The 72089-nt window shown below is 45.5% G+C and overlaps 1 protein-coding gene, 1 long non-coding RNA gene and 1 other non-coding gene across 4 annotated transcripts; 2 read left to right on the top strand and 1 right to left on the bottom strand.

The window, feature by feature from the left end:
* Window positions 1-12993: 12993 nt before the first annotated feature.
* LOC129383126 (uncharacterized) lies at window positions 12994-69149 on the bottom strand. Its single transcript, XR_011893086.1, has 2 exons — window positions 69017-69149; window positions 12994-13545 (listed from the first exon to the last, which is right to left on the bottom strand). It is a non-coding gene; the product is annotated as an uncharacterized lncRNA (long non-coding RNA).
* On the top strand, window positions 15405-54608 carry LOC140216421 (uncharacterized). Of its 2 annotated transcripts, XM_072286773.1 has the most exons (5): window positions 15405-15651; window positions 18364-18426; window positions 18524-18598; window positions 42334-42387; window positions 53795-54608. In XM_072286773.1, the coding sequence occupies exons 1-5, from the start codon at window positions 15532-15534 to the stop codon at window positions 53876-53878; spliced, it is 396 nt and encodes a 131-aa protein (XP_072142874.1). In that variant the 5' UTR covers window positions 15405-15531; the 3' UTR covers window positions 53879-54608. The 2 variants fall into 2 exon arrangements, 1 of the variants encoding a protein (XP_072142874.1); XR_011893085.1 differs by lacking the exon at window positions 42334-42387 and having other exon boundaries at window positions 53795-54606.
* Window positions 41999-42184, top strand: LOC126525343 (U2 spliceosomal RNA). Its single transcript, XR_007598213.2, has one exon. It is a non-coding gene; the product is annotated as a U2 spliceosomal RNA (small nuclear RNA).
* Window positions 69150-72089: the final 2940 nt, after the last annotated feature.

The following is a 72089-nucleotide window of genomic DNA, read 5'->3' as shown; positions in this document are numbered from 1 at the left end:
TCCAAATGCGTGAAAGAAGGCCACTATTCAAAATTATTGTGCAGTATTACAAGCGGGATATGTCTGTTCTCCATATTGTCTACCATGTAGCCGTTCTGCCTTTAAAATACAACCACAATGTACACTAGCAGTTATCCAACGCCATAAAAGCTACCCCCATACTCAAAGACCTCGCGCGCAACTCCCGATACTTACTTCTATTCAAGACTTGTGCGACTGACAAGGACATCCTTAAGGAATGTTAAATAATAAATTAGGTGGTTTTACGTGCCAAAACCACATTTCATTATGAGGCACGCTGTAGTGGGGAGCTCCAGAATAATTTGGACCACCTGGGGTTCTTTAACGTGCACCTATATCTAAGTACACGGGTGTTTTCGTATTTCAGTCCATCGAAATACAGCCGCCTTGGCCGGTATTCGATCCCGGGAACTCGTGCTTAGCAGGCCAACACCATTGCCACTAAGCAACGGCAGCCTGTGAGCCGCTCCTATATTGATGCTTTTTGGGGTTACGTACGAAATGGGGATATTATTTTACATATCTTGCGTTCGAAGAGGGCGGCCCGTGACCAGTCCGGTTAAGTTTCATTCGCCTTGTGCATCCCCCTATAAATAGTGGTGCATGTCAATTGCCAAAACAAAGGGCGCTATAATGTTACACTATTCCAAACTTTTCTATTCCAATTCTGCAATCAGCCTGCCGCGATTGGTCAAAAATGTGCGGGCCACCCCCACTGCGCCTGTCTGTAACGCGACCTCGCGAAAACTGCGATGACTCCCCATCTGACATGACGTGTACACATTGATTATGCATGATTAGGCCGAACGAAAAAAACATAATGATTTCTGATTCGGCTCCTTCTCGCCACTGTTGTGACTTCAAGGTGGGGGACGAAAGACGGACTCGTCCCGTAGACGAAGAAGAAACGAAAAACTTTCTACAATATTTACAGAAAGTGGATGATCGCGTACAGGTAGCAGTAGGAGCGCACCAGACTGACTGGGCGGCTGCAAGCGGCTGTCTATCCTCACAATGGGCCGATTCTCCCTTAAATCCCTTTGGCGACCACTCGTCGTCAGGAACCAGGCGGGGCAGGGTGATGACCTCGCCTGCGTCGAATTCTTGATTCGTCGCGGAGATGGGAGGGCGCTCCTTGAAATGGCCTCCGGTGTCGATTTTTTTATTCGTCGCGGAGAAATGAGAGCTCTCGTGGCCTCGTGGTAGCCACGTGGCGTATGTAGTATGGCAGCACTCGTCGCCACGTGGTCGCCACGTGGCGCTCGTAGTATGGCACAACACCACTAGTTTTCAGCTATTGGTCAAACCATCTCGGGCTGCGCCCAAGAGAGAGAGAGAGAGAAGTTTAATGATACGAAATGCTGAGAGGTCGGCCTGAGGTATATTCCTCTAGCCAGCTACTCGGCATTGGGGGAAGGGGAAGAGGGAAAGAAAGAGGGAAGAGGTGCATGATGGGTGACGATGACGATAGAAGGAAGATGTAGAGCATATCGCAAGCAATTTGGCATGCTCAAAGTCTGCAATCCAAGCCCGTAGTTTTTAAAAAGTTCAGTAATGCCTGAATGGCCTTGAAACTCGATTGAGCATCTGGCCAAGGGCCTAAAATAACGTCCTCCGACAACGGTGCGCTGTCGAGACGCGTAAGGTCGTTGTCCAACCTTTCACGCTCTTCCACGTACTTAGGGCAGTCACAAAGCACATGACCTATAGTCTCAGTCACATTGCACACCTCACAGTGTGGAGACTCGGTGCGTCGCATGAGGTGCACGTATCCGCGCGTAAACGCTACCCCCAGCCTTAGTCTGTGCAGAAGACTGGCACAGCTTCGTTTAATTTTCGGTGGTAGCCTAAAATTCATGGCAGGGTCCAATCTCTGGAGTCGTCTGTGGCGATTATCCGGATTGTCCCAGTGCTGTGCTGTCAATTTTCGGATGACACTGGAGAGGAGACTGTTGGCGTCCGCTCTTGAAAAAGGAATTGAAAGCAGTGACTCTCGTTCTTCGAGTGCTTTCTTCGCTTCGGCGTCGGCCAGTTCGTTGCCCTGTATACCACAGTGACTGGGAATCCACTGAAATGTGATGTGGTGGCCGTTTTCTTGTGCTAAAGTGTAGAGCTCCGCAGTTTGAAGAGCCAACACTCTGTAAGCGCTTTCTTTCAACACCACTCTAAGTAGTTGAAGAGCCGATTTTGCGTCGCTGAAGACTGTCCATATTTGAGGAGGCTGTCGCGAAATATATTGAACGGCCTCTCTGATTGCCACTAGTTCCGTAGATGTTGAAGTCGTCTTGTTATGCAGACGAAACCGTCGAATGACTTGGTGCGTAGGCACGAAGAAAGCCGCACCAGACGCATACGACGATACCGATCCCCCAATTCACCTGTCTTTCAAGCGACGTGACAAAACCGCAAGAACTCACCGTATTAAGGTGACGCGTACGCCTTAAAGGTGCATTATTATGCTGAACAATGCTGAATTTCTTCTGAGGAGCGGGATGCTGCCCCATTCTGAAAGGAAGATGAGATGGCAGCCTGTCGATTTCCCATACACAGACTACTCGCATCTGCAGGAGACCTTAGGTTTATTTGCGTATAATAAACCTTTAGCGTGGCTGTATAACGTTATCGAGCCCTCTCGGCAGGTTTACGACATCGCTTTGCCAACGCTTCTTACTGAGGATCCCTTTTAGCGGCATTCTTAAATTTCCGCTGCACACCGCCGTGATTTTCGACCAGCTACTGCAAGCTAAGAAATGGAAAACGAACCCATCGCAGACACCGGCACCACCTGGCTCGACCCAATCGAAACCCTGTCCACTTGAGCGTGCCCCTCGTTTCTTGTCAGCAAATTAGATAAGAAATACCGCGTTATGTAGACGATGTTATTCGTTTTGACAGCAAACAAACGTGACCTTCTATAAACGAGGAGACGTTTCATTGGGCTGTTCAGACAACCCTGCGAGTGACCGCCCGATGCTTGCGTCGGCAGTTACACAAATTTGACGTCAGGATGGTGGAATAAAAACATATTGGTATAGCTTTACGTTATAGGGCCCAATGTGTCAAAGGAGAAAGAATATATTCGTAAGAGTTACTATGCCATCAAAAATTCTTATTATGAAAACAGGAAACAGCGCTAAAAATCAGATGGCCGCAGGGCTTTATTTATTGCTAGTGCGAAATGACGTGGCAAGTTAAAGTTGAAGGGCGAGTAGTGACGTATTTATTGCTGTTGACGAGAACGGTGTCGTCGCCCGTAATATCCACCAAGGCTATTGGACAAACATCAATTCAGAAATGTCCGCGATATCTATTGAACTGCAATGTCCGTAATACGGTGTGGGTTTTCACTAATGACGCTACTCACGCACCGCTTTCGTCTTAAGCGTGGTTGCGAACCAGAGTGAAAGGCAGAAGGGTAACGCGCCTTGCGAAATGAAACATTCGGAGTAACCCTTTGTTCGACGGTTGAACATACGTCAAGGGCCCACGATACGAACCACCTTCAGTTAGGCCTTGGCGCCCAGGCGCGTCGCTCGCTCAACATTGACAAGTTGACGGGTCTCTCTCGGCATGCTCTCTCCATGCGCACGTGACTTTAACTGTGACAACAATGCCGACGCTTTGCGCAGCCGTAGGGTGCTCGAATACGCATTCGAACACGAGCGATGGCTGCGCAGTACACAGTGCACAGAGGAAGGCAGAACACATGTGTACTTTTCCAGCTTTCCAAGGGCAAGCGTGCACTGCGTCGCAGCAGGCAAGCACGACCCAGGCCAGCCAAGCCACACAAAGCATGTGAACTGCACTTTTAGAAGCTGAACAGGGTACATTTCGCGAGTACCAGTCATTTACAGATGCAGTGTAATCTTGTCAAACGTTTTCTCGGGATGACTATAAGTACGACAACAATAAGCTGCGATGGCGCACGAAAAGCAAAGCTAAGTTGTACTCAGTGGCAATACTCCGAGCGATCATTTCTGGTGGTGCATCATCTTCGAGAGATTCCGCGCGTTTCTACATCGGGCGCGTCGAAGTAGATGACTGAAAGCCTTTCTGACACTGCGCTATAAACGCCGTCAGTAGGAACCGCACGCTGCATTTGTCGTGAAGGAGAAGGCGACGCGGCGGCCATGGTGTAGGAAGCGGCAGCAAGCGATGCTGGAATGCGACGCCGCCACAGTAAAACGGAAAAAACCTTAGTGCAGCTGGACTCTGGCCGGTCCTACCATGACTTTACAAGCACTTCGAGCAACTTCTGCCGAGCCTCAGTTGTTTATCATCCTTTACTACAGGTGGCGGTAAATGCATGCTTGGTTGACTCGGTGTACGGCACCGTATTCTAACGTAGTTAGATTAAGATAGTGGGTGTTAGGTTAGGGCGCTGCAGCGGTCGGTGAAGTAGGACCGTTAAAAGCGCGTTAAACGTCGCCCACAGTAGCGCCACCATCAGTTGTTGCTGCAGTGCAGGGGTACAAGTGTGCGCCGAGCGTGCGCTTTGTTGTTTGTCGAAGGCGCAAATTCAACACGCTCAGCTTGAGCCAGCCAAGCTAGCGCGCGATGCACTTTGCTTCAGCGGCTCCGGCGTGAAATAGGACCATGGAGGAAGTGAAAAGTTTGGAGAAAGCATTACGCCACGCAGCCAGCCTTTACGAGCGAACGCTCCGTGAAGCCGTCATTTGCTCAGTGGTAGCCCGAGACGTGACCTCTTGCGTCGAGATCACAGAGCAAGAATCGAGATTTGCTAAGACATTTGGTACCCAGTAGCTTTTGATCTGGTGCACACTCGTTTGGCTGTGTTGCCCTGACTCTGCCTGCAGAGCGCGAACACTAAAACCAACCGCGAAGTTTCACGTCCGATCACGTACGTAGTCACCAGGATTGGGCTCAATCGCGTTGCGCGATACTTCCTCCTCACGGTTTTCTACCTCCATGGATAGGACTATTCTATTCCCACCCCAGCCACGCTAAACTGTAGAGCGTCCAATGTCCGCCGACGTAGCGTAGCTGTACCCTGCGTTGAACGCGTCAGCGTTACGCCAGACTGTAGCCGTGCCTTTAGCTTGGTCACCCCACTGCGCTTTTCATCTCTACGCGGAGAGAGAACGCATTCAGGCTGTGCTCGATGAATGTAGGGAACAGAAAACTGGCTTGATTCGGAGGATACTCGCACGAAAAGAGCATCGCAGACGCGCAATGCCGTGAGCACAGCGCACGAAGCAGCTAGCAGCGCATAACAATTCAGTAGGTTGCAGGCGTGAGCGAAGTGTTCGCTGATACACGAGCATGGTATACAAAAGAAGGAAGCAGACGACTCGGGCCCTGGTACTCTGCAGTCTACGTCACATGCCACTTCCAGCGAGTGGTACTGGCGGCGTCCTTTTTCTTCAGTTTCGGTTTGAAAAACAACGATTTTAGGGACCGTTTTGTAACTCATCCAAACGTGTTTCAAGCCTAATCTTCTATAATTTATGTAATTTATTTCTGCAATTTATTTAAACAACGCATTTTCAGCGGTCGAGAATTTTGTTGCAGTTGGGTCATGGTTACTTCACATCGTCGTCAAGGGGAGGCTCAAATAGGGCTCTAAACAAATGAGCAGCGATGTCAATTACGGTCGTGCGGTGGAAGCGCTACTACATCTCGCAGTGCAAAACACCACTTCATGAAAATTAAGCATTGAGCATGTCAGCGATGGAAAGACTTGAAAATGTACGGAAAATAGGTAAACAGAATGTACTCAAAGAGGAAAACGTGAAGTCACAGGCTGTTTGCTTGTATACAGGAAACTTATAGATATGACACTCTGCAGGTTTGTTGAAGTTGCTCGCGGCGATGCCAGGTGAGAAATGCCGAGATTGTATTACCGTAATTAACATTTTCATGTCGTCAGAACTTTTTTATGGGTCGCCATAAAAATAATAGCAGTATAAATAGTATAAGCGCTACAGGACCTGATCAGTAACCTTACTTGTTAAGTGTCTTTTTCCTAAATGATCTGTTTTAGCTATATCTTCAGTACCAGAGAAAAACTTCAGGTGGTTCGCCTGCTGTGTCAGTGAAGATGAAAGTGTGATTTTTGTAAATGGAAACGTGTAGTGTTGATTTTATCTTGATGTCGAAATAATAGCTTTGTGTTGCTACTAAATACACATGCACAGACACTTAGTTCAAAATTCGGGTGAACCCATTCTTCTGAATTTATGCATAACTGTCAAGGCTCGCTGGTGTAATAGCTTCCGCTACAGAATGAAGGTTATAAATACAGATAGGTTAGCAAGTGCATTTGTGTTTGTGACGCGACAGTGTGACGAATATTGTCACTGACCTATGCCTCATTTGAACGGTTGTGTGTTCTATGTATGTAGTAAATGTGATCTGATATGGGCTAGCTGAGTATGCGATTTTGTACAACAAGCTTCGAATGCAAATGTTGATTTCTCTTCCACCGAGAAGTTGGCCCCGTGAATTGTAAATGGCGCTGCCGTGCCTCCACAAGCAGCCATTGCAGGACGTATGGACTTCTATGAGAGTTTTGCTACCATGCGTATATATAACTTATTTGGCCTTTAAAGGAAGGCGCATACGTACTTTGTCAAATTCGTCTGCGTGGTGCTGATCAACTACATTAGCGAGGGCCTCATTTGAGTGCCTCAGCCCACTCATCTTTTGAACTTAAAGATTGTGTATAGCTCTGTCTTTTTCTCGCATGTGTCTGTCGTGTCGCTGGACTGACACGAGCAGCGCGAATTGATCGGGAAGTTCTGTAGTGGCGCGGCAGTCGACCTAATTCAATTCAATTTCCAAAGCCGCACACTTTGACAGCTAGGCATCAACTAGCCCAACACCTACTCTGCTGCCCTATTGATAAACCTAGCATGTCAAGACTGCTATTACTGCTTATGTAAAAATTCAGGATTGTCATCTGAGCAACTACTCTTTCAGGTAAATACGAACGGCCCATTTATGCGCGATGCAGAACGTGACATTGAGACGCTGCTGGTCCTTTTTCGGCGCTTATGCACTTTCTGCAGGTGAGTTTAGTCATTCTATAGAGAACACGCATCGCTCTTTCCTCAAGGAAAGACGGAGCGAGGCCATCCCCTATGTGTGCGTGTTCAATTAAGGTTTGCAAGGAAAGCATCTGTCTGCTCCAAAGTCTGTCGAGCAAGAAGGATGGCAGCAATTTGACATCTACCTTGTGATTCGTCTTTCGCTTGTAGAAAACTTAAGATGATCAGTTATTGCCTTAATGCAAACGCGGAAACGTGTCGCCTAAACGTATCGCTACTCCGATAAATTGGAAATGCAGCTGTGCAATTGCTTTGACAGCTCGTTCTAGAAATGAACAAGGCAGCCCAATACAGCGTATTTTCCACGCTGAGGCCTTACAAGACGTTATGGTGGAAATTGATTAAATTTGCCCTTTACTATAAGAAAGCAACATATTGAAAGTGTCTGAAGCAAACACTATAACACTAAACCAGTGTGCTTCTATTTGGCCGCTGGTGTGTCCACAGGGCTCCGCAATTTACCCTGCCATCTCGTTACGTCATGCCCGCGCGGGCATGACGTCATAACCTGACGGAAATAACCTGACGTAAATACCCTGACGGAAATGTTTGAGCCAGCAGGCACCTGCCGACTCAAGCACTACATTTCCGTCAGGGTATTCGTTGCGCCAAGTTATTTAGCGCTTCACCAATGGGGGAGGTCCGAGATTCCGAGCAATTCGTCTCAAGTGAGTGAAGACGAATATGTGGTGGACACTGTGCATGATTCCTTTCGGACATCTTTCAGTTCAATTTAACTTTATTTCGTTACCAGATTTTTAGATGAGAGCTGAGGAGCCTACTGTAAAAGCTATCTGTCTCAATAGCGTGTCGAACCCGTGAACACCTATAACGCATTGATCCATGTGGCTTTGCAGCCGCATGGATTATGCAAAATATCAAGTGCACTAAATCATTCACATAGAGTTTAACTCAATATAAACGAGTTTAACTCTTTCTTCGTTGGCTACCATAATCAATAAAAGTCGGTATAAACAAGGCTAAATTTCTGGCACGTCAACAGAGGCGCTACTAAATTTTTTTTTCAGTTATCTTCACCACCATAACAGCAACAGTAAAACAAGGAAGCAGCACGTCACTAGCATGGATTGTCATGGCTGGGTTGGTACTGGGTTTTCTTGAAGGGCAAAAGCGTGATAATAAAGTACGGCACATCGTTCTGAATAAATGCAAACTTGAAGAGGATGAATAACTCAGAAATTCCTTTAATTAAGTCAAGACAATCTTAACGAAAATTAGGCGAGTTGCTTATTATTCACTGTTTAGCCGTCAGCGTAGAAAAGGCGAAGTACACAGGCGGAGATAAAAAACAAGCATTGAACTCGCAACTCACTTTCTTTTCGGAAAAGGATGGTACGCCAGCCGACCAAATATAAGCATTTGTAGGACGATACTTTATCATGCATCGAAATTTCAAAGCAGCAACCAATAACAAAAGTAAGCACGTCCCTTGGCATTTAGGAAAGTGAACTCGTTCTCTGCGAATGCAGCAGATGTGATACATAGGACTTGTTGGCCGTTTGGTTCATACTGCGAGAAAAAAAATGTATTGCGCGGTATTAAATACAAGGACGTGGTAAGGGACGCGGATAAGTACTACGGATCATGTCAAGAAAAAGATGTACTGCGCGGAATTCAATACAAGGACGTGGTAAGGGACACGGGCAAGCACTACAGATCATGTCAAGTGCTTGTCCTTGTCCCATGCTACGTCTTTGTCTTGAATTCCGCGCTGTCAATTTTTTTCCCTTGCAGCAGATGGTTCACTAACGCCCCTAAATGCGAACTTTTAAATATAGAAAGCCTCAGTTACTACGCCTGTCAGATATTTCTGTGTGAAGAAAGAAGTATCCTAATAAGAGGTTCACAATCGCCGCACACAATGGTTAGCTAAGTGTGAATGATTATGTTTATCAGGTATCTGGAGTTGCTCTTTTAGGCAGGTATAAAAACGCCGATCTGTTGCGCCTATGAAGCTTTTGCCGCAAAGTAACGACAGCATGTATACTACGTTTGTTTTGCGCCTGAGATACTTCGAATGCTCTTTCAGAACACAAAAACCATGACTGAAAGATGAACACTTCCAAGCCAGTCTTCTAAGCCATAACTACGCAAAGTTGTTGCAGCAGCTTGTCAGGGGTGGTAAAACGGCATCAGTTCCAAGCAGGCTCTCAATGTTGTTTAGTCCATTCCAAAGGCAATGGAGGAGGGGCACGACGGTGACACATTTTGGCTCTGTGTCTTTTCTGCTACTTCTTGGCCCTTGCTGTCCCACACCCTTGACAATCTTGATTACGGTTGCAGCTTCCTTATATATAACGTGCTCCTAGATAGTCACCAATTTCAGTCGTTACTTCGTTTGACAAGCTTTCGGTAGTTATTTCAAATAGAATACCGCTGATTTTTTTCAGATTCTTACAATGTCCAGTGTTGTATATGCAACGTTAAGCTGATCTAGATCTATACTTCGAGCAAGTGTGTTCTGTTCATAGTCGCAATGTTAGAGATATCCAGAAATTGCCCTTCACTTTATTTAGCAATACTGTGCGAACTTGAGGACCGATATACATTCACGGAACACTGTAAAGAAATAAGAATCACTGCAACCACGTTCACACTGTCAAAAATAACCAGATCATCATCAACATGTGCGCAAATAATGCTCTACTAGCTTGTCTAAACCACTGTGTGTGCTTGGGCCCACTCGAGCCACAAAATACCTTAGAGCCAATGCTCGCGTCCGATGTCTGCATAGATGTTGCTTCTTCGCATTCAACAAACGTGGCATAAGGAAAACAGCAGATTTCCAGAAAAAGATTTTTTGCCAATGTTTGGCTGTCATTCGGTTGCTTCACATTTTTATTATATTCTCAAATACACATCCTCACGTTTTTTATTAGCTATGCGATATGAATACTGCAGAATAAATTCTATCTATCATAGTGCCACAGTGAATTATATTCACTAAGATACCGGGCCAAAACCTTCCGGGTCATACCGGGTCATAAACCTTCCATGAAGAATGCTGCTTTTGGATAAATCCCGGTATCCGCTGCTGCCATGCGTTCTCTTCAAGGTTCGGTTCGAATCGACTCCTCCGGCTTTCGCGTCATACTGGAAAAGAGCACCTTGAAATGCATACGTTTCGCTTTCTTAACTGTCGCCGTACGTAACTGCCAGCGTGCCTTGCGTCCATCGCTTTTTCCATGGATAAAACAACGCTGCCGGCTGAATCGTCGTTGATGGTTGTGGTGTCCCTCACTAACAAAAGCGACTTTGTCAAGATGTGGCTCAGAAAAATGGTAGCAGAGAAGAAATTTGTTGGTGTCCTGAAATAAAATTCACTGTTTCTTATATGGAAAACCGGGGGGGGGGGGGGGGGGGTGCATGTTGCTACTACGGCAAATACTATGTCAGCCAAACGAGTCGGTTTGTTAATTTCTGCATAGAGGAGGACCTCTGAATCACTTCATAAAAAAAGCACTCACGCTTAGATAAGAATTTTTAAATGCTGCCAAAGTGAACCTTTTTTTTTTTGACACTTCAGTTCTGTTTCCACGCAAAAATAACCTAAGAGGAAAAAAAATGAAGGCTATCGGTTTCAGAAAACGCGCCGATCTGTACGTTCATAAGCCATCTGTTGCACTCACTGCAAAATAATTCATTTCCCTAAGCACAACGTGGCCGGTTTGCTATATTTATTTGTTGCTGTTTTAGTACGCTTAGCATTCTTCGAATAGTTCAAGTGCTCTCCGGTACTTGTACCGGATATAGCCGTTTTCCTTTGGAGTCACTGAGTGTGCACTACTGGATGGGTTGCTATTCAATGAAAATCACTGACGCCATCTTGGGTCACTGGGTTTGTGTCCCTGGACATTTGTATCGGGGTATGTGCCACCAGGTATATAACGCTCTTCATGTATTAGCCAGTACCTATAAAACAAACCTTCACCAATTACACACCTATGATAAGATGGATTGCTAATCACATTAATGTCGCCAACTACATGCAAAGGATACATGCGCCTGCAAATGTTTGTCGATCATTTAATTAAATGGATTGTTATGAACACGCCTAATGTAGTCAAATAGTGTATAGATGCACTTTTTGGCAGAGTAAGCAGAGTTGCAAGTTCAAATTTCGTGCGCTAACTCTGCCTACACCTCCCTTATTTCTCCGCGCTGCAGATGCGCAATAAATATAGAGTGCAAATTCATTTCTAGGATACCTCAGACAACGACATCCTAATTGAATGAGGGGAAGCTCTTGGACAGAAGTTAAGCGCTCCATGCGCTTGCTCACACGCCAGTGTCTCTCTGCGCAACGACAGCAATCTTTCGTAGCAGAATCCTTGGAAAGTGTTCTCACGTACCTCGGTCCGTGCTCTGGCATTTATTTCTTGCCCTCAAAGAGCGCAGCAAAAATTAAAAAGAAATAAATTATTCGTTTTTACTTGCCAAAACCACGACCTGATATTGAGGCACGCCATAGTGGGGAACTCCGGAAGTTTGGACCACTTGGGGCTCTTTAACGCGCACCTAAATCTACGTACACTTGTGTTTTTACATTTCGCCCCCACAGAAAGGTGGGCACCTTAGCCGGGATGGGATCCCACGAACTTGTGTTTAGCAGCCCAACATTATAGCCAGTAAGCAACCACGGTGGGTAAAGAGTAGGGCAATTGAATTAAACAGCCCAGCAATAATGATTGCTAGTTCCTGTACAAGTACAGTAAACAATAGTACATAGTTCGTAATTCTGAATTTGCAAAATTAGCACTAAAACAGCAGCTATGCCTGTTTGTATGTAAAATTTCTAAACTCTCCTCCCACTCCCCACCCCTAATAAAATACGCTATGTATGAGGGTGCAAGATTACAGCAGTTACTTTCTAGAGTTCAACAACTGACAACTGATTCTTGGTCACTACGGGCAAGTACTTATCCGAAAGCGCCTGCCTGTAGGTATCCGAAAAGGAGTTGGTTTTTTAGTCAGGCACAAAAATATGCCTCATCTCATGCATTGTTCGGAGGAGGTTAGCTATGGTGGCTACTCTCCGGTAATCTTAAGTGTTTTGAGAGCTCCTACTTTCTTTAAAGCTGGCTCTTTCCAGTGTTTGTCATGTTTTAATTGCTATTATGTAGCTCAAGACAGCGCTAAAAATAAACATAAAAAAAGACAGGAATGTGTCTGCTGCATTGGGCTAGCGTCATATGAGGAAATATCTGTGGTAAACAGTCGAATTCAGGTACTCTACCCCCTCTAAGCGATTACGTTTAAGCAGCAAAAACGTGTTTTACAAATTCATAGCCACCACTGTTAGCTGTAATGTTCGGCATGCCTCGCCCTAACTTGCGTAATCCTAGAATTTTCTACGTGAACTCCTCTTGCACCTCTAACACTATAACACGTCTTGTAACACAGCAAAATACCATGCGTCATGATCTTCATATATTCATCTCTGCTATGTGCTCATTATCTGACTTCTGTCTTTTTTTAAATAAACTTTTTTGCACTTTGTACCACTCTTGTTTGAGATATTTCGTTTTGTTTGTCAGTTTTATGTCGCTTGTGTAACACAAATGCACCAATATTAAGGCGTAAAGCTGGGGCGCGATAACGTAAGACTATTCCAAACTGAAAGTATTCTGAAGTCCGTAAGTCAAAATGACGCGGCTGTTTTCCGTACAGGGGTGAGAACCAGCGACGTTTTTCAGTCAGCCCAATCAGCAGCCTCCATCGTTGCTGGACGCATGTTTTGCTTCTTTTTTTGCTCGTAAAGGAAGCGTATAGCAACTATATTTTAGATATAAACGCCTAATAAAAGATCAGTTGTATGTCGCCGAGAGCAAACATGCTTTATAATCTTTTGGTGCAAAATACGTTGAAGCGCACTTGAAAGTAAACACAAATATTTCCATTTTTTCGAGTCAGCCATACATGTGTCAATTCCGCATCCAATCCATTTCGCAACGCACACGGAAGATGGCGGCTACGTGAAAACAACTGATCGGTTCTGTGGGCCGCACTTTGTGCATATTAGCCGGTAACGTTGCCCGATTAGATGAAATGTCGGCGTCCGAGATGTACTTTCGCCCGAGAAGAATTCCCCACTCGGGGAAGTCTCTGTGGGAGGGGTCGCCCTTGTCATCGTCACTGCTGCTGTTGTCGCTGTAATAACTGAAATCTTCATACACATCGTCGCCTTCATCAAGGCACAAGTTGTGCAACACTGCGCATGCTGCAACGATGTTGGCCGCACGGTTCAGTTCATAGTGGAGAGCGCGGTACCGCTGACGGCAGCGGAAGCGGCTCTACAGAAGCCCAATGCACCGCTCCACTACGGACCGCGTGGCAGCGTATGCAGTGTTGTACCTGCCTTCTGCAATGCGCGTGAGAGGGTGGCCTGGGACCGGAGTCAGGAGCCATGGTTTCAGGGGGTAGCCGCTGTCACCTGCATGATCATAAAAATAGTATTAAATCATCAGCACAAAGTTGAGTAAGCGAAGCATGGGTAATGTAAAATACAGCTACTACACAAAGGCTGCAATAAAGGAATGTACAGGCTGAGCACCTGACGTAGCTGTGATCACAGATAAAAATAGCTGGAATATAGCAACATCCCTATTTGAAGCGAGGCAGGTCCTTGTGCGATCCGTGGGGTCTTCATTCATAAATGAATGTCAGTGTAAAAAGAATGTGACAACACACGTGTACTGCACTAACTGCACCTACATATAAAAAATCAATTTAAAGTACAGCGCACGTGTCTTGTCACTTTGTTTCGCGCAGATGCCATCGAAAAATTTCGACATCTCCCGAATACATAACAACCTACTATAATATAAGCGGTTCGGCCTTCAATATTTGCTTACGGCGCGAGCACACTTTACTGCACGGTGCCAGAATTGCAACTGCATAAATTAGGTCCTTAGCCAACAGATCTTAGGTCTTTAGGTCTTAGGTCCTTGGCCAACATACTCATTGAAAAGACGAGCGTTACGGGCACTCTCTATACTTCTAGAAACGGGCAATATTCTCGGAAACTATTGAGTAGAGTGTTTAAATGTGATAAGCGCATCCTAAATTTTTTTAGCCCACTTTGGCCAATTGAATGCTTGGTTTTATGAACCTTCATTTGATACCAAGCCGTGCTTTCTTATGTGCCCTGATTTTAGTCTAGTTATGGGACGGGGCTTTGTGTTTACTTTAGTGCACCTATGTGCCTGCTGTGCTTCTGAGTTGACTTTCAGTTTTAGCCTGACATTAGTGTACTTATATGACTGGAATTTGTGTTGTTATGATTTTAATAGTTTTTATGATTTATTCTTTTCTTTAAACCCCTATAAGAAAACGAGTAGCCGGCGCAAATTAAAGGTGGCAACATCTCCCAACTACCATATAATAAAGAAAGCGAATGAACACCTCTGACCAATTTTGAAGATGTTTCGCGTCAAAAGAAAAAAATGCATGGCCATCAGCGGACAGAAATCGGAAAATGGTGACTTATTCAGCGTGGCTACTCTGAAGACAAACATCATTTGTCATTTCGAAGGCATGTATAGGAAGAGCGGCTGAGAACACACGGCATTCGATATAACATTCTTTACGAATGCTCAATAGCGGGAAGTGTTTCCTGGCGTATTTCAAACAGTAGGAGCCTCAAGCAGCGGATGAGTAACAACTTTATTATTAAGCATGTGGCTATTTAAACATCTTCTGCGTATGTGCCTGTTGAGTTTTAGTCTTGGCGCTCTTGATTATGAAAAGATCCGTTGGTGTGGGTCTGGCCTAAGTGAGTATATATTTTACATGTTTAACGAGAAAACAACGAAGAACTTTTGTCGCACAGTTGTAAAATGCAAATCTAATGAACTTCGAAAGAAAATATGACGTGAATGGGATAACCTATGTAAGTAACATGTAAGTACCACAGCTAGAAATTATGATTGTGCTCAATAGTCTCAAAATTAAAGATGTACCTGAGCATATTGTGAAGAAAGCCCTTTAACTTTCAGCAAGGTAAAATGAAATCCATGCTTGGTAATTTATTTAGTGAGAAGTGAGGCCTGTTGATCTGTAGTGAGAGGACAACGCAAGTATTGAAAATTTGTGCATATCAAGCGGAATTCGATTGTCTAAACCCCCGATGTTATCGGAACACACAGCGCTCCTACCTGATAATAGTCGTGACTGAGACTGTTGATTTCATGGTCTTTCAAAATACTGCGGCATTTTGCGATGACAGATCTCAAAATACGGCTCCACTCAAGGCGCGATTGTTCGTTCTTGTGTGTTCTATCGTTTTTAATCACGACCACGATGTGCTTATGTGGACTAACCAAGGTGCTTATGTGAACCTTAATAAACTTGTCATTGCATCACTTTTGCGGTTACTTCCGTGCTCTCAACTGTAATTAATTTTGTAACTGCCAAAGAAATGTTTCCGCCGGACGCAGATCCACTGGATAAGGCAAAGGCGACCAGGACTGTAACGGAGATGTTCTTTTCATGCAAAAACGATATCATCCGCCAAAACGTCAAGCCATCGATAATACATGTACGTAGGTTCTCTTCTCTTTCAATACCTGTGGTTTATATTTCGGGGCCTATTATGCGCAAAGAAAGCTTAATTGATCAATGCAACTATATCTACAATAATGCACACAGCTTTGGTTCTAGGTAAGTAAACCTAAATTTTAACCAGTTATTTGCCATTACGGACAGATTTTGAATTTCTTTGCTTATTCGGCGACATAATTGGGACACTTTCACAAGGGGGAAGCACACCTTTTGTAATGTTCAAGTGCCCAAGGATGTCTATCATCCAGGTCTCGGCAACCTACATTACATTCATGATTACCTACCACTGCTTTGCTTTTTGGCGTCGGTGGCGAGCTCAATCAGAACTTCAATAATGTTATTGATTTTAATAACGCTATCATAACTATCATCCTATTGGGAAAACAGGTCATTCTATTACCACTAACACGGCACGTTTACACAAATGGCATGGTGTAGAGTCCTTGTGCATCTCCAAAGGGTCTTACAAGAAAAGATATTTCTACGCAATACATGTTTTAATAAAAACGCGGTGCTTCCGCATGGTGGCCTTGATAGTTCCTAGTTGAAAAGGGCAACGGAAATTTCTGTCGTGACTACCGAAATTTCTGTGTGCGACAGAAGTTCCTGGCGTTTCTGTAGTTGCGGCCGACATTTCTGACGTTGCGACAGAAATTCTGACGTCGCAAGAGAAACATTCTGTCGTGAAGACCAAGAGTTCTGAAGTCGCAACAGAAACGTTCTGTCGCGTGAACAAGAGTTCGGAAGTAGAAACAACAACATTTTATCGCGACAGTGATTCTGTTGTTGAAACAGAAACTCTCTGTCGCGACGACACACTTTCTGTCATGGCGTTAGAAATGCGCCAATTTCTCTAGTAACGACGTAAGTTCTGACGGTGCGACAGAAGCGCTTTCCGTCGCGACGCTTTTAAATTGTCTGTCAGTTTCACATCGGTGGTGTGCACTGTACTTTTCTCTTGCGCGATATTCAATGGTGCGTTCTCCGAATCCGGCAACGCTGATAGCACCGACACCGGTATTAAAGTCGACGAGGCCAATTGTCATAATGGTGCCGTGACGACGAGGCACCAGCAACGCCCTACCGGCCTCTTCAAAATCAGCCGCTGATACCAATCACTTCATCTGCGGGAAGGGCTGCGTATTCCTTTTGTTTTATTTGGTAAGATGTGGCACACAGGCCTGTGGATTTACATGTGCGGTTACGCTGACACCTTAGCTAATTTCCCAGAAATATTGCATAGGCTGTTGCGTGTGCCTAAAGATGTAAGCGCTGGAGCATCTGCAATGCTTTTGAGGGGGGCTCACGCGTATTTACCACCTTCCAGAGGGCTTTGTGTCGACAGCCAGGGAATTCTAGATAACAATGCATACATTACTGTATGTATACATTACACATGTTCTATATCTACCCTCCTCCCCGCCTCTCACGCGACTTGCAAGACAGCAAGAGCAGCAACAGTAGCAGCAGCAGCAATAGCAGTGGAAAAACTGAAAGAAGAGGCAGAGATAAGCTTCCCTTTAAAAGTGAAGTGATTGCAATAAGGTACACAAGTGGTGTTTATTTTTCTCGGCGAATAGAGAAAGGACGCGAAATGGGAAAAATGACTTGTGACGGCGAGCCCATGCGTAGGAGGACCATCGAACAATCTCAGTGGGACGGCAAGCTCTTCACCTGGAACTGGGCCGAGCAGTGCCGATAACAGCACGCGGGTTCTCCCATTCTCCCGGCGAATGTTGTGCAGGGAGAACAAGCAAATGATCTCTCCTGAACGGGAAACCTGGGATGAGCTGCTTCCTTTTCAAACTGTTTGCTGGCGTTCCTATTCCGTGCGCAAGGCTGAGCAGTCACGTGGTACTTTAAAGCGAAGCTTTCTCTGCGAACACTATGCAAGGACTTCCTGAGCATGGTTGCTGGGTACTACTGGGTGCTGCTTCGGTCTTGTCGAGTAGATCGCACTTCAAAAAAAAAAAAAAAAAAAAACTAGGTGCCCGATGGCGGCGTATATCTCAGTCCCCGAGCACAGCTGACATATCTTGTAGCTGCTAGGCCATCGCTCGTATACATTTATCGTGCCATACAATTAGCTCTTTCAGAAGATCACCGCGTGTGTCACATTAAGTAGCACGGGTGTGGGAGAGCATGCGCAAGCGTGCCAGGTTCCTTGCGCAAAAGGCGAAGCAATCGAATGCAAAAACTTACGTCTTGCGATTAACCGGTTCACAATGTTTCGCTTCGCCTAGATTGCAACATGTGTATTCGATCTTCGTAATCACTTTATATATCTTGCGAGCTTTCTATATATGGCAAAAAAAAATCTGGCATGTGTTCCATTGCTGGAAGGACCTCACTTTTACGTGTCTTACTAAAACCGCATATTTGACATCTGGACATTTATAACAAGATGCATAAAGTTACACAATGAGGTTTAATTTCTTATTATATATTTGAACGTCAGGGAATAAAATATCACTGCAAGTAACCCAACGAGGCTGTAAACAACATGCGCTCTTGGTGTTATTCTCGTAGAGTGACGCGTTGTAATTTCGTTATTGAGGTCGCTGCGTAGCTCGGACACCTTTTATATTCACTGTCACGTCCACCCTATTAAAAATCACAATTCACTCTCTTACAGCGCGATATTTAAGTAGTTGTGACTTCCGGTGCTGTAATTAGACTTTCATTACAGGAAGCCGACAGGCTCTGCGCGGCATGGCGAGTGTGCTACGTCATCGGAGCAGACAACAAGAATGTTCGTAATGCGCAATGCGCCCAATTCTTTTGTTTTTAAATGCGCGGTTTGTACTGAACCTGACGTTTTGTTGTTATTTTCTTGCTTTCGTATTCAGGCCTCACTGACTTTTGGAGACGTAGCAGTGAACTGTATGCAAATGATGGCTCGCAATTGGGTCACAGTCTCCCCGGTAAGCCTCTACGTCATTATCACGAGCAACAGTTTAATAGTCTCTGTTCTTATTCATGTGCTCATTAGTGGGCCTAACATATATCTGTCATGATTTAATGTATCCTTAATGTAATGAATTTTGGTCACTTTAGGAGCTTGTACGACAAATTGCCCTCGGTTATGACTTAAACTAGCAGACTCGAACGAAATTTACCACTTTTGTCAGCGTGCATCTCCCAAAAGAAGCACTCAGACACAGGATTCAGTTATGCCTCTACAGAACAAAATCTCGGTGAAGCTGTCACTTGAGTACCGGGATATGGTAAAATAAAACTGAAACATTAAACTTCGCGAAAGCGCCTGAAACGGTTGTTTTTGAACGCTTTCTACCGATACCTTTTTCTATTGTAGCTGTTGTGCTTAAATCACTATTTAAATGATGCGTTATCAATAGGATTAATTATTCACATAAGTTCGTGAGAAAATGCACACAGAAACATCAAAGATGATATTATGAATAGGTAAAGAGCTTTCTTATTACAATTAATTATGTCTGAATGTCCGTGGTACTTCTTCGACCCGGCGTCGTCTTCACTCTCAACCTTCTCCTTCGGGAAGAACGCGTTTTGGAGAAATCTTGTAAACTTCATTTGCTTAATAGAGCGAATTTCGAAACCCCAAGGGAGCACTAAAGCGAGAAATTGAATTATTTAAACTCGCATGTTATTGTGTGCGATAGAGAATTTAATGAAAAAGAAGGTCAAGAACAGAAAGGCCAAATGCTTGACTGCAATATATGTAGTATAACCTGATTCGCTGAAGCTGGCTGGGTGAGAGAGAGAGAGAAAAGCGATTCTTATTGGTGACACACGATAGTCCGGCCCTCCAGACCGGGGCCTTCGTTGACCGATGCACTGCTCTCAGCACACCGTCCGTGAGCCATTTCTGGTCATGTCGGATCCGGGCTGTGCAAGGGGCGTCCAATCGGGCCGTGGATCTGTTGTCTGCAATTATACTTTTGAGATTGGGATTATGCGCTCACAGGACCGCATTATGTGGAGTAAATCTCCCGTGGGATCTCATTGTGGCATCGGAGAAATGTCCGAGTAATGCTAGCGCAAGGTTACAGGGACCGGAAGTGTGTTTGTGTGGACCTGTCGGCGCAACAACCGTTTCCCTTCTGGTAAGCGAGTGGTGAGGAGCGAGGAATTTGCTCCTGTCTTTTTGTCACCATCCTGTTTCAAAGGGGATGCTAATAAACATCATCATCACCGCCATCCTCATCATGCTGTCGTTTCATGCCCCTCCCCCCCTCCTCGATTCAAGCGCCGCGCGTGCTAAAAGGATCGCCAGTCTCGCCCCATCTCACCTCCTCGTCGGTAGCGCGTTGCCTCTGTGCGTTCTGTGTTCGTCATATTGTTGCTGTCGTCTGTTCAATTTAACTGTGTTTTATGAACGTGCGTCCTGCTCCTTCATGCCCGCCATGCCCCCAGCTTCAAAATACATTCTTTTCGCTGCTACGACATACCTTCCGTGTATACAGTTCTCTCATTTCCTCGTTGAGGGCGGTGGATACACCTAAACAAGAAAATATTTTTGTTACATTCTCCTTGCACTCATCTCCTTTGACTGAAATATTTGTCAGGAATCGGTGTTACCAGCGTTTATGGAAGCTCTAGCCTCTCAGTTAGTTGCCTCATACAGGAACGCATGCTATATGACGCTTGGGGTGCGCGTTAAGTTCAGAAGTAAAATCGGTCTTCATATGTGTGGCAACTGTATTCTCCAATAATCGTTACCTTTTTTCCCATTGTTTGTGGCCCATTTACCAGATATGAGAAGGTGCGAAACTGTAGTATCGCATAAAGATCGTGGAAAAAACTCCATGTATTAGTATAATATGTGAATTCGCCGTTACTGCTCATCGCTCATAGCAACAGACTGTCCGGTTGTGTGAAAAAATGCGGTGACACTCGCTTCCTGTCGATGTTAAACGTGCATCATTTCCGCATTTGTTTAAGTGTTGCCTGTATAATTATATAAATTATAGGTAATAAGTTCTCCTGCATTACTTTTTCGCATTAACTTTTCTCGATTCGCCTAGCCTATCTGCGCTGCTAAGCCTGAGGGCGCAGTATCAAATTTCTGCTGCGCTGTCCGTATTTCGAAAGGCGCGAACCCAAAAAAACACATGTGTATTGATCACTCATTGAGCGGTAACAACCCGCTGGTGGTCAAAAATAATCCGGAACCCCCCAATACAGCGTACCTCGTAATGATGTCGTGGTGCTGGTGCGGGAGGAGGAGGAATAAACTTTTATTTTGGAAACAGTATTTCGGAGTAAGCCCCGGTTCTACTCTCGGTGGGAGGTCTCCTCATTCCAGGAGCCCTCTGGCCTTCGCTGCCTCCTTGGCCCTGGCGACGAGGCGTCGTTGTTGTTCCAGGTCCTCGGAGACGAGCTTGGCCTCCCACGTTTCTATGAGGTCTTCGCTTTGTCTGGCGTTGTAACAGTCTCTCGGTGAAGGCAATGCGTCTTTGTCTAGATGCCATGGACATTCGATGATCAGGTGCGCTAAGGTGTCCGGTACGCCGCACATTGGACAGTGGTATCCTTGTAGCGTTGGGTACAGTCTATATGATGACTCCGTGGATGTAAGTATTACTTTGCAGTCTTCTGAGTGTAGTGCTTTTTTCTTTGTTGAGCTTTGGGTGAGGTGGTGGGTACACCCTGCGTTCCAGCCTGTGATGTTGAAGGATCCCTGAGTACGTGATTGGTACGGTCTCTGCCTCCGCCGACGCAGACCGGGCGTCTCGAGAGTAGGAAGGGTTGGCCCGGCAGGTGTGGCCTCGGGCCGCGGCATGTGCCGCTTCGTTCCCCTCCAGCCCCTCGTGCCCAGGAACCCATGTCACGCAGGTGTAGGGGATCGGCGTACTGCGGTGCTTCAAGATCTTCAGTGCTTCTGTCGACACGCGACCCTTAGCGTAGTTCCTGACGGCTGCTTCAGAATCGGAGAAGATGATAGCTGCGTCCATGCACGTGGTAGTTGCTAGGGCGATCGCCGTCTCTTCTGCAGTCTCGGGGTTTTGTGCACGGACTGTGGCAGACGCTAGCTCTCTGCCCTGAGAATCTACGACGCTCAGGGCGTAAGCGTTTCTTTGCGGGTATTTGGCTGCGTCGGTGTATCTGGCGTCCGGATCTTGCCTGTGTCTTCGCCGTAGAGCATCCACTCGGGCTTGTCTTCCTTCCTTGCGGTACGTGGGGTGCATGTTGCGTGGAATTGGGGCTATGGACAGGGATTTGCGGAGGTTTGAAGGAATTCTTTCTTTTCGGTCTGTGGTGGCTATAAAGGTTTCACCGTAGCTCAGCCGTTGCAGCACTGATCTTCCGGTGGGCGTGAGCTTCAGTCGTTCTAATTGACTAGCTTTGTGAGCTTCAGCTAGTTCTTGCCAGGTGTTGTGTACGCCCATCTTGAGAAGTCTTGTAGTCGAAGCCGTAGATGGTAGGCCCAGGGCGATTTTGATGGCTTTCCGTATTTGAATGTTAATTTTTTCTACCTCAACATTCTTCAGCGTGAGGTAGGGCGTGCCGTATGTTATTCGACTGGTGAGGAGTGCTTGCATCACGCATAGCGTGTCTTGTTCTTTAAGTCCGCTTCTATGGCTTGCAACTCTCCTGACGAGATGCGTGAGCTGCGATAGCGTTCGCTGTAGTCGCGGGAGGGTGGCCGCCTCGGACCCGTCTTTGTGTATGTGTAGCCCTAGAACTCGTAGGGTTTCCCCTCTTGGAATGGGCGTTCCATTGAGGGTGACGTTAGGATCGGGTTCATCGTACCCGGGTGGTCTGCCTGTCGTTCTTGACTTGAGCACGAGGTGTTCGGACTTCTCGGGAGCACAGCGGAGGCCGCATTTGTGCAAGTAGCTCTGGATGGTATCTACTGCTTCCTGTAGGCGTGTTTCTTGTGTTCCAGTGTTTGAAGCCCTTGTCCATAACGTGATATCATCTGCATAGAAAGCGTGTCTTACATCTGGTATCACGTCGAGGAGGCTGGGTAGTTTGGTCATTGCGACGTTGAAGAGCAACGGAGACATGACCGAACCCTGCGGGGTGCCTTTGCTCGGTAGTCGGAAGCTGTCGCTGCGCAGGTTGTATATTCCAACTGTGGCCGTGCGGCCCGTGAGGAAATTCCTGACATAGTCGTATGTCCGAGAACCGCAGCCCAGGTCTTCGAGGTTGCAGAGGATAGCTTCGTGACTGACGTTGTCAAAAGCTCCCTTTCCGTCGATGGCTAAAATCGATGATTTGCTTCTGGTACTCAGGTGGTCAATGAGTTCTTCCTTGAGTAGAAGGAAGACATCTTGCGTTGACAGGTTCTGCCTGAAACCGAACATAGTGTTTTGAAAATATCCGTTGTCTTCGAGGTACGAGGTTAGCCGGTTGTGAATCATGTGCTCGAAAAGTTTCCCTACGCACGAGGTAAGGGAAATTGGGCGCAAATTCTCGATGCTGAGCAGTTTATTTGGTTTGGGGATCATGCTAATCTCCGAATGCTTCCAGGCAGCCGGTAGCTTTCCTTTCTCCCAGCATGCATTGAAGTACTGGAGCAGGGCTGCGGTAGCCTGCTGCGGAAGGTTCGGAAGATGCTTGTTCATGATCCGATCTTTGCCCGGGCTGGTGTTTCTGGTGAGCGTCGATAGTGCTGCAGAGAGTTCAGCATGCGTGAAGGGTTGGTCAAGGTCGGGGTTTGGTTTCCCACCGTAAACTTTGTCGCTGCACAGCTTCTTCTGAATTTCTCGGAGGAGGTTCTCTTCCGATCCGGCGTGGTTGTGCACGAGCCTACAGAGGTTCTGTCGCTGCTGCGTCTTCGTAGGGCCGTTGTCGAGAAGGGCGCGCAGGAGATGCCACGTCCTCTTTGTGCTCAGGGTTCCCTGGAGTTTGTCGCAAAATGCGTGCCAGTTCTGTCTTCCTAATCTCTCCGCGTATGCCTGTGCTTGCTCGGTGAGGAGGGCAATTCGCTTCTTTAACTTCTTGTTTAACTTCTGTCTCTTCCACCTCTTCAGGAGAGCTCTTCTGGCTTCCCAGAGGTGGAGGAGGTGCGTGTCGACGGCTGGCACTACTTCATTCAGCTGTATTGTTTTCGTGTGGCGTTCTGCTGTGTCGAGGACTTTCTTCAGCCAGTCATCTATGTTCTCGATGGTGGTCTCGACATTTAGCACATCTCTGAATGACTTCCACTCCGTTACCCGGGCCGTTCCAAGCCTAGCGGGCTTGCGAGTGTGAGCCACGGTTAGTTGGAGGATTTGGTGATCGCTGCCCAGGGTTTCTGGGAGTCGACTCCATTCTGCCGAGGGCATGTTTAGCGTCAAAGTGAGATCCGGGTTTGTGTCTCTGGTGACACTATTACCTATCCTCGTTGTTTGGAGTGGGTCATTCCATATGGTGAGTCTGTGCTGTTGTGCAGTGTCGTGCACTCGGGCTCCTTTCTTCGTGGTGGTCTGGTATCCCCAGGCTGTGTGTGGTGCGTTGAAGTCCCCTACTATAACGACTTGATGACCATGGGTGCGCTTCTTAATTTCTCGGACAAGGTGGTCGAAGTCTGAAAGGGGGTCTCTGGGAGGGCTGTACACTTTGACTACGAATACGCTCTTGAGCGATTTCCTCTCCGGTATGATTTCGATGAAGGTGTGTTCAATCGGTGTACAGACGGGTTCCAATTCCTGTACAGTGAGATTCTTCTTGGTGAGAATTGCCGTGCGTTTTGTTTGTACGTGGGCGTTGTACCCTTGTAGGCGGACGTTTTGTGTATTTGTTTCTTGCAGCGCTATGATGTCGGGTGGGTCTTGCTTGACAACTTCTTGTAAGGTAGCATGCCGTGGTCGATAGGAACGACAGTTCCATTGCCATATGCGGAGAGTCGAGAGCACATTTGTAGTCCTGCGATTAGGGACCGCCATCTTCGGTTGTTTCTATTCCCTGCCGGCGCTCGCAGGTAGGTGAAACTGAACGAGAGGCACCTCGGTCGTTTGCTCGCGGCCGCTTTCTGTCGGGCTGAATGTCATTTAGTGACGTGTTGAGGTGCTGTTTTGTTACGTAAGTCTTCTTGATGTGGGCTATGAAGTTGTTTTGTTTCGCTGCAAGTCCATCCATCTCGGCGTCAGCGTGGTGACCTTATTGGCTATACTTGCGGCAAAATTCGTTATTGCTGCCTGGATGATTTTCTCAATTGTGTCGTGGGTACTTCTCATGAGAGTTTCTTGGAGGATTTGGAATCTTGCGTCAACTACGGATTGAACATCTGCGTCGGAAAGTGAGGGTCGCGGCTGTGCAATGTTCTCTTGGACTTTCGTACATCTCTGTTGCAGTTTATCAATGATATCTTTTTGCTCCTCGCACTTTTGTAAAAGCCTGTTTAAGTTGTCTTGCTGTATCTGTTGACATTGGATTAGCTTGTCGATGAGGGCCTGTTGGCTTTGTAGTTGACTGTTTTGATTGTGCAACGTGTTTTGTTGAATTTGCACCTTATTTTCGAGAGCCTGAAGGGCCGCAGTTTCGGCCGACAAGAATTTGGAGCTGCTCGTGGCTCTCGATCCACTCGATCCGCTTACGACATCCGCGTAGCTCACGCGTTTGGGCGAGTGCGAGCGTGAGCGTGATCTGGAAGGCGATCGGAGTATAGATCTAGACCTACTTCGTTTGGGGGTGCTGCCATCACTGCCCCTCAAGCATGTGGTTGAGCCCCCTAATTGTGGGAATTGTTCGCCGCCTGAACGCTAGCGACTGTCTCTCACTTTGAGCCTGTCGATGCATTGCTGTCGTATGTTGAATGGCGGCGGGTTGGGTTTCAGTCTTTTCTTGCAATCTTTGCTTGCGGTTTCGTGCCCTTCTCCACATAACTTGCATGCGGGTTTGCACTCGTGGTCGGGTAGTTGATCGGTTTTGCCACATTTAGAGCAGAAGGCTGGCTATGGTCTTGGGCAGACATCGTGGCGGTGTCCCGTGTTGCCGCAAGTTCTGCAGTATTGCACTGACTTGCGGTAGGGTCGGCATCGAAAGTCGAGACTCTGGAAGCGGACGTAATAAGGTACGTGCGGTCCTTGGAAAAAGGTCACGGCCGCGGACGATTGCCCGAGCATACGAGCGTGGAGGACGGTGTACCTCGCTGGTGCGCGATAACTTGCCTTGAGTTCTTCTTCACTCGTGCCGGGCAAGAGCCCGCTTATTACGCCTCTGGATACATCGTCCGGGGTTCTCGTGTTGCCTTTTACAGTGAAGAAAGTGCCGCCAAGTTGTATTCTGCTGATAATTTCTAGTTTCTTCGCGTCTTCCCAGTCGGCCGTACTTGCAATAATCAGGTTCTCAATTCTCTGCACTTGAACACACACTTTTGCGCCGAAGTCTTGCTGCGAGAAACCGCTCGCTCTTCCGATGGCGTGCATAATGGTGACATTGTTCCACTTTGGAAGCTCGAGGCCTGGTTGTGGGCGGCATACAACCTTGTAGTCGTCGACTGGTAGAGGCGGCATTCGGGGCTTTCGCTGTTGCGGTGGTGGTGGCTTTCCATTCGTTTGTTGCTTGGTTGGGTTGCTTTCTTGTGTCGTTTGATGCTCTGCGTCCTTCTTGCCTTTTCTGCCCCTCGTAATCCAGATGCTCTCGCGTTCAACAGTTCTTCCGCTGCTTGCGTCATAATTCCAGGCAGTTTCTGTGTTGCTTACTTCAGCCGGGTCGATCTGCATTGTGTTTGTATCTTCCAGTTGTTCTCTTGGTATGTTGACTGCTTCTATTGCTGCTTCGCTCATCTCGAGAGCTCGTCGCTGCGTGGGCAGGCGCCCGTGCTATGCTCGCAGATACGCTCGAGCGGCGCGAGCACGCGTCACGGGGTTGTAGCCGCTCGTTCGGCGTTGGGCTTAGCTAGGCGGCTGTGCAGCCGTTGCAGAAATAAGTAAATATGACACTCACTTGATGGTGGCTAGTGTCCGCCGATTCCTCTCGTCTTGCCGGTTACGCAGTTGGCAAAATTAAGTTGGTCGCTGGCCGTGATCCTGGTTGACAGGCACGAGAAGCGGGAGCCCATGTGAAGCGCGTCTGTTCTCCAGGGCCGCCCTAGCGGCTTTCAAGTAGAGAATTTCAGGTTTTTATAAAATGTGTAAGAATTTTATGCTTACACAGCGAGAAAACCGTTCGTTCATCTCTCTGTCCCATAAGGCGATCGCTTTCAAGAGAGCACTCGCTGCAACGAGCGAATTCACATTCGTTCTGCCTCTCGCATCACCGCCAACGAAGCGGCGACAACATAGTGCTAACGGCAACTCAGCACACGCCACCCTCAGCCCCTTTCGCAGATCGTTTTCAAGATACGGGTCCGCGTGTCTTTCCTCGACGCTAAGTAAGCGGTGAAAACACATCGCGCGAAGCTATTAGCGGTCAGCACTGTTTGTCGACATCGTAGATCACCGTGCCACCGGCCGAGTGCGCTTGATCAGGGTTCATAATGGTCCGATTGGTATGGATAATGCGCTGAAGAGCAATGCCATCTTATAATGATAGGAACGCCATTAGGACACCTGCCGCCGCCACCTGCAGTACTTCCAATGTCAAAGTGGGCTATTTTCGCCACCTCGTAAAACCGTTCATTCCGAAACCGCTGCAGGGCCACAAGTGCCTTCAGTTGGGTCACGTCAGAGGCGTTTGTAATAACGTGGCACTATGTGCGTGCTGCGCGTAGTTCGCCACCACGAAATCCTGCCCCCAAGGAACTATATTTAAGTGCATAAACTTCAACGGATGGCACGAAGCCACGTCGAGAAATTACCCCCGAATCAACAAGGAGTGGAGTATATTGAAGGAGATGGTAAGGAAACGCTCTACGCATCGGAAACGAACCAATTCTGCGAAAAAACGACGCTTCTGCCACCACCGCCGACGTTCGCCAAAGAACCCAAAAGGTGCCCCACAGGGCCAATCTAATCCAGTGGCGTCGTAATTTCGAATTGTGGAACAGCAGTCATTTCGCGAGACCAGACGAAACATCGTGAATGACAAAGAAACCCACAAACGTGCGAATGACGTTGCCTGGCCTGCAATGCCAAATGCACGCCCAACTGTTGAGCTCGAGCAGCATACATTGCCTCCATCGAACGCACGCCCTGCTTCCGACAAGTTGCCTCAGCGGGATGTGCAATTAGTTATACTGCTGAAGTCGGTAATGGCTACGATTCGCACACTTTTTGGAAATGCGCAAACGTCGACTGCCCGATGCGCTTTACAAATACTGAATGATCTCGTTTATGTGCTTGAAAGCTTGCATTAGAAACATCGCTCACACACTTCTGCGGAAGCGACCATTTCAGGAAGAAATCAAGAATACCTCAATTCTTGAGGCCTCAGTTCAGAGGCCTGAAATCCCGTATTTCCAATTTTCGTCAATTTGTATGTGCAAATAGGTTTCTCGTGCTAATCATCTGTGAAGCAAACGTGACAACTATCCTGAAACTCTCAGGATACGAATCTTGTTTGCGCCCCGTGTGACAAAAGTAGCAAGGTCCTCGTTTATGTTCGTAAGGAGCTCACAAACGTGGCCCAGGCCGTGCCTCCCAATGACGACAACTAGCATGTGTGCCGTAGTATAAAGAAGAGACTCTCCTTCACACTCATTGCAAGCTACATATCCCTATCTAGTCGTTTACACTGCAAAAGGCTTGAAAATATTTTGATGGTGATCTCCAGTGCTTGGATAATCGGAGGAGATTTTAATGCTCACCAGTCCATTTGGAGAAGTACAAGAAGGGATTTAAGAGGCAGGGCTCTTGTATCTTTTTCTTCGAGCCATGACCTCTGCATTTTTAATAACGACAGTCCAACATTCTTGAGACGGTCGTCGTGCAGCGGCTGTCTAGAACTTAGTTTGGTTTCACGATGCCTTACATCGAGCGTATACTGGTCTGCTGACATAGAAACAAAGGGAAGTGAACATATTCCTACTTACATTCCCATTAGGGGTCTAAGCAGTAGGTCTTCCCCTAGGGTGCCTGGAACAATTGACCTGCATTTCAAGCCTTTATAAACGCCGAATGCAAGGGCGGCCTTGCACGTAGCATTGAGTTTGTGGTTGCGAACGCGATGTATGCTGCAAGGCACTGCTTCTCGTGGTCAGCTAGTCATACTGACTTGACATTGAATTAGAAAGGCTTCGTGCAGTATGTCGGCGCGCCGAGAGGAGATATAGACGCGCAAAGTCGATTCTAGACCTTAGGGAGGACAGGCGCTCGCACAAGAAAATTCGCCGTCGCCTGGACAAATTATACAACGAACGATGGCTTTCACTATGTAACTGGCTGGGCCAACGCACAGCTCTCTCTCTCTCTCTCTCTCTCTCACGTATGGCGAACTATCCAAGGCCTTCGTAACGCCACCCCTCTGAGGCGCTGGATCTCCACCAAAGCTGTCGAAAAGTGGATGTTGTGTAAGACTTTTGTGAGGCTATTGCAGGTGACAGAGAGCTACTAAATGATCTTGGATTGTACGAAGTTTCCTTCACGCAAGTTTCGGCAATGGACGAACTCTTCTCCATGGAATAACTGCAGGCTGCTATAGCCACTTGTACGCGTTCCTCTTCGCCCGGACCCTACATCACGTACGCTGCTATCCGCCACCTTGTCCAGGAAGCACGAAGGCCCGGCTGCGTCCTCTCAACGTCTCATGGAGTGATGAAGTCGTTCCTTCTGAGTGGAAGCGTAGCCGCCTTGTCCCAATTTTAAAGCATGGAAAGTCTCCCCTTTAACTTACGTCATATCGACCTGTTGCTCTTGCCAGCTGTGTTGGCAAGTTGATGGAAAGGATCATTCTCACGCACCTCGAGGAGTTTCTTGAACATTAAAATGTTCATACAGACGCGATGTGAGGTTTACTACGTGGCTCTTTGTCGGTCGACAACGTCATTTAGCTTGTCTCCAATTCAACAACAGAAATCAGCCAAACGCCTCTGTGTAGCGCTATATTTAGATGTGAGGGGCGCTTAGGATAATGTTTTTCACAAAGCCATTATTAACGCATTCGTGGCTGCTACAATCGGAGGCTGCACTTTTTGGGGATTTGGAGCTACCCAACCAAAAGGACATTCTCTGTAGTCAGCGAGGATGGTCAAACTTCCGACCACTACAACAGCCTTGGAGTTTCACACGGTGGCGTTTTCATTCCGGCTTTGTTCAACCTGGCTTTGATTGGATGGCGGAATTCCGGCCACAGGTAGTCATTGTGTGAATTTACGCAGATGACATCTACATCTGGGCGTCAGGAGTAACTCGGCCGCAGCTTCGCGCATGGTTGCAAAATGATGCAACGATGATGCCTATCTATCTTTAGAGACAAGGCCTAGAAATTTCAGCAGAAAAGTGCGCACTAGTCGCCTTGACGCGAAAATAGATGACTGGATACCCGGTGTCTATTAATGGCCAGCCTATGTTGTACAAAAGAACCCATCGAGTTTTAGCGATGATTGTAGACCGCGACTTCTCATGCAGCCCCCATGTATCCTACCTAAGGAAGAGACTCCTCTCAGTCACCTTTTAAAGCCATTGATGGAAAAGATGGGGACCGTCGGTGTGCTCTATGCTTAACTGTACAAAGCGCTCTTCATGAGTTTCTTGCGTTACAGCCTTCCGGTGCTGTCAAGCACCCTGAGGACAAATCTCAGAGTGCTTTAGAGCATGCAAGCTCAAGCGCTTAGAACATATCTGGGTCTACCGCAATGCGCTCCAACATCCGGAAAATTGCCATCGCCCAGGGAACGTCCCATTAATACATATATCATCCCAGACACCCCTAGAAATCATGTTCACCATATATCACGACTCCGGTCTGAACGCCTTCCTTCTCTCACGGAAAGTAGACCAGATGTAACCTTTTTCGGGCGTTGTCGCCTCGTACCGATCCTGTCATCCGTTTGATTTCACACCTGCAGCAAGATCACCGTGTCCTTTGCGGCGTCTCCGGCAGCCACAAGTGCGGCTTTCCATTGTAGTAGTTGGAAAGATGTCTCACTTGCCAGTTTGTGCCCTAAATCTAATACTCCAATCGACTTTACATTCATGCAGATTGCTCTTCTACTCTAACCAGCTCTACTGGTGCGGTAGTAACTGCGTCGATGTCTGTCCACAAGACGTTCAAGATCAGCCACGTCACAACATCGACAGGATCCGAGCTTTCCGCCCTCCATAGCGCCGCAATATATGTGCAGCAACCATCACTATATCACTGTGTTATATTCTGTGATTCAAAGCAAGCCCTGCAATCACTCTTATCAGCTCTGCGCCGCAGCCTACATAAACAATTTGTAGGGAAGATACGATTACGTTACCATCAAGAGATGGACGGAGACCACGACGTTGTATTTCAGTGGCTACACGGGCACTGCAGCATTACTCCCGATGAAAGTGCCGACAAAGCTGCTCGCGAGGCACATGATATTTATTTATTTATTTATTTCACAATACTGCAGGCCAATGTGGCCCAAGCAGGAGTGGAATTACAATGACATGGGAAAAGAACAGCACAGGAATAATTTCCAACAACATTTGAACGACAATATAATACATCGGTTTCACTGGGACTGTATTTATCATACACACACGTAAAAAGGACAGCACATCAATAATATACAACAGTACTTGCACCAGAAATAACAGTTTGGCTACGTTGATATTTAAGACAGGTGTAGTTAAAGGGCTTCGTCAACATTTTCAGCCTGACAAACAAACTCAGGTAGACTGTTCCAGTCTGAAACAGTGCGTGGGAAAAAACTCTGCTTAAAAGCCTCTGTTTTGGCAAAAATTGGTTGTAGGAAGTGTTTGTGAGTGTTACGTGTTGGTCTTCTTGTGGTGGACTTTAAATATGGGGGTACCGATATATTTATTTTTTCAGACAAAATAATATGCCACAGTTTTTTAGTCGACTGATTTTTGTGCGTGCACCTAGGGTGGGAATGTTATGCGCAATCATGAGCTTAGTTGGAGAATCCAGCCTTTTATATTTATTAAATATAAGTCTGATTGCTTTTCTTTGCAGGCGTTCTAAGCAGTGTATATCCTTTTTTGTGTGGGGATCCCATACAACGGATGCATACTCCAATTTAGGTCTGACAAGGGCATTGTATGCTTGATGTTTAACATTCACCGTTGCCTTTGTAAGCTTCCTTGTTAAAAAACATGGGTTGCGAAAAGCTGTTGCGCAAATTGCAGAGATGTGCGCTCCCCATGTCATATCACTAGAAAGAGTAATCCCTAAATACTTATATTGAGTGACTGCTTGAATGTGAGAGCCATGGATAGTGTAAGTGAACACGCTAGGATTAGTTTTCCGCGTTAAATTTAATAACACTGTTTTGTTAACGTTTAGTTCCATGTCCCATTCTGCGCACCAGCATTCAATGTGGCTGACAGTTCGCTGTAATAGCTTATGATCTTCATGACAGGTTACTTCTTTAAACACAATACAATCGGCCGCAAAAAGTTTAATAGACACTGAGTCAGGGATTACTTGCACTAAATCATTTACATATATAAGAAATAATAATGGCCCCAAAACACTCCCCTGAGGAACACCGGATGTAACGCTGATCATCCTAGATATACAGATTTGATTTCAACAAACTGCTTTCTATTAGTTAAATATGCCTCAACCCATTTGATAAAATATAGCGGCAATCCTAGGTTATTTAATTTTCGAAGTAATTTACAGTGCGGAACCTTATCAAATGCTTTAGAAAAATCCAACAAAAGTATATCAATTTGCCCAGAACAATCTAGAGCTGCTAAAAAGTCGTGAATAGTTGATACCAGTTGTGTCGTCGTGGTCATTCTCTTCCGAAAGCCGTGTTGGCAAGGAGATAAGACGTTATTATCTGCTAAAAAGCACTGGATATTGTGAGCCACAATATGCTCTAGCAACTTGCAACAGACAGAAGTTAAAGAAATCGGCCTATAATTAGAAATTATTGACCTATCACCTTTTTTAAATGTGGGGATTACGCGTGCAATTTTCCAGTCGTCCGGAAGTTCGCAACTACGCAAGGATGCATTAAAGACCTTTGCCGAGAAATCGCTTATCTGTACAGAATAGCGTTGTAAAAATGTATTTGGGATTTGATCTGGTCCTATACTCTTTCTGGTGCTCAAGTTCCTTAACATAATTAAGACACCTTCCCTTGTGACGATAGGAATGTCCATATCATCAAGAATAGCGGGTTGGGGTACGTAAGCACTTGACGGAGAAAAAACGCTCTGAAAATATATATTAAAAGCCTGCGATATTATAAAGCCGTCAGTTTCGAATTTCCCGTTCAGTTTAATTTTATTTACCGTTTCATTGCCTTGACCCAGAAATCTCCAAAATTTAACAGGATCATCTCTAATGAATGCAGGGCGAGTGACTTGATAGTAATATGTCCACGCTTCATTTACTTTAGTTGCGAAATTACTTTTTAGTTCATTAAAGTTCTCGGGTGCTACGTCTCTACGCTTTCTAAGTCGCTTGAGTCTACGTTTAATATGGATAATCTCCCTAGAGATCCATGGGTTTTTACGGTTCTTACGCACCTTCCGGAATGGGACATATTGTTCAATTGAGAATAAGACTGCCTTTTTAAATTGTGCCCACAAGGTATTAACATCATGATGTGTAGCTTCGTTTAGTGCAGTGTCTAAGTAATCTGTGATAGATGTATCATCAGCGCGGTCAAAGTCATTAATGCACACTGAATGAGTACTCGAATGCCCTGCAGACCTTCGATAAGACCAAGAAAAAAACAATAAGCTGTGATCTGACATACCAGGTTGAGTACTAATAACACCATTTAAAAACATATCACTTACAAAGAATAAGTCCAAGGCAGCACTGTTGCGCGTAGGTTCACAGACAATTTGATCAAGGTTCAGAGCTAACATTGTGTCTAAAATAACATCACTCGATTTAGATTGCCCGTAAACTAAGTTATCCCATTTAATAGCTGGAAGGTTGAAATCTCCTGTAATAATCACGTGTCGTGGGTGGTTTAGAAGAAGATGATCGTAAAGTTGTTCGAGAAATGATTCTGACATTTCAGGGGCTTTATAAGCAACACAAGCATAAATGTAACAGCATTAACAGTGACATTCAGAAACAGGCTTTCGTGATCATTAATATGGTTTCTCAGACATACATCAATACCGAGTTTAGAAATAACAGCAGCTCCTCCGCCACGTGTGCCTCGATCATGCCTGTGTATCTGATAGCCGGGCGGAACAACTTCATCATCGTGTACGCCATCATGCAACCATGTCTCAGTGATAGCAACCACATGAGGGTCGTAAGTTAAAAGCAATATTTCTAGTTTTTCCACTTCGTTCACAATACTTCTGGCGTTAAAAGAGAGCACACGAAGATTCTTAAGAGTAGACTGTGAAAGCTACGCTCTTGGTGTAGGATCTCTCCTGGATCGGACAACAACACGTGTGTTCGAAACGTCATCCCATGCGTAGAATTGGGAATCGATGCGAAGTTTATCGTTCACTAGTGCGACCTTCTTTCCTTGTTCTTTATCAGCTTTAGCACTTCCCCACAACAGCTTTCGTTTTCTTAATGTTTCGACAGAGAAGTCATTTTGCACGGAAATCTGCGTTCCCTTAAGCTTTTTGCAGTTGCGTAGCACTTCTTGTTTTTCAATGTAATTTTGAAAAAACAGGATTACAGGTCGCTTTCCAGGATGTTTTCCCAGGCGATGTATCCTAGCAATAGACAAACAGTTTACACCAAGCCTGTCCTCGAACACCTCCTTGATTACTTTCTGTCGCAGATCAGCCTCAGTTTCATTTGTTCGGTCATCTATGCCGAAAACCGCAAGATTAGATCTCCGACTCCAATCTTCCAGTTCTACATGTTTTGCCTGTTGCAATGCGAGTGTTTGTTGAAGTTTTTCGACAGAATTGCTAATGGTTTCGCAATTGTTTACTTTATGTGCTATTTGACTGACATTTGTTTCAAGGTGGGCCATTCGGGTCGAGAATGCATTGACGCTTTTTTCGGCGTCTTCCAACCGCTTTTTAAGCTCTGCGAGATCATCCCTAATAGCCTTTTGGCCTTGTATCAGCGTCTGGAGCATATCAGCAATGGAAGGACCCGGATTCAATTCTACATCGCCACAAAGTAACAATTTGCACACATGATAACACTCGTAGGCTAATGCAATCAAAGTCCGTGGGCACGGCACAACAACAACGCCTCTTTCATCGACGCGGTATGAGTGAACACAACTAACCTGGAACAATAATACGGGACGCATGGTTAACGCTCCGCTTCCTGCGTTTTCGCCGAGCCCACTGAAGAATCCGTGTTGGAGCTCGTCTTTTATACGTTCGGGACTGGCCGATGTGACGCATGCGCTGCCGGTATCTTCTAGAAAACCTGACGTCCAGCTGACTGCCAGATGGGCGAAGTTTCCGCTTGTTCCACGAGCACGCGCAGCGCAGGTATAATTCTGCGATGTCCAAGAAGCAGTGACGATCGGCAGCAAAGCCACCTGGAACACCTCGATACCATTGTCGAGTATGGATGCAGCGCGGCCCGTATTATTACTGTAAGAAAATGGAACACACCGGAGTTCACCAACAGGCGCCTGTAGACCATGGACCTCCATATGAGATTGAATCTGTTACCTGGTTAAAACCGACCGGAGGAAACGCTACTGCGCCGCTTGAGAGTAGAAGTGTCTTTCACAAACGCCTACTCATTCCTAATTCGAACGGCAGACAGTACCAAGTGCAGCAGATATGGTGTCGAAGAAACGACCAAACATCTGTGTGACTGCCCTACATACAAAGACGAGAGAAGTGTGCCATTCGTACAGCTTTGGAGCACTTATACGGCCGTCCTCTCACAAAGGAAAACATCTTGGGCCCGTGGCGTCGTGCGTCTGCTATACGCAAGGCCACAAAGGCGCTGGTGTGTTTCTTGAAATGCGCCAGCCTGCATGACCGCCTGTGACTAAGTGATGAACGATTGTGTGTGCAATAATGAAAACTTTGAACTTCTTTCTTCCTTCTCCTCTTTCAATCCTCCTTCCCAGTGACGGGTAGCCTACCGGGCTGAGCCGGGTTAACCTCCCTGCCTTTCCCTTATGACTTCTCTCTCAATCAGCATCATTACCAGCCTGGTTACGCCCACTGCAGGGAAAAGGCGTCTCCCATACTTCTCCAAATACCCTGGTCATGTGCTTATTGTGGCCATGTTGTCCCTGCAAACTTCTTAATCTTATCCGTCCACCTAACTTCCTGCCTCCCTCTGCTACACTTTCACTCCATTGGAATCCAGTCCGTAACCGTTAATGACCACCGGTTATCTTCCCTCCTCATTAGGTGCCCTGCCCATGCCCATTTCTTTTCGTGATTAACGAAGATGGCATTAACTCGCGTTTGTTCCCTTACCCAATATGCTCTCTTCTTATCCCCCCTTAAAATTACACCCATCATTCTTCTTTCCATAGCTCGTTGCGTCGTTCTCAATTTAAGCAGAACCCTTTGCATAAGCCTCCAGGTTTCTGCCCCGTAGGTGAGTGCTGGTAAGAAACAGCTGTTATACACTTTTCTCTTGAGGGATAATGGCAACCTGCTGTTCATGATCTCAGAATGCTTGCCAAACGCTCCCCAGCCCATTCTTATTCTTCGGGTTATTTCAGTCTCATGATCCGTATTCCCGGTCACTGCCTGCCCTAAGTAGATTTATTCCCTTACCACTTCCAGTGCCTGGCTACCTATCGTAAACTGCTGTTCTCTTCCGAGACTGTTAAACATTACTTTAGTTTTCTGCAGATTAATTTTTAGACCAACCCTTCTGCTTTGCCTGTCCAGGTCAGTGAGCATGCATTGCAATTGGTCCCATGAGTTACTAAACAAGGCAATATCATCAGCGAATCGCAAGTTACTAATCTATTCTCCATTAACTCTTATTCCCTATTCTTTCCTATCCAGGACTCTGAATACCTCCAGTAAACACGCTGGGAATAGCATTGAGAGATCATATCTGCCTGCCTGACGCCTTTATTTATTGGGATTTTGTTGCTTTCTTTATGAGGACTACGGTGGCTGTGGAGCCGCTATAGATATCTTTCAGTATCTTTAAATACGGCTCTACACCCTGATTCCATAGGGCCTCCATGACTGCTGAGGTTTCGACTGAATCAAACGCTTTCTCGTAATCAATGAAAGCTATATATAAGGGTTGGTTATATTCCGCACATTTCTCTATCACCTGATTGATGGTGTGAATATGGCCTATTGTTGAGTAGCCTTTATGGAATGCTGCCTGGTCCTTTGGTTGACAAAAGTCTAAGGTGTTCCTGATTGTATTTGCGGTTTCCTTAGTAAATACCTTGTAGGCAGCGGAGAGTAAGCTGATCGGTCTATTATTTTTCATGTCTTTAGCGTCCCCTTTCTTATGGATTAGGATTATGTAAGCGTTCTTCCAAGATTCCGGTACGCTCAAAGTCATGAGGCACGTATACAGGGTGGCCAATTTTTTTAGAACAATCTGCCCACCATCCTTCAACAAATCTGCTGTTACGTTATCCTCCCCAGCTGCCTTCCCTCTTTGCATAGCTCCCAAGGCTTTTTTTACTTCTTCCGGCATTACTTGCGGGATTTCAAATTCCTCTAGACTATTGTCTCTTCCATTATGGTTGTGAGTGCCACTGATACTGTATAAATCTCTATAGAACTCCTCAGCCACTTGAACTATCTCATTCTCACGCCAATAACAAAGCATGCGATTGGCGTGGTTCGTTACGCATTCCACATGCGTATTCCACGAAAAATTTGCAGAATTGTGAACACCAAGGTATTTATAGCTGTCAACAGATGGTAATGAGATATTAATGAGGCAGTAAGTACGTCGACAATGATTAGTGCTGTGGCGACAAACTTGCATACTCTTACATTTAGTTGTATTAAGTGTCATGAGCCATTGACTGCACGATTCAAATACCATATCTAGATAACCTTCCAGGTTGATATAATCGGCATGGTTAGTAATTGTCTGGTAAACCCCGCAGTTATCTGCAAACAGTCGGACAGTTGAGGAAAAAAGGCAAGTAGGAAGATCATTATTATTGTTACGTGTAGCTGATGCCCAATGCTATTTACTATTTATTTACAGGGTAGCTAACGGAGGCGAAGAATGGCGACGCAGTATCAAGCGGGCACGCGTCGTCGCCTTCCTTCTCAGTGCAGCCACACTGTGGCGGCTGTTCCGTATCAATATAAAATCAAGAGCAGAGTGCCCAAAACGGACCCTTGCGGGACACCTGATGTTACTGCAGAATTAAGTGAAGAGAAGTCGTTAGCCGTCACATACTAAGGTTAGAGAGAAATTCCTTAATCCATGCAAGTACATTGCGGTCAGTGTTAAGTTGATTAAGCTTGAAGATAGGTAGATCGTGTGAGACGGAGTCAAATGTTTTAGCAAAATCTAAATATATGCAATCAGTATCAAAGTCATGATCCGCGTTAATAAGCAAGTCGTTAGTATAGCATGGAAATTGCGTTTCGCACGATACTGCTGTACGGAATCCATGCAGATAAATGCTGAAGAAGGAATTGGACTCACAGAATTCAGTGAGGTGCGAATAAATTATATGCTCTAGGATTTTTACTGGAATGGATGTTAATGATATGGGCCGGTAATTATTGCGGGAATTTATATCACAGATTTATGCACAGGGACCACCTTTCTTATCTTCCTATCAGAGGGCAGTGTAGACATCTCTATTGACTGTTGAGAAAGCTTTGATAATATCAATGAAGAGTAAACTTGTGTACACTTCAGCATTTTTGATGAGATACAATATGGACCGGCCGACGAAGACACCTTAAGTTGACAATCAGCCTTTCGACACCAGCTGCACCTATATCGATAGAATTAATTGGTAAGAAGTTGGTTGTTGGTATATGCGCAAATACTGTGGGGATGCTTTTACGAAATTGAGTAACCTTTATCGATAGAATTAATTGGTAAGAAGTTGGTTTTTGGTATATGCGGAAATACTGTGGGGGTCCTTTTATGAAGTTGGGCAGCAAACACATTGTTCAGAACACTGCAGCATTCGCTTTGAACTACTGGAAGATTAGATTGGAAAAACTGAATCTGTGTCCTTTTAGTACCGTTAATAATGCTCCAAAATTAGGGAAGAGGTTTATTAAAGTATTCCTTCTTGGCTTTTGAAAGTGCAGTACAAAATTCTCTGTTAAATTTTTGATAGCAAGGCCAGTGGTCTATTCTAGCTGTGAATTTTGCACGTCGAAATATCCGCTTCTTTTTGTTGCGCATGCGCTTTAACATGTTATTAAACAATGGAGAGCGAGTACTTGATGAAACTTTCTTTTTAGGTACAAAACGATCGATAAGAGACAAGACTTTGTTTTTATAACGCAACCTGTTGTCCTCAACCGATTGCTGCTCAAAACCGGCAAAAAATCGATCAGCAAGGACTTGAAATTCCCTATTCATTCCAGTTACGTCTGCTTAGCCATAGACATGGATGACCTTAGTTTTTTTTCTCGTTGGAAGTTTTTGCCCGTAGAGTGAAGTGAATTATAGAGTGATCGATAATTCCCGGGGAATGGGTTAAGCCGGTAGCTAGGTCTGGTGTAGTGGTAAGTATTAAGTCTAGAATATTAGCGGAAGGGGGAGTTATGCGAGTGGGAAGGTGAACGAGCTGAGTTAAGTTCAAATCCTGACGAAAAGTTAGAAAATTCTTTGCTTTCATCTGACTTGTGTTTTAAGGAAACTGAGTCTCGTTCCCACATGATGTCAGGGAAATTGAAGCCGCCAAGTAAGAATTGAGGCGATTTTGGGTATCTGACGAACAGCTCATTAACAACTTCGTGCAGTTCATCACAGAAGGACAACGATACAGTTGGTGGCCGATAGCAGACACAAAAAATTATTTCGCGAGAATCGATGAGCGCGAGCGCACACACAAGCTCAGGCGAGGATACAATTGAAATGACATGGGAAGCAAGACAATCAGCAACCGCTAGCAGAACACCACTACCAAACTGGTAATCACGATCACATCGGTAAAATTTGTAGCACTTTTCACAGTCCGAAATTTCTTCATATTTAACTTTCGTAGAAAGTCCAGTCTTCGTCAGACCAACAATATCAGCAGAGCAGGAATCAATAGCCGAAGTGAATTCCACGCATTTATTAAGAATACCCCGTATATTGGAAAGAAAAATAGAGGCGTCTTTTGCGCAGGATTTGGGCGGGCATAGCTATGATGCACTGGAAGTGCCAGCACCTGCATTTACAATGCCAACGCTATAATGCGCATCTACTGATCGTGCTGAAGCAATTTCGCGTACGCTGTCATTTTCTGAGCAGTAAACGTACGTTTTTTTTTATCCATGATCAGTTTATTCATGCGAAGAGAGTACGGCTTCCCAGCTAACTTTGCAAATTCTGTTAGTTTCCTCCTGGAGTCTCGCGTAGCTCTGCAATAATCTTCGCTAGCTGATACACCAGTCCCCTTGAGCTTATATTTCTGCGTCCAGACTGCATCCCTGAATTTAGACGTCGAAAACTTGATGATAATTAGTCGAGTATTTTTATCGGTGTGGGATCCTAACCTGCGCGCTCGAGAAACTTCCGAGTCAGAAATTTGTATTTTAGGGTGACGAGACAAAACATATTGAAGAAGGCCTCTGACTTCGCTCATGTCTCAGTCAGGCAGTCCAATATTTCTAAGAACAACAGGTTATCTCTTCTCGACCTGTCTTCAAAATCGTCCAGTCGAGAATTGAGTCCCTAACCTTCCATTCCGACAGCTTCGGTGATTAGACGTGGTGCATCATTAAGAGCTGCAGAACCGTCGAATGATTCGACGAAGGATGCAACCGCGGATAATCTTGCTGCTAGGTTAGCGACGGTCTATACTAAGGCCTCCTGCTTTGTCTTTAGGTCTTCGAGAGCTTCTATAAGTTCAACGTGACGGTGGTGAACGTTTTCAGAAAATTTATTGATAGCATCAAGGATGTCTTTGTTCGTAGGACCAGGGTTTAGTTGAACGTCACCGCAACACATTAAGAGCTTTGTAACAAATACGCATTCGCACAAGCACTGAAAGAGCACACTTGGGCACAGTAGGAGCAGCTGGCAGCCATTGCTAGTCCGCTTACAATAGAGGGAGGGGGTTTTACTAACCTGCGCAAAAAGCAAGACCGGGTTTCTGAGCGACTGCATGGCTGCCGCTCCACCGTGCCCACTGAAGGGGCGTAAGATTTCCAGTGCTCTTATATCGTCCTGCGTCGCTGCGGTCGCCAGCAGTGTTGTCGATCTGCTGACCATGGAACAGATGTCCCCGTTAAAGCAGGGCTGATGACATGATGACGCATTGTTGAAGATCGGGGCGGTCAGAAACGCTAGTGATAGACAGCCGATAATCACGGGATCCGTAGGTTGTAGCCACGCGCCAGACCGAGCGATAAGCTGCGCGAAAAGCAATATCGGGTTTCTGAGCGACTGCATGGCTGCCGCTCCACCGTGCGCACTGAACGGGCGTAGGATTTCCAGTGTTCTTATATCTTCCTGCGTCGCTGCAGTCGCCTGGAATCCGACTCCTAGTTCTCGTCTCTACGCTAAGCCCCAGTATCACACTACGTGCCAGCTTTTTAGCACTGTCTAAGCTTATTTTGTCCTCCTAACCTCACTGAGCCCTATTATATCCCACTTACTGCACGCTAATTCCTCCAATAGCACTGCTAGACTCGCCTCATTGGATAACCTTCTGGCGTTAAACGTTGCCAGGTTCAGATTCCAATGGCATCCTGTCCTGACCCACAGATTCTTAGCACCCTCTGCTGCGTTGCAGGTCTGACCACCGCCGTGGCCAGTTGCTTGGCAGCTGCTGGCGACTGAGGGCCGGGGTTTGATTGTTGTATTCATATAGGAGGTTGTGGCCAAGTACTGACACGAGGGTGGCCAATCCTGCTCTGGTGAGGGAGTGCGTCACCGGTCCTGGTCACCGGGATCAGGCCGCACTCCAGGCCTGTTTATGCAATTTTATCGATACATGGACTTTTTTAACCCGGTGGAAAATTGCGCGGCACCGGGATTCGAGCCATGGTCCTTTTGCACGCGAGGCGGATGCTCTACCTCTACGCCATTGCTGCAATCTCTGTATACATTATACAATCTCTGTATTTTATTACGGCAGCGCACTACGCTAATAGAAGCGCCACCGCGGTCATCGCACCCCTATGCTTGTGCCGCAACCGCTGCTGGAGGCGCGCTGGCACCTCGGACGCGGGTGACGTTAGAACCACAGAAGCGCAGACTAAGAGCCTTTTCTTGCAGGTGTATATATATATATATATATATATATATATATATATATATATATATATATATATATATATATATATATATAATAGGGTGTTTCTCTTAGAGCGCGGACTTTAGTGGTTCTATTTGGATCCAACGTTGTTAAACTTATTTTTGGGAGTTGGAGGAGTACTTGAAGCCTGCTTCACCTCCGTCGCGGGTTGGCCCTGTATTGCACAATCGCCGGGATCGGCCCACGCATTTCTGTCCACGGGCCGTGAAACAGACTTAAGCCGGCCTGGGTACCCCCCGGGGAACGTATGCGGTTAATACGGGGGCTGTAGGTAGAAATTGTACATATAATAACACAAGAAAGTAATGAAACCCTGTCGCTCTTTCTTTCACGGCTCAGGGTGCCCCGAAGAAGTATAACATTGACGTCGACGCAGTGTCAGCTGTCTACAAAGTAAGTTGGGTGCTCCTTATTCAGAAGTTAAGACGTGGCGTGCACTTCCTGTGGCTGTGCATTAGGTAGTAAAGGGGAATTTCATCAACACAGAAAAGGTGACATCTGAAGAAAAACCAGAGCCTCTCCTTGCCATTTATTTCTTGACTGTTTCCAATTGCTAAGAAGTTTCTGTTCGACTACACATAGCTGTGCATCCGTTGTTCTAATTCCTTCAAATTTTGTATTTAAACCTGGCAAGAAGAAAAACTAAAGTAGGTCGAACTGCTGTTTAAGACTCACGGATTAGTTTTGGCCGACTATGGATCAACCTCGATACACTTATGATTAATCTTGAATGACTCTCAATCATTTTGATCGACTGTGGCACTAGCTGGTAGGAAATACCACACCAAGTCAAGAGAAACTGACAATAAATAATAGGTTAATTAGCCTTATGTAGTGTTGCATATAAAATTCAGTCGCACATTCAGTGTTAAAGGTGCTAAATTGACGAACAATTTGTCATCAACCAGTTAGATTAGAAAATTAATTGTGATTAGGTGGCTCCCTGACCATTGTTCTTTTAGCTATTCGCATTTTATTTATTTGTTTTGAATAAATGCCCATGTCGCTTTCTCTCATTCCCTACGCTACCGCTTGCATACACTAAATACACATATGCTTCCATGTGGTTAAATACGTATCCATTGAACTTCCCATATTAACTTGTGGCAGCTGCCCGCACTATTTTGTCAAATATGATTTCGGTCGCAATTATAGGTATGCTAGGGTAGCGGGCTACATTCCGTGCTACTCATAAAACGCACTCGTAAAGATGAGGAGTGCATGAATGCTCAAGTTACTACAAACATCGAAATTAATCCACGCAAATTAAGCGTAGTTATCTCCTATTACGTCGTCTTATTTTCACCGAATAAAAGCAACGATACGCGTTGAATTCACCGAGGTCTGCGGGAAAGCTATGAACTTCGTATTACGTAGGAACATAAGAAAATACGAAGCTTCCACGTTCATGTGCAACGATTTCGATTATATCGGAAGCGTTGATTGGGCCACACATCGAGCATAGCATTCACTCAATGTCTGCCGAGTTTGTACTCGTTGCCATGTACAGGTCTTCTGGGATACTTGGAAACATTGGAGATAACGGCAGTTTGAAGCTCTGTAGCGCTTGACTGGGAAATTTTCTACAGAGGCTCTAATTAGGCAACACAAAATAAATAATCATTGTGCTTCTCTGACAACACACTTCCTATTTCATAAACATATAGTCAACATGCGTAACATATAGTCCAGTAATGAAACTGGCCAAACCAAATAAACATATCGTATAAAGCACACAAATTTGGAGAAAGGGAGTGTTCAGTAATTATTTTCCAAGCATGCAATTAACCCACATACTTCAAACCTTTGGGACACGTCACCCTTAGAATAAAAAATATATAAATGCTTTACGTTTTCGGTCCTCCAAGCAAAGCGGGAAGATCTTACTAAGCATTTCCAGAACTCTTCATAAAGGAAGCTGAAAACGAAGGTTGAGCAATTTACACCCTAAGCAACCTACGCATTTAAAATTTTGATGGCAAGGCATTCATAATAGTTCTCACAATCACTAAAGATGTAAACTTTGCGAGTAATATCGTTTTTATAGAGCGTAGCTTCTAGGCGCCCGTGTCTGCATTGAGCGACGGCGTCATTCGGCGTCCCCCGGCGTTGTACCTCGGTGTAACCAAGCGACAAGCACAACAAACAGAGCGCGAGGAGCAAAGCGGAGGAGGAGGGTGCAGCCACCTTGAAGCACCATGAGAGGGCGCTCACGTCTGCGCATCCGCATTCGCGGCAGCCGCGGCGGCGGCCGTGCGGGGGAAAGGAAAGAATGAACCGGAAAGCTCGCCTTCGAGCATAGCGTTCGCCGCAAGCTTTTTCCGTTAAATATTTTGGTTGCATAGACAGTAGTTGCCAGGATGCGGCAACTGATGGCCGATCTACATACATGGTCCATTATGAAAGTTATGCGCATTTTTTGGGAAAAATAGATTTATTTACCGCACCTGTACAAATGTTTAAAATTCTTCAAAATACTCCCCCTGCATTCATACACTTGCCTAGATGTGTCTGCTACGTCTGGAAGGCACCCTGAGAGTCCTCGACGGGAATATCTCTCAGGAACTCTGTAACATGCTTTTCGACGTTTTCCACGGTTTCCGAAGCTTTTCTTTCAGCGCTCTATTCATTCGGGGAAAGAAAAGGCAGTCGCACGGAGGCAAGGCGGGAATGTAAGGGGGATGGGGGACAATCGGAGTGTTGCTCAGGGCCAGGAAGTTGCTAACGATGAAGGACGTGTGGCTGGGGGCATTGTCATGGTGGAGCTTGACAGTGATGTTGAGGTTAGCCCTCACGTGTGGGGTCCGGCGTTTCAATCTCTTGAACACCTCCAGGTAAAAGGCTGAGTTGACAGTTTTTCCCTGCGGTACAAACTCAAAATGGACGATTCCTCGGGTGTCAAATAAAGCAATGAGCATCGTTTTGATGCGACACTTGCTCATTCGCGCTTTCCAGGGGCGGGGTGGGGGATTATTTTGTGTGCCACTCGCTGCTCTGCTTTTTCAATTCTGAGTCGTACTCGAACATCCAAGATTCATCTCCGGTTAGGACAGAGTTAAGGAAGTCCGGCTGATTTTGAATCAAATCAAACAATTCTTGACAGCACAAAACTCGAAGTTCCTTCTGATCTTTCGTCAACACTTGCGACGCAAGTTTCGTGCAGACTTTGCGCATTTGCAGATCCTCGTTCACTATCCCATATACCGCAAATGTGGACATGGTTAGGGTCAGAATCCGAATGAGAATCGGTTTTTATTGAGAAGGTTACCAAAATAACAAGATGCAGAAGGAGGTCCCGAAGTCGAAGACTGCAATGGGACCTTCTTTAGTAATCGTAATAAAACATAAATTATAGCAGTTTCAACAAATTGTTAACATGGAAGAATTACAGGTTTTAGTATGAATAGCATGATTGAAGAATTACATGTGTATAAATGACATAAAACACTGTAACATAATCTCGTTGACAACTAATAAAGTAACAGCGTAAGTGACGTGAGGAACACAGTATAATTTTCTCACTCGAATGTATATGTAAGGTAGAAAGAGAAACCTAACGGTACGACAATGAACACGAAATGTAGGCACCCTGAAAGAATGGTTGTGAGTATGAACTAGGCATCAGTATTCGACAGAATGGAATCTTTTAGTTGTTTCTTGAATTCATGGTTTTTAAGTGTTCTTATATATAATGGTAGTCTATTCCAGAATGCGATAGATGAATAATGGACGCTCTCCTTGCCATAATTAGTGCGTATATTTTTTGGTAAAATGAAGTTCCTCTTTATTGTAAACCTGGTAATATTAGTATTTATTAGAGAAGATTGTTGTATCAAGCTATCGTATCGTGTGTAATTGATTTGACGAAACAAAAAGGTAGCCAGGGTATATTTAACGAGTTGTGTGACTGAAAGAAAGTGATTAGATCGGAAAAGATATGAGGCGTCATGGTTATATGGGCTAAATGTAATTATCCGAATAGCCTGATTCTGTAGAATTTGCAATGAGTTTAGATGGGTTAAGTAACTGTTTCCCCACCAAGTAACGCAGTAGTTACTGTGGGAATGAATAAATGAAAAATATAATGATAGTAATATTTGATGGTTAAATATGTCTCGTGCTTTTAGAAGTACCCTAATCGCGTAGGTAATCTTCTGTTTTACTTTGGTTAAGCGTTCTATAAATTTAAGATGTTTGTCTGCTTCTATACCAAGCTAACTACACGAAAAACTTGCAGGGATAGGACTTGCGCCAAGAAAAATAGGAGGAATGGAGTGAATTGTTTGTTGGCAGGAAGTGAATACAACAAATTTTGTTTTCGACGGGTTTATCTGTAGCTGTTTAGTATCGCACCACTCCTGCAGGCTGTGTATATCGCCATTAAGGTTAGATACTAAGGTTGTGAGACATTTATCGAAGTTAATGATAATAGTAACATCTGCATGAAATATACATTTCGAAGAAGACAGGCAGTTAGTCAGATCATTGACGCATAATAAAGATAAAAGCGGACCCAAACAGCAGTTTCCTGGATGCTCAAACAACGGTCGGAACGGAAAACTTCGCGCACACGATCCACGTTTTCGTCAGTTCTGGTCGTTGTTGGGCGTCCAGAACGGATTTCGTCGGTGAACTGCTCCCGGCCCTCCTTGAACTTCTTGTGCCACCTCCCGGACTGCGACCTTGAAATGCAGTCGTCCTTGAAGGCCTCTTGAAGCATCTGGAATGTTTCGGTTGCATTCTTTCAAAGTTTCACGCAAAACTTGATAGCGTAACACTGTTCAAGCGAACGTTCCATCGCGCCGTATAATCCGCTCAAACTGCTCGGAGTAAACTGGCAACCAGCTGCGTTTGCAGGTCAGAACCCTCACCACATTTCTCGACTGGTTTTATGGCGCTGCCTTGGATAGTCGCGTCATAATAAAATCATGCGCATTGCTTTCATACCGGACCCTGCACAGCGCCGCGCGTCGCGGTTCTGCCATTCGGTGCGGTGATTGGTGCGATGTTTCAATACATCGTGAAATAAACACGCACGTACACCTGCGTTCAAATTTCACATCAGGGTGTGCCGTAATATTACATCAGTAATTTTTTTCAGAGAACCGTGAAAACATGCATAAGACGCTTTTGTTGCGGTTCTAGTCGCAGCTTAGCTATATAGCTTTTGCTGCGACAAGAAATGGTAAGTTTCGCCCGAAGGCATAACATTAAGAGTGATAGCATGGGCCACCATGTCGCTGAAGGCGTCCCAGTATGCTGCCACGACGCGGTGATTGCTAGCAGTCTTGCAGGGCTCGGATTTCGATTGTGTACTGAGATGTGGACGAGAAAAAAAAGTCGCATCCACCCTACCCTGTGAATGTGCGCTAACAGCGGAGCTGTAAAAAAAAAAAAAAAAAGAACTTCGCAGTTCCGCCCGAAAAGCGAAGCATCGATTGCGATAGCACATTAGAGGACCGCTATACTGAATAAGCATAGTAGTTTTATCCGCCGTGTAAAGATGTAAACATAAGCACAATATCTAAACTAACAAGCATGGCGTCACGCGCGAGGATACAAACATGAACACGTCTCACTGGATAAACGCGGAAACTCGCTGTCAGAACGGTGAAGTGAGTAAGCGCGGCAGGAGCTCTACCCTTCACAGATGGTTTTCAATAGGTAGCGGACCGGGCGTGCGCGACCTCCTCCCTACCCACGGAGGACCTTGGTGTCGTCGAATATGGCTTTCATAATACAAAGATCTGGGAGGCTGCGCGCGCCCGCCCGGGCCATCCGGTGCAGAACTCCCCCCCCCCCCCCCCTACTCTTTTTCTGAAGCTTTACGCGTGAGGAAAAACGCCACGCTTGCTCCTTTTCATGCGCAAGACCGCCTTTCCTCGCATGCTTTCACTTGCACATACAGCATACGGCACGCGGCTACTATTTTATCGCCCTTGAAATTGACAGGGAAAGTCACAGTGACGCCGACGACCGAAATGCGCTTGCCGTGTCCAGACAATTGCTGTAGTAATAAAGGAAGAAGCACAGCACTGAGTCTAAAACTCACTTCGGGGCTTTTCCCTTCAGCACAACCGCTGCTAATAGCGGCTCAACCTGTCGAGGTGTCCAAATTGAAACTTGCCAAGCGTCTCAAGACGCTAGCGTATCCTCAAGAAATTTATAACGGCGTTCTATGCCGCTTGTCGATGCATGTTCCCGTGTCCTTATGGTCAATGTCGGGCTTCTGTGCTAGACGTGCTGTGTTCGAATCCTGCTGGTGGATAATTTTAATAATATTTAATTAAGTAGTTCTTACGCAATGCGTTGCCGAAAATGACGAATTTACAAAGTCGAAGCGACGTTCAAAACTAGAAGGACGATCTTTAGGCAAATTCACTTTTCATAATTCCAATGCTGGATCAATCCGCCCGATTCTCCAGTTCTCCAGTAGACACTAGCGCCAGAGTTTCCCCTAGTAATTACTGTATGGAACTATGTATTGGATGGTTTCTTAGCTTTTCTCTCGCTACGCCAGGTGTCAGCACATGCCTTACTGGTTTCCTTTACCTCCTCATAGGGGGCACGGGGGTTTCGAGGCGCGGACATTGAAAAAAAATTCATGGGAGGGTAGACATATACTTCTCCTCTGCTAAGATACTTTAAGTGTTTGTGAGCGTCCAAAGAAAGGATTACACAACTATGCGCTTTCTGTTCGTGGGACAGCGTACGCACCATGGTGCAATATGCACTGAGCTGATCAGCCGGAATACACACTGCTCATGCCAGCAGAGGAAGTCCGAACGCGTATTTGCACCATCGAGCCCATTGAGTTAAAGATGTGTCCACTTCGCTTTGTTGTTCTTGCGGTCAAAGCCAATCCGCGTCTCTGAACGCCCCCCAACTCTCTGTGCGCGGATCGCACATGCGCTCTTCGTGGCGGGGCATCACGGTGGCCCCGCCGACGCGCGGGTGCACCATGAGCGTACATATAACTGCTGTCACAATAATTATAACTAAAAGAAAACTTATCATAGTTTCTTCTTTACGGCGAAGGAACGAATGCTATAGAAACATGTTAAAGATACTACGCGACGTGTGGCACTATAGTGGCACTATGAATGTAAAGAAAACGTACGTATGTTGACTAAGTAAAAGAAATCCGCCCATATTCGACCACGTGGAAGTGGATGTACAGCGAAGCTGGTGCGGCCGTAAGGCGACGTTACGCAAGTACTACCGTCAACACCACAAGTGACGTACATCACATGCGCACGCACGTGTGCGCAAGTGCAGCATACATCCTGTTTCTTTTAGGTCGCTCGCCAAGCGCAAGTGCCCTATTCAACTAAATTAATGTTTAAAAGTAAATTGCGTCGGGAAATGCGTAAAGTACGGCTGACATACAAGCTGCAGACGTGATAGCGTCGGAGTGAAATACGAATAAGCGAGAAAACATAATTCTGTTACGCGGAAACGGGAAAAGAATTTGGAATATGGCACAGCTTATGCATCTTACCATATTCATCTTTAATTTTTATTTACCATTCTTTCGCGTGGACTGCGATAGAATTTGAAGATTCCTGGCTCCTTCTGATGCTTCGGCCAAATGCAGCTTATGTAACTGTAATGTTTAAGGGAAACGCTGGAGGCGAACGCTACGCACTGAGTGGAGCATTCTGGCACAATCTGCTTTATGGTAGAAACGCGGCCTCTTGCGTGGGCTGCTGATGCGCGGAGGCGAGTGATATCTCGATGATGTTGCAAGGAACCGGGCGCACCACTGTATGGCTTGCAGACACGCTGTAAAAGGGGTTTGTGTTTGAGTTTCTGCATAACAGAATTATGTTTTCTCGTATATTCAAATTACAGTCCGACGCTATCTTGTCTGTAGGGTGCGTGTATGTCGTACTTTGCGATTTTTCTGACGAATTATTATTGAGAAATTCAATTAGTTCAGTAACGGATCTGCGCTACCCGTGTGGTTAAGTATGCGTGGTTTGGAACGAATTTTCGGTTACGAAACGATCGTCATCGCCTTTTCTGCGACACGGGACCTTTAACGCTAACGTGTGTGAACCCTTTTCCAGCTGCTATTTGAGGTCCACACTCATTCCTGTAGGCCCTCCACCTGCCGCAAGTCCGTTAATGAACAAATTCTATTTTTGAAAGTGTAGTGTCACAAAATTTTTAATTTACGTGTGACACACTCCGTGAACCAGGCACATACTCAGGGCCAAGTGCCATAGCCGAATTATCACCTTCCGAAAATAACCCCATTAAAGCACGGACAATTATTAAGAGGCCTTCTGGTGCACCAGTGAATGCCAGTTGTGGTTCAAAGACAGAGTCAGAGCCCAGAGTTGGCATAACTCAACAAAATATATTCTTCAAATTAGGTAGTTAGATGCACACATGCAGACTTCGGCTAGGCACATCACCATGCAATTAGGATGGGTATTGCCTACACTTTGGAAAATAATTAACAATAAGCACTACCAGTTTAACACGTACAGTACAGAATGAATAGGCGCACCAAGGGTCCACTCGTATTCACCCGTGTTGGTAGTGAGCCAGACGTCCCCGACGTAGCTCGAGGCAAATCTCGAAGAAGCAACTTCATCGGGAAATGCAGTCGCTCGAGAAACTTGTCGGCCAGCTTGTTGGGAAATCCCCTCTTCTGCAGACGGTCGGTCTACGCGTCACATCTGTTCACCGGCGCGGTCTCATTCTCCCAATTCTAGCACGGCGCTTTTATCGCCTCCGCTGGCGTTTTTCGAACATTCTGATGGAGTCGTGCTCCCATAGCATGAACAACGCCTGGTAATCTTCAAGACGTTTCACGTGTTTTCGGTCGACGCGACAGACGCATCTTCGAGGAGGGTGGTCACTCATTCGTTGGCGCATGCTCGGGCTGTCGCACCTCCCCTCTGGCTATGCTCGCCGTGTGTAGAGGTGTGAGAGGGTGTTTGGGCGTGCGGCTTCTCTCTCTCTCGCTCTCTGCTTCGAGTATTTTGTAAAGTTTTCAGTCGCCGTTGATCGCATCAGTTGACTGTGGCCTATGCGCTCTCTCCTTCTGTTGAAGGTGTCGCGAGCCTATATTTCCTTTGCTGGCTTAGGTTATTGGCGGCGCGCACATTGAATATGCACACTTTAGGGACAGTTCGACTTACACAAAAAAAAAACTCGTTTCCCTTCCACTCTGTGAAGAAGGATTACCAGGTAAGCTGTGTATGTGGGTGACTTAATGGCGAACGGCACTTCCGCCGCGGGTCAGCCTGACATTGCACTATGTCCGGGATCGGCCCACGTATCTTTGCTTACCATGCCAACGACACGAAAATTTCCTTCGATGGTAGAGTTATACAGCTTCACTCTAAAACTATAGGCATGATAGTATCGGATTGTAATTCGAATATGCAAGGAAACACAACTCCGCTACACCGAAACTCAAACAGAATTCTTTTTTCCAGCTGCCGCGATGGTAGCAACATGCAACATGCAGAGCACCCACGCATCAAGGACAGAGATGCTGTGTGCACAGACATGCTGTGCAGACATGCGCAGACAAGGACAGACATGCTGTGCGCATGTGCTGCATAGATCCTTATCCTTGTAGGCCCTCCGCCTGAAGCAGGTGAACTACTGAGCTAATTGAATTTCCAAAGTACACTGTGTCACAAAATTCATAGAGTACTACTTGCACACAACCTACAGACATGGTGGCATCGGATTGTATTTCGAATATACGAGAAAACGTAATTCTGTTACGCGGAAGCTTAAAAACAAACAACTTCTCGAGCTGCATGTTTTTGGACAAGCACATCACGAAAACTCTGACTTACTAGAAGCTAACAGCTTCACTGTGCAACGAGCTGTTGCGCTAGGGGTCCTCTGTTTGAATCCTGTCATGACACAATTTGATTTATGTTGATTAATAAAAGCCAACATCTTTCCTAGCGACTCTAGCACCATTTTTTCATATCACGTATGCTTCCACCTCTTTTTGAGGCCGATCCCGGAGGTTGTACGCAGCCGCGCCAATAAAGTTACATCATTTTTCACGTTCGAGCTGTCATATTGTTTCGCACTTTTCATATTTCGGCCTGAGAAGATTTAGGAAGAAAAGTCATGGGCTGCTGCTATATTGTTTCGCGATATTTGTTTGTTGACTGCCATTTCCAAAATTCTTGGGGATAGTGTTGTAAAGAATTTAAGACCTGATAGGAGCAACTTTAGTTATAGACCTGTGTGGTAATCGAACGCGCTAATACGCCATGTCATGCAGCATGGCATGCAATATAGCATACATACACCTAAATATATTCGGAAGCTCACGGTGACGACGATGGCAAAAATTCGCTATCCTTATAATTGCTATCAAAGTAAAAGCAGACTGCTTTGCCACCGGAAAAAGTCCAACATTCATTGTTCTCATTGCACAGGCGCGTTATACCAACTTAGCTACAGTGATGGTAGTCCCTGCGTATATATATCGACGTATCTATAACCTAGCTCCTTATAACTCGTCGGAAACGCACTGGTGTTGTAGTTTTTTGGAAACATTCCGCAAGAGGTGATGCAGCGCTTTTTAACGTTGTCACACAACATTACCTGGGCGCTGGATAGCGTCAATACTCTACTTGCGATTTCATGTCTAGCGGCTATAGAGACGTCATGGGACAAATAGTTTTTAAGTGTTCCTTCTAATTCCCCAATATGTTCCTTCCACACTGCCACTTTTCGGTTCCCTCCTTTCATTTGCGAGTCAATCATGCAACCAGGCCAAGTGACTGAGCATAAGCGTCAGTAGACCTCGACTGGTCACATGATCTGTTCAAAAATCAAAGGACGCCACCGGAAAATGACAGTCCAGAAGAAGGAACATGTTGGGGAACTTCAAGACACACTTAAAACGCCTTTGTTCCGTGATGTCTCTATAGCTGCTGCGTCCCACGCTATCCCTTCCCTCATTTTCCTTTTCCACTTCCTTAATTAGTCAATAAAGTTTTCCATTCATCCATCCATCCGCGTACACATGAATATGCCAGTAGCGGATTGACGACACGCTAATGCTGCGCGACCGTGTTAATAAGGGTCTTCAGATGGCCTAGGAGTATGTGTTAATGTTGGCCACGAAGCAACAAGTGCTTATAAGTTCTACAAATGTTTCCAGCTAAACCCACCTAACACCTCCAAAATCCTTCCTTACAAATATCTCTTCGTCATAAGTATATCACGCATTGTGCCGCACGCAAAAGAGCAGCTTAAGCACGTTCAGGAAAACTGAACCTTTAACATGACTTCAAAAATTGTGAAAGGCCCTAATTTGCTTTTGCATACTAATAACGACATCAAGGTCTACGTGCGAAGCCTGAGGATGATGCAGGGTACAGCCGTAGGGCATCGATTGCCGCTATTTCTTCATTGTCGGCAAATGTCTCGGCCACTCATTATCATCATCACTACATTCATATTCGTCACTGCTGCATTTATCGATGAACGCCAATTTCCCGTCCTTGGCTCCCGGGACATGCGTAATGCTTTATTCCACGGGTTGTTCCGTTCTAAAGGCATTCTACTGTACTTCAGTACGGCCGGACGATTTAGTTTACTCCCGATATTCGCATATCAGTTGTCTTAAATCTTACATCACTGGTCTAAGTTAGAGTAAAGGTAGCGCATTTCACGAGTAGAACATTTTAAACTTGAAACACTAGGGGACGTTCTTTTAATTATTGCCTCACGCCTTCCATCACTGTCAGCTCACTTATTTGCGCATATTTACACATATTTTGCTTTCTCAATGCCCTTGCAGCGATGTGCCGGGCGCTTGCTTCCCAAGGACGTAAGGCACATTCTCGAAGGAGTAAAATGGATGAAGGACTTCATCTCCGGTTGATAATCGCTGATTTACAGCGCCAAAAAAAAAGATAAAGAAAAAAATGCACCCTCGAATCACCGACCCATCGCAAAAAGGCCAGTGCTTTTAATGTGGTCACTATATATGGACTTCAAATAAAACGAATTTACAAGATCTCCTCTTCACTATACTGATTTCAAAGAAAGCTTTCTTTACTACCATGCCGGATTGGGCGTGGCTGCTGTTGGGCTGCTCGCCGGATATATTTTTGCATATGTATGCGAAAGACTATGTCCGCCAAACTCGAGTACCAGAAAACACGCTTATACCACTCCTGCATGCTTACCGACAAGGCATGGCCAGTAAGCAGTAAAATAGCAATTAATAAATAAGACCTGAACGTAATTTAGCGCCCTAGTTCAGTAGACTGAGGAAGTGCACTTATTCGCAAGCACGAGAAGGCGACGAAAATAGTGCTGTCCGGTCCTTGGCGTGGCCATCGGCACGGTATAGCCGGCGGTAGGCTTTCGGGCCACAAGACAAGTAGAGCGTCTCTCCCTGGTGTGCCCTCCTTAAACTACCATGCACGGTTATAGTTATAGGTCAGCCGCTTGATGGAATAGTGCATTATATTCAACATACATTATCTTCCTTATTTTCCTTCATTTAGCAGAACCTTATGCGCCACTCGTTTCGCGTCTATTCTTGGGTTGTCCCCCAGAATGAATGCGTGCTGCTGTGAGGAAAGGCATACATATTCCTTCGATGCCGTTAGACAGGTATTCTCCACTGCGCATGCACCTTGCTTCAATCGACGGGCTTCAATACATCGCTTTCGTTCTTGTGACATCGCTCCGTAGACTTCTCCCGCTGTTTTTAAAGATATGAAGGACGCTTAAATTTCACCTTTAAGAGTGAAACGCAATAGCGTTCAAAGATCTCTTAGTGCTTCTCACGCTTCCCTGCAACTGCAACTTATGTAACCGTAATGTTTACCGGGAAACGCTGGCGGAGTACGCTATAACGAAGGGGAATTTTTCGGTAGAAACGTGGCCTTATGCGTAGGCCGCGAAGCGGCGGAGACGAGCGCCATCTGGAGATGTTGCAAGAAACCAAGCGCGCCGCTTCGTGGCCTTTGAGATTTGCGCGCGCACATCTGGGATTCCATTGCCGCTCAAAGAATGATAGAAACACTGGAAAAGAGCTTTTGGTTATTTTTTAGTTTTCACATGACAGAATTATGTTTTCTCGTATATTAATCATACAACCCGTCGCTACCTTGTCTGTAAGTTGTGTGTAAGTCGTACTTCACGAATTTCAACGTAGTTTACCTTGAGAATTGAGTAATTTCGCAAGGAAAATTGAGCAATTGCCTTGCTCCACATGAATAGCCTTCGTGAATGTGTATGCGTGGTGCGAAATTTTTTTTTGCCGAAGTGACGTCCAACGCAGGACGCTGGACAGTGAATGCCGACGCCGGATTTTCTGCGACATATGGCACTTAACGCTGTCGCGTTAAAAAGTCAAGCTGCTTCTGACTGGTCTTAAAACTTGGATTAACGTCCTGCCAAGGGCTTAAAACAACTTTCTCCGACAATGGTGAACTATGGAGTGGGATGTAGCCATTGAGTAGACCAACTGGCTTTTATATGTTTTAATGCAAAAGCATTTTATGGCATGAGGCCGGAAATCCGGCGTGGTCATTGGCTTGACCATTATGGTCAAAAAAGGCTACGAACTCTCGGCCTTTAGTACTAGTCAAAACCAAGAATTTCTGTGCCAGTCGAGCCCACAACTTTAGGTGTTAATTTGGGCGAAGGTAATTAAGGTACAGTTATTAAGATTGAGGTATTTAAGGCACTACAGCCCTCGATCTGTCGCTAGAGTCGAACCACGACAATTGGTGCTAGGGTAAAGTTAATTAAGGCACTGGAGCACACGATTTTGTTTGGAGTCCAACCCTCAACAGTTGGTGTTATTTAAGGCAACGTTAAATTAAGGCCATTGAAAGAGCATAGACATCACGTGATGCTCGCGATGCTTTCGAATTCATCTACATAGGCATGATTAAGCACCCCTTCAATTTTTGCACCGTCCTTCTGTCGTCACCGTCACCCTTTATGCTCCTCTTTCTTCTCTGCCCCTTTCCCCCCAGTGCATATTATCTGGCTAGAGAAATGCAGCTCAGGTTGACGTCTCTGCATGTCGTATCATTAAGCTTTTGTCACTCTTTTGTCTTCCACTATGCATTCGCCTGATTTGGTGTTTGCAATCTGCCGTCCATGGATGCCAAGTGCACTAGTCATGTTTTGAGCCGCACATAAAAAAGGGCGCTAGCTCTGCCGCCTGCTTCATCGTGAATAAGACCCTCGTGGGGGAGTCGAAACGCAAATATTTATTTTAAACCATTTTGCTTGGTGTCGGGACCTCCCCCTTTTAAGGCGGCTATCGTGTGTGAGTCCCCGTGTACCCCGCATTCGGTCAACGTTAAAGAACCCGTAGTGGTCAAAATTAGTCCGGAGTGCCCCCCTACGATGTGCCTCCTGAACATATCGTGGTTTTGTTACGTAAAACCCCAGAATTTATTATTTTTCTCGAGAGTCGCGCGTGCATGTAGGCGAATCGCTTTTCTGATGGCCTGACGATGCGCATTCTTAAGATGGCGTAAAATATGGTGGATGTACTGGAGCGCAATATCATGCTTGGAAGTCAACCAGTGCACGTGTGCAACACGCCCACTACTTATCGCAGTGCTCATTATATACTCGGCTGGGTTCCGGAATAAGGTGGCTTTTTGTTACCTGCTGCTCGTCTGGCTTACATGGTGTCAGAAGTGGGATCAAAAGTTAGTTCCTGCCCGTGCGGCAAGTTTTGCCACAGGATCAGGGCTTAACAGCAGCAATACAGCAGTATTGATTCCCATGTAAGAGACAAGGGTTCATCCGGAACGACAACCACGAGCCACGACGATGACTTCGACTCTGCTACCAGCGCCCAAGCCTCTCGACGTTACTGGCGAGATTTTTCAAATGTATAATATCTGGAAAAGTGAGTTCGAACTTCTTGCAACAGCGACAAGGCTGATTCTACAGCCCCAGGATGTTCAGACCACTACATTTTCAATGACTATCGGTGAAGATGAAGGTGCGGTAAACACGCCTTGCAAGTTCCAAAACGAGGAGCAGACGAATGATCGGAAAGTTTTAATGCAGAAGTTCGAAGAACATTTCTGAAAATTCCAACTACGCAAAAATGGTTCAGATTTGCCGTGCTAAAGAACAGAGCAAAGAAGAGGTCGCTGAAATCCGAGGCAACCAGAGCGGCAGCACCTGTGAATCAGAAATGAACATTGATGCTGTTAAATCAAAGACTGCCACCTGCCCGAAATGCGGCTTACAACATCAAAAAGCGGCAAGATGTCCAGCAATATGGAGGTATTGGAAAAATTATAATGGCCGAAACCATTTTGTTAGTGTATGCCGCACACGACGCTCGAAAACGCGGTCAGAAAGACCGTTTTATGGCCATTTTATGCACATTTTACGTCCATTTTAGACCATTTTATGCACATGCAAGCTCACGTACGCTTACACACCCATACGTTCAACTTCCCATACTAATCTGCCAGTGTACTCAGCCCAATTTTTCTAAGTGTTATAATGGTCGCAAATATAGTTACTCCGGGGCAGCGGAATCAATTTGCACCACTCATAAAACACACTCATGTTGCTGCTTGAATACGCAGCTCACTAGGAAAGCCGCAATTAACCCACGCGCTCTAACCGTAGCTAACATATTACGTATAATCTACCTCTTTTTTTATCGAATCTAAAGAAGGTTCCGCGTTTAATTCACCCAGGCCTGCGGGGCAGCCAACTACAAACGTAAATTGAACGTGCGACAGGTGGAAATGACTGGCGACGAAGATGGGTCTGGCGACGAGGCATACTTCCTTGAAGCGTTGGAAGTTCAAGCGGTCACGAGCACTGGGTGTCAGTGTTAAATGGCTTACAGTGGACACTAAGGACGATCCGGTGTCCTCGTCGCACGATTTCTTTTGTAGGCCGTCTCAAAGCTTTGAGCAGCGTCCACGCCATGGGTTCACGCGTGGGTAGCTTATTGCGAAAGGCATATACGAAACCATCCCTAGCCAAAGAAAATAAAAAAAAAAACGCTAATAGAATCAAGTAGTCAACTTTGCCACACAGAGAAATTAAGGGACACTTAAATCGGTTGATACTACATAGAAAGGACAAATAAAGGACGCTACTGCGGTGTCTCCGAAATTAAGTACTGCGACTGCAGCAGGATTTCGCAGCGGACTGCAATCTTCTCGTGAGCATGGAAAGTTCGCTCTGTACAGGGGAAACAGTTGACGCGTCCGCAGGTATCCGCGAGGGCAGAAACGTCCCGCAAGCTACCAATCGCGATTGTAGCGGAAGCAAAATTTCATGAAAAATCGAGAATATATAAAAGTTACTCAATAATATTATTGCAAATTTCATCACGGCGTTCTATTAGTAGAAGAAATTCTTTTTTTTTACGTGTACACTTATTCGTTGTTCAGCAATAAATTTCATTAACGTGATCTTGTAGCCATGGTGTGCGTCTGTGCTGTGTTGGACAGCAACAAGGAACGCCATTTTTAATTAGTCATGAACATTCGCATTCTGAACATCCATATGCACATGCAAGCTCACGTACGATTACACACCCATACGTTCAACTTCCCATACTAATCTGCCAGTGTACTCAGCACAATTTTTCTAAGTGTTATAATGGTCGCAAATATAGTTACTCCGGGGCAGCGGAATCAATTTGCACCACTCATAAAACACACTCATGATGCTGCTTGAATACGCAACTCATTAGGAAAGCCGCAATAAACCCACGCGCTCTAACCGTAGCTAACATATTACGTATAATCTACCTCTTTTTTTATCGAATGTAAAGAAGGTTCCGTGTTTAATTCACCCAGGCCTGCGGGGCAGCCAACTACGAACGTAAATTGATCAAAAGTGAAAAATGCGCTAGTTGGTATGGAAGCACAGCTAAATTCACAGCGTGCACTACTTGTACACAAGCTAAGGAACAAGAAAAGACGGCACACGGTGCTAATTGCAACTGCAAGTTTATTGGGAAGGTTAGAGATCATATAAACCCGACATGTCCTATGTCATCAGGTGTCATCAAAGTGCATGAAAAAAACCCAAAAAGCAACAATGATTATTTATCGATGTTAGGTCGCAAAAAAAACTAAGAATTCCACGTTTTAGGTCGTATCTAGAAAAGACATCTCAGTGTCATGAAGGGCTTTAGAAGAATAACTGACACACCCTGCCACCTTCTTCTTTATGTCGTGAGCCTCTAAAACTTCTCTTGTTTTCGATCTTTGTGCCTATAAAGGACTGTGGTGTTATCAAACTTGGGTGTTCATTTACCTTGGCAGTTGCAGTGTCTTACGTGCATTGCAATATATGTGTGTGCAATCGCATTTGTGGAATTGGAATGTTCTTTCAGCCTAGTGTTAAGACATCAGCCAGCTTGACCCACATATGTTTTTCTACACGAGAAAGGCACGGAATACACCACTGAAGCTGAGCATCAAACGTAATTGTTCACATGATCAACACTGCAACCAGACATATTGTTTACATCTGTAGAGCGGCTACTCAATCTTTCCCTACGCCGGCGCACGGCTGAATAAATGGTGGTCAGCTTATTATTCGCAGCCCCCTCAAGGCTCACGAGATACACACACACAGACACACACACACACACACACACACACACACACACACACACACACACACACACACATATATATATATATATATATACATATATATATATATATATATATATATATATATATATAATTTAAGGAAAATTTCTTTAGGTTCGGTGCATAGGCAGTCGAAGAAACGAAGGCGCACACTTACGACAATTGTGTTATTTTTTTTTCAGTTTCGGCGGTGGCACAGGCCCACGTCAGAATGAACGATGTGTGCAGCTTATTCTGACGAAGGCTGTGCCATGGACGAAACGTAAAAACATTAAAAATGCCATTTTCGCAAATGTGCAAATATGAGGCACGTCGTAGTGTAGACTGCGCCTTAGTTTTTGACCACGCAATGGTTTTAAGTAGACACTTCTTTTTTCTTTATTTCGACCCATCTAAATGCGGCTGCCGCCGCCGAAATTGAACCTGCGACCTTGAGTTCAGCCGCACAACGCTGTAGCCAGTAACCTATGTACTGCGGTGGTTTAAATAGTAGGTAAAGCTCGATGTGCTTAAAAATACTTAAAATCACCATAACTCCTCTCCGTAAGAACATTCCATGTGGCCTGCCGAACACCTCTATAGAAGGTGAGCATGGTAGAAGATAACTCTACATAAAGATATCCCCTGAATTTGACGACGCTTGTGGAGCGAGCGTGCTTTCCTATAGACCAATGACGGCCATGACGTGTGTTTAGTGAATGCGCCACTGACCCACAGAACAAAATTTCACTGATTTAATGTTTAGTCGGTTAACTCATAAGTCATATCTTATACACAAATTCGGTTCATCTTGTCACAAAATGAGAAGGAGATAGGCTTTATTCTAGAACTTGACAAATGCCCAATTTCTGATGAAATTTTTTTTTCTTATCACGTCACAGCTACATAATTCGCCCAATTTAGTTTACATGTTTGACCCTTCCTAAAGGTTATCGTATCTCCCAACTCTCATTGCCTGCACATGAAAGCGAGTTTTAATGTGCCCAAAGCGTAATTGCCCCAGTCAATTCCCTCTGTCATTACTTCCTGGTCATCGTTCAAAACACTAGCCGAGCGTTGTGACCAGCGCATGTGTCCTCTGAGGCCAGACCGAGCGTGCTGCATCACGAGACCACAGAAGAAAAACTAGCTAAATAACCACCGTGAAATAGCTGCCTCGGCAGCGAAAGTTGCGGAACCTCTCCCATCACTTGTAGTTATACTTCTAGTGAACGATACATATGTATTACCATAAAAGGCTCACATTAAATGAAGTGTGGTGCAGAGCTCTTTAACTGATTTCAAAACAATACCGAGAAGAACTTAAGTCGTGGAAGGGCGTCCTTTCGGCGGTAACGGACGGGCGTTTGCACATTGCATTTGCACACCACATATTTGACACCGAATTAAATGCTTGTCACACCACAAACCTAGTAATTCTACTAGAGACGCTGTACTGGGTGCCGATAGAGTACGTTTTATCACCCGCGGTTGTTTTTACGAGCACCCAATTCTTCGTACGCGTTGCAAAACCAGTGATGTAGTGAAGTGCTAGAATTGACACTGAAGCAAGCGCAACACTGTAGACGTAGCGGCAGATACTTAACTAGTGTGACGAGTTCAGGAAACTTGCAAGCACGTCATAAAGTCGGCGCTTCAGCCTTTCGTCAGGCGTTCTCTTGAATTTAGCGCTGGTAGTCGTAACAATGCATGCGCCTCAAACGTTTCTTCAAATAAAACAAAGAACCAAAATATGGTCGCCAGAGGCAAGCCGACACCAACGGACAGTTTTGGCCATAGCCTTTCTCCAGCAGTGGCCAATCACAGCTTGTGCGACGATTAGACCCTAACATTTTAGCATTTCTTCGGGCAAATCCCATTGCAACGCGGCCGATGCAGCCGGTGATCATACTCGGGGCCAGATGCTCAGCAGCAGGATGCCGCAGCCACCGAGAAATAGTGGTGGGCATTGAATTAAAGTTGTTTGCATTGTTTGCACGCTGTGATTATTCGCCGATTTATATGCACCAGCTGAGCAGTGTAACCACTAGGGCTTCTTGGTTGAACATTGCAGAAGGCTACAGCGCGGGAACCAACAGAGGGGGCACACAAAGTTAACAGAAGCAGCGCAGCGCTGCCTGCGTCTGTGTACTTCGTGTGCCTCCTATGTCGGTTCCTGCGCTGTAGCCTTCTGCTTCATATTGCCGCACAATATTCTTATCGCGGGTACGTAGCAGAAATGTAGCGTGGCGTCCTTTTTTGCATTGGGTTCCTCTGCAGGAGTCGTGTTTGCTAAGAGAAGCAGGAGCCGCATCCTGCCGTCATCAGTCTCGACGCACACCTCACGTGTTGCAAGGAACGGCTGGATTGCTGCCTTTATATGGCAGGAAATTAGACACCGTGGGCATTACTAATGCGCATCCTTAGGGTACATTCACAACACTTGTTAGCAGTGTCGCACTGATGCCAACGTGCCAGCGCAAGAGTTTCCTCAGCCTCGTGTAAGCGGTGTATAAACGAGTTGTTGAAAAAAATGCACTGTGTCAGTGTAAATCACAGGTACTACAAGCACCGTTTAGGTGTTGACTTGCAGTTTCTTGTTTACGCTGTACATACGTTTCTCCATTTCGGATTATTTACGAACTATGCCGAATATCATTAGCGGATACAATTTTCGTCATAGAGAGGGGAGCCCAGAAAACCCTTCTTTTCTAGCGCTTCCAGCATCCAGATAGTTCGTACATGTAAGGGCGCCTAAATGTCGGCATTACGGACTTTGCTAGTTGAAACACATAAAAAAGCACCATCTCACAACCTCTGAAAACCATCTTTAGGACAAAGCTTATCATTTCTGTTGCCTAGGCATTCAGCCTGAATTATTTCCTCAGCCTAAAACAACTGCTCGAGGAACGTGGGCAAAATTTAAGAACAGGCTGTTTAACGATGCAAGGGGTAGTTACTTTTATTTGTCAAAAAAAAGAAAAAGAAAATAAACTTTAGATTCGCATAAAACTTTGAAGGAATAAAGAGGACACCGCATATCGTATCTTGGAAACAAACTTGTGATTCTGCGTTATATATGGAATTCACGAGAAGTAATCACATCTATCGCTTATAAATACCACCAGGATAATTGAAACTATCGCTGATAAGGAATGCTCTAGTAATGCCGCGAATATACAGGATGAAGCTGCACAGTGTGTTCGTGAATGTTCAGAAATAAATCGGACAACTTGTGGTTGCTTAACGCGAATATGAAGCAAAGTAAACGAGCGTTCATGCTTCCTTCTTCCAGAGGAATGCGACCCACAAATGCTGAAATCAGACTCGTGACTTTGCTCTCAGTAGCACAGCCCGTAGCTACTGAGCTGCAAGAAAGTTTAAAACCTGACCAACAATTTAAAGCAACAGAGCGTGTACCTTCACAACATACTGAAGAACTTGTGTAGCTATGTATAAGCCGATATATTGAGGATTCGATCCGGAGTCAATTGACGGAGACAAGTACCACACCAGAGAGAGAACACATTATCGCAAAAGCAGAAAGTCGGCTTATCAGCGCCCTTATTCCATAGCATCGCTATCGGCAAGTTTCAACTTTTCGTTTATCCGCAATCTGAAGGATAACCGACAAATAGACGAGCTAAGGCTATCGAGAATACGTTCTATACTCCTGACTATTGTATTGGACACATGTAGTGACTATATCAGCGCAGATGCCCATCGTTGATGTGCAGTGTGTACAGCGCGCTGCATCATGTCCTTATAAGCCACGCTCGCAATAAACCTTCGTTCTTTCCTGCACTGGCAATGCTGCTTTAAGCGTCGTCTCCCTTGGCACGCTACAACGATCAAAACGTCGTTTTGCGTTAGTATGACTTATGCCTGTAGGAGCACTTCGACGCCTTCGCCACTATTGGCAACCGTCCAGTAGTAATGCACTCTTATGCTATTAGGCGTAAGAGAGCTTCTCTTTCGTAATTTCCGCAAGCATTTCATTAGTTCACACGTAATTTACATTGCAAAGTAGGAAATCGCTTGATGCGTCGCATAATTTGGTGACATGTTGAAGTGGTGCATTTGCATCGTGCTATAAATTTTAGGAGATCGCGCATTTTATCCCTGATAATCTGTTGTGTAAAGACCAACGTCACACCAACATCGAACGAGATAATTTGATAAGTTACATTTACACCTTCCATTCCTGTGTACAAGAAGCTACACTAATAAAAATTCAAGGCCATACCACCTAGTGAAGATGGATTACCAGTGCAGATCTAAAGATCGTGGTAAGAAAACTAGTGGTAAAGACTTTATTGCATCACTCGTTGTCACTTAGTAAGGACGGTCACAATGGCTTTGTGGTGGCTATGATATACGCTGACTGGCATACTCGCAACTACGGCACATTCGTTTGGCAAAATGGAGCACATAACTATTACTCCAACATAGTAATACAAGCTACACTTTATCTAATGATCGCATTAAGACTTCACAACGTAATATTCAACAGGTGATGGTGGTAATTCCTTTTCGTAACTTTTCAACGAAACCAACAAATCACTTAGTAAAGAGAAGTAAGTTATAGTTTGATGTATTAAAGAGAGAGAGAGAGCAAATGATAAATGAAAGGTGGGGAGGTTAACCAGGACTGAGCCCGGATGGCTACCCTACACTGGGGAAAGGGAAACGGGGACGGAAAGATTAAAGAAAGAAGAGAAAGTCCACCGGAGATATTGTTCAGTCACTCAGTCCGGATCACAGACGCTGACTCAATCCTGTATCTTTCAAACATCGCAGCAGCACTTTTGTGGCCTTTTGTAGCTGCGATATGCGAGGCCATGGTCCCAAGATCTTGTTCAAGGTGAACGGTTTTCTATCTAACTGGTTGAGAGCTGTGCAGAGTTCTTGTCTTTCATTTTCAGTAGATGGTCTATAAATTCTTCGACACCGCAGGCATTGCACTTGGCGCTATCAGCCATTCCAATTAAAAACGTATATGCATTCGTGAATGCGACGCCCAAGCGTAAGCGGCACAGCATTGTTTCCTCATTACGCGGAAGCCCTGGTAACAGCCGCAGTTGCATAGATGGATCGAGGGAATGCAATCGATGTTGAGTGAAATCAGGTGTGTGCCACTTCTCCAATGTCATACGGTGCGCTAGCTTGCCTAAGTGTTGGGCTGCGTCAGTCCGCGATAAAGGTATAGAAACAACGGTTGCTCCTTCATGTGCTTTCTTAGCAGCTTCGTCAGCGACGTCGTTGCCGGAGATACCGCAATGGCCAGGCAGCCACTGAAACACGACGTCGTGCCCTTTCGCAATCATGTGATGGTGCATTTCTCGTATCTCCGATACGAGTTGTTCACAGGACCCGCGACGAAGAGATGACAGAAGACATTGTAAGGCCGCCTTTGAATCACAGAATATTGCCCACCGATTAGCCGGTTGGTTGTTAATATAATCTACGGCACCTCGGAGGGCAACAAGCTCCGAACCGGTCGATGTTGTCAAGTGAGAAATCTTGTATCGGATGCTTAGTGATTGTGATGGTATAACCACTGCCCCGGTGGAGCTGGTCTGGGTGGAAGAGCCATACGTATATATGTGGACGCGGTCAAAGTAGAAAGTGTGCAAACAATCCAGAGCTGCTTGCTTCAAGGCCAAGGTAGGCAAGTCGGTCTTCTTTCTTATCCCTGGAACCGTAAGACGCACTTGAGGTTGTTTTAAACACCACAAAGCTGAGGTTGAACGTGCTGATGGTGTGAAGCCCCATGGTAGGGAGGCACGATGCTTGCTGACCTCGTTGGAGAAGGATGCCTGTGGTCGTCGTTCTGGCAGACAGGCAAGAAAGCTTGATTGAATCCATGAAATATGACGAACATGGGCCCTAAGCGAGTCGGTGCTGATGTAAGTCGTGATCGGATGGTCTTGAGCCATTATAATGGTTCCTGCTGTTGAGGCGCTCCGCGGAAGGCCTAGGAAAAACACGTCGTGCCTGTGCTTGCACGCTCTGAAGTTCTCGAAGATTTGACTTGCATGTTTTAGCAAGCACGGGAGAACTATAGCGTAGAAATCCGATAAAAAGTGCTCGATATAACTGTAGCATGGAGCCCACTGACGATCCCCATGTTTTGCCGGCGATGAACTTGAAGATGTGAACAATAGATGTGAGCCTCTTCTTCAAGTGGGCAACCTGAGGGCTCCAAGAGAGGTCCCGGTCAACAATGACACCCAAAAACCGATGATTTTTCTTGTAGCAGATAGGCTGGCCATTGATGTACACTGGATAACCAGACATCGCTTTTCGCGTAAAAGCGACTAACGCACATTTTTCTGTTGAGATGGTAAGCCCTTGTGTCTGAAGATAGTCAGATGCCTGTGTTGCTGCTTGCTGTAGCTTTGCGCGAACCTGCAGGCGAGTGACAGCTGATGTCCAGATGCAGATGTCGTCGGCGTATATTGAAACACTCACTGTTTCCGGTAGGGATTCAGCCAGCCCAAGAAGCGCGAGGTTGAAAAGAACAGGGCTTAGAACACCGCCTTGGGGAACGCCTCGGCATGTGTAGTGGTCGGTAGTCGGACCATCTTCCGTACGCACGAACAAGGACCTTTGTGTCAAGTAGTTTCTGATCCATCGATATACTCGCCCTCCTAGTTCAACTGTCAGAAGTGCGTCTAGAATGGTTTGATGGGAAACATTGTCGTAGGCGCCTTTCACGTCAAGAAAGAGTGCTACTGATAATCGCTTCCGAGATTTTTGTTGTTCTACAGATGACACCAGATCGATGACACTATCAATCGATGAACGGCCTCGTCGAAATCCCGCCATTGAATCAGGGTAAATTTTGTTGTGTTCAAGGTACCATTCGAGACGCATGAGGATCATACGTTCCATGAGTTTCCCGACGCAGCTGGCAAGTGCTATCGGCCGATACAATGCCAGTTCGAGCGGTGACTTTCCAGTTTTTAGTAGCGGTACCAGGCGGCTTCGTTTCCATTCCTGTGGGACGACACCATCTCGCCATGAGCTGTTAAAAAGGCGGAGGAGTTCTCTTCGTGCTTCTTGACCTAGGTGGCGCAAACCACTATATGTTATCCCATCGGGCCCTGGTGAAGAACACCTACAGAGCGCCATAGCAGCTTCTAACTCTTCCAAAGAGAATGGAGCGTCCATACTTGTATCTCGTAGACCGGGGATGTCACCTAAAGTCATGTCAAAGACTAAATTTGTGCCGCCGGCGACTTTCGCACAAAATTCCTCCGCAACTTCTATCTCGCGGCGGTTTTCATAGAGAGCAAGGGCGTTGAAAGGGCGACGCTGCTGGGGGCTTGAGCTAAGACCCCGTAGGGTACGCCACACACGGGATAATGGCTTGCGGGGGTCCAGTGACTCGCAAAAGCATTTCCATCTTTGATCCGCTAGCTTATCCATTCGCCGCTTTATCTTCTTTTGCATGCGCCGAGCTTCTCTGAGGTCAAGAATTGACTTCGTGCGCCTGTACCTCCTTTCAGCTTGGCGACGTAGTGCACGAAGCCTTTCCAACTCAATGTCATTCTCTGTACGCTTTGATGAATGTGTGAAGCAACGCGTGCAATCTTGCATTGCGTCAGCAATTATTTCTTCTGATTTGCGTGCGATACGTTTCTTGCTGTGTCTTCTACACGAGCTTGAAAGACTGACCAGTCGATTTGGCGAGATACAACCGGTAATGCGGCGTCTAATCCATCGATTATCACATAGGTCGGAATGTGATCACTTCCATGGGTTTCAATATCGGTGAACCACTGCACGCTCGAAGTCAGGCAACGTGACACAAAAGTCAAGTCAAGGCAGGTGCTGTACGCAACAGGCCTGCCGTAACTTTACCAACGGACGAACACCGCTGCTGGCGGCTCAGATTCTAGGCCCGAGGCTGCAAGAATACCATCAAATCACGTGGACGCCGGGCCACGCGGGTCTGGAGGGAAACGAGAGGGCGAACGCCCTAGCTCGAGCGCTAATCAACCGAGCGGGGCAAGACGAATCGTCTCATCAATCCCCACCATTTACCTTCATGCCCCTGCCGTCCAATTACTGCGACCGACTCGAGATCCAGCGACTCAACCGCAGGATTTATCCTCCGCCTCACAGAAAGCTCAGCACTGAAGATGCCGTAGCTCTCCGACTTATTCAGACAAACACATTTGCTAACCTACACAAATACAGTAAAATGTTCCCACATACATATCGCGGCATCTGCCCCTGGTGCGGCGACACACACCCTACACTCTTCCACATCTCGTGGGGGTGCGGGGGCAAACCTCAACACTTAAAGACGCCTAGCACGTCATTTGAGCGGTGGGAGGTACAGCTGACCGGCGATACCCTGGCGGGACAAGAAGCTCTCGTCCAGCAAGTACGTCGAGCAGCCATGGCCAGTGGAGTCCTGGAATGAGGACACCACCCACTCGACCTCATAGCAACCACCTCGATGATTCGAATAAATGCTTTTTTTTTCTCTGTCTCTCTGTACGTTGTTCCTCGCAGAAATGTCGGGCTTCCGTCGTTTAGAAGACATAGGTTGTGGCCTGATGCAAAAGATATTAGTGACCTGCCCCTCGAGTTTATCCTGGAGCTTCCCCATATATGGTGGTGAGCGTTGAAATCCCCTGTTATTATCCAAGGACCGGGAGTAGCAGTCATGATATCTTGTAGTCTTTTGCTGTCAAACTGACTGGTTGGGGATAGGTAGACGCCAATAAGAGTAAAAGACAGCCTCTTCTTTTTCACAGTAACACAGACGTATTGGTTACCGTCGCGTGGCACTACGGGTTGGGAAAAATACGTAAGGTCTTTGCGGATGTAAACCAAAACCTTACTACTTCGGACACACGTGGTTGAAACAAAAGGTTCATACCCTGATAGTCTTATGGAGGCTGATAAGTTCGGTTCACAGATAACCAGTATAGGGAAGTGGTTGTCAAACACGAACTGCCGCAACTCCGAAATACGTGACCTCAAGCCTCTCGCATTCCATTGGAATATGGAGTAGGGTGATAGTAATGGGTAGTAAATTTATGTTGCAGTCCCGTTACGACTCGTATACATTTTTGTCTAAGATTGTATGCATAATAAGATGTGCGACGTGATGTTATACGATACGTGTGTGATGCGTGCTAGATGTGATCCCGTTTTCTAGCTGCGTGCTTGGTTAAAATATTGCAGCGCATGGTATCATTTATGAAGAATATCCGTGAAGCCTAGAGACAGCTGTTTATAGTTTTGTATCGCAGTGAGTTAATTTATGCGGAAGCGCCATCTGTAGCAATACATTTACCGAAGATGTACCAACTTTTCCTTCGAAAAGACCGCAGTTGAACGCACATATAACGGCAGTCAACACAATGTTAATGCTGAAATATTCCACTTACACATAATGCGCGAAGCCCAGCGGTTTTTCAACAAAATTCGGCATCACGTGGCCTTCGACGGAAACAAAGATGACACGTGGCGTTTGGTTGCTTCATCCTGGCGCTCACACGTAAGTCATTGCAGCAGCCTCGTGTCAACAGACGTGCATTCGGCGAAAATGAAAATAATAAAGCAAGCGATAGCAGCGCCGTTGTTCTGGCTGGCCTGAACAAACTTTATTTTAAAAAAACTGAACGTATCAGGAAATGTTTGCGACTGTGCAGAATGATGGATGAAAGACCGGCAGACTAGTTATACTGTCGCGACATAAACGAAGCCACCGTGATGCTCTGCGCTTCCTGGAGACCTTTTCCTTCTCGCGACACGCGCTTTTTACATGAGCCGCCGCCTCGCAGGGCTGTCTGCTCTAATGAACTCGCGTGATGAACGACTTCTTTATTTCGGGTCCCTAATACGCAAATGCTCTCGCAGAAGCATTGCAATATGCCAGCGCACATAATTAGCTCGCAATCAGCATTCCATCTCAAGTTACTATAGCTTTTCACTATTGGAGTGGGCGAATATTCCAAGTTTTGAATACCAAGCGAACGTTGCACGCAAGCTATTAGACTTCGAAAGCGAACTAGTCGGCCTTTCCGAAAATTAAAACTAAACTAAGATCCTACAACAACCGACGGGTAAAGCCTGGTTACATTTCTCCGTCTGCAAAATAAAGTATCTCAAATTATCAGAAGTGAAACACGTGAAAAAAAAATATTATTCGAAGCAATGTAAAAACACAATGCGTAATAGATGTATCGTTGTCTGGCTCGCTGCGGAAGCGCACGCGGTAACATGCTACATTTTCTTGTAGTCTGCCACTCGGTGCTGTTTTAAATTTAGGCATCTAGTGGTTGTCCGCTGGCACAACAGAATAAATGCGAAACTGCACTCCCTCTTAAAAAACATATCTTATGATCTGACCCTGAATGCTGACACAGACCGTTTCAAAGTACTTTCGATGCCGAATTTCAATGATCTTTTAATGCAAACGGTTGTTTTAAAACACTTCTGGTCTAGTCAATTCCTAGTTCCGTACACAGCTTCCCGCTGCTTAAGGCCCAGGGACCCCTTTTGGAGGCCACGTTGTTCCACTAGGTACGGCACTAGAGCTCGGGCCCATTATGTGCCCACCTACTTCAATAAACTACCGCACAGCACCTTCTGTGCAAAAACGAAATATAAGTTAAAGAGACTGCTAAGGCCTATCTGCTCGTAAAGGCGTCCTTGTTCCGTTTATTTACCGTTATTGTTTGGGTTCGTGCATGTGATTCTGTGATTCCTTTGCACCATGACGGTCAGTCTGGTATATGGTTATGCATTATCTCGTGATAATTTTCGTTCACACGCATTGCTGTACTTCTGTGTTTCATTATGTTCAATGAAAATTCTTTTCATAGACACTGTATAAATTCTAATAACCTTTTTTGGTGCTCTATACTTGAGTTCGCTGCTTATAACTGGTCTATTAATGTACCGCGTATGGCTTTGCTGCCTGCCAGGCGCTGCCGCTCAAGCCTTCAAAGGCTTTGGCAGGCCTGTATGAATGTACTGTTTTTGATTATTGTTAATAAAGATATTATTATTATTATTATTATTATTATTATTATTATTATTATTATTATTACATCAAACGTTACAACCTGTGACGTTTTTCTTGTAACGGGTCATTCACACGTGTTATTCTACAACTACTGGGCCCAAATTTGCAGAAACTTCTTACTTTAGCACTGCTCGCAAGTTAAATTTTCAGCCACTCCTGACGCCCTACATAAATATATCGATATTTTTCGGCAAGCATTTAGTGTTTTGGGGAAGCTAGTCATACAGCTGCCCTTTATTCTTCGAAATCTTGTGTATAACCAGTATCTAAGGAAGTTGACAAGCTATTCGCTCAGTTTTCATTTTTAAGAAAATTAGGTAACTTGGGTTTAAAAGCCGTCGTAAGCTTCCGTAATAGTTACTTATCTGTTTCCACTGATCAGCAAAAGACTGGTACCTAATTAGGCCTGAACAAATACTTCTGCTGATAATATAGGCGTCGGCGCTTGTCTATTCAACAATCAATTCGATATTCCATGCCTACTGTTCGTACTGTATTGGTATTCCAAAAACTAGATATTCCTTCACCTCTACTTTCAACATTATTCCATTCCCTTGTAATGTGTTTTACCATGCAGCACCGCAAAATTACGGTTCCTATACTTGTGATATTCAAATAATTACCCTGAATCTTTTTCGATGCATGCTGGGAGATTGTCAGCATGCTTAAGTGAAGTTGAATTGCAATATTTGTCTAGACTTCTGTACGACTATTGCGTTTTTTTTCTCCGTTTACTCCTCATGTTTCGTTGATTTGTAGGTAAAAGAAATATATGTATATATATATATATATATATATATATATATATATATATATATATATATATATATATATATATATATATATATAGTTCAAGAAAAAGTTCTTTAGGTCCGGTGCATAGCTAGTCGAAGAAACGGAGGCGCACACTCACGACAATTGCATTTTTTTTATTTTTTTACCTTTTCGGTGGTGGCACAGGCCTTCATCAGAATAAACGATGTGTGCCGCTTATTCTGAGGAAAGTGGTGCCATGGACGAAATGTAAAAACGTTCAAAATGCAATTGTCATAAGTGTGCACCTTCATTTCTTCAACCATACACACACACACACACACACACATATATATATATATATATATATATATATATATATATATATATATATATATATATATATTTATATATATATATATATATATATATATATATATATTGTTCACAGGGAGCATATAGCACAGTTTGGTGGCTTGAGTTGAGCTACCGCAGGAGGCGTACGTTACTTCCTCGACAAAATACAATGTTTTGGTGTTTAAAAATATTTACTAAATAATTCTTATTACCGTCACTTTATGCACACACAGTCACTCCATGCACACACAGAAATATTTCTAAGATCAGTGCAACTTTAGAAAACAAAAATCTAATTATGTTGTTTTACGTGCCAATAC

This window comes from Dermacentor andersoni, chromosome 3 (genome assembly GCF_023375885.2).
Source record: "Dermacentor andersoni chromosome 3, qqDerAnde1_hic_scaffold, whole genome shotgun sequence".
In the NCBI taxonomy this organism is placed as follows: Eukaryota; Metazoa; Arthropoda; class Arachnida; order Ixodida; family Ixodidae; genus Dermacentor; species Dermacentor andersoni.
The sequence above is the reverse complement of the archived record's forward strand: the minus strand, read 5'-3'. Positions and strand labels throughout refer to the sequence as shown.

Excerpts from the sequence above, each read along its gene's own strand:
- LOC140216421 (XM_072286773.1), top strand. The coding sequence starts at position 15,532 with ATGTTTCCGCCGGACGCAGATCCACTGGATAAGGCAAAGGCGACCAGG. Across the intron at positions 18,599-42,333 it reads ATTGGGTCACAGTCTCCCCG|GGTGCCCCGAAGAAGTATAA; the intron begins GTAAGCCTCTAC and ends TTCACGGCTCAG. Across the intron at positions 42,388-53,794 it reads CAGTGTCAGCTGTCTACAAA|CGATGTGCCGGGCGCTTGCT; the intron begins GTAAGTTGGGTG and ends ATGCCCTTGCAG.